The sequence below is a fragment of the Rana temporaria genome, unplaced genomic scaffold (assembly GCF_905171775.1).
Source record: "Rana temporaria unplaced genomic scaffold, aRanTem1.1, whole genome shotgun sequence".
NCBI classification, from domain to species: Eukaryota; Metazoa; Chordata; class Amphibia; order Anura; family Ranidae; genus Rana; species Rana temporaria.
The window spans coordinates 7,188-79,276 of record NW_024404553.1 but is presented as its reverse complement, the minus strand read 5'-3'; the positions used below and the strand labels follow the sequence as shown (position 1 = coordinate 79,276).

The 72,089-nt window shown below is 54.6% G+C and overlaps 3 protein-coding genes across 4 annotated transcripts in view; all 3 read right to left on the bottom strand.

Moving 5' to 3' along the window:
* LOC120922492 (myb-related transcription factor, partner of profilin-like) overlaps window positions 1-24,977 on the bottom strand; it is a 37,044-nt gene extending 12,067 nt beyond the window's left edge. The window contains exons 1-2 of the mRNA XM_040334684.1: window positions 24,715-24,977; window positions 19,423-19,851 (exon numbers count right to left, since the gene is read on the bottom strand). Of these exons, the coding sequence (XP_040190618.1) occupies window positions 19,423-19,851; window positions 24,715-24,790 (505 nt within the window). The 5' untranslated portion in view covers window positions 24,791-24,977. The remainder of the gene's footprint in view (window positions 1-19,422; window positions 19,852-24,714) is intronic.
* Window positions 24,978-38,593: 13,616 nt separating this feature from the next.
* Window positions 38,594-41,712, bottom strand: LOC120922490. Its single transcript, XM_040334680.1, has 2 exons — window positions 40,693-41,712; window positions 38,594-40,521 (listed from the first exon to the last, which is right to left on the bottom strand). The coding sequence occupies exons 1-2, from the start codon at window positions 40,855-40,857 to the stop codon at window positions 38,659-38,661; spliced, it is 2,028 nt and encodes a 675-aa protein (XP_040190614.1). The 5' UTR covers window positions 40,858-41,712; the 3' UTR covers window positions 38,594-38,658.
* Window positions 41,713-41,801: 89 nt separating this feature from the next.
* Window positions 41,802-71,463, bottom strand: LOC120922491 (RNA-binding protein Nova-2-like; the record flags this gene model as incomplete). Of its 2 annotated transcripts, none has more annotated exon segments than XM_040334681.1 (3): window positions 41,802-42,885; window positions 59,547-59,710; window positions 71,320-71,463. In XM_040334681.1, coding segments are annotated over 3 exon segments (1,151 nt in total), but the record flags the coding sequence as incomplete, so codon positions are not given.
* Between the last annotated feature and the right edge of the window lie 626 nt (window positions 71,464-72,089).

Sequence of the window (72,089 nt, the reverse complement as noted above, 5' to 3'; positions counted from 1 at the left end):
AATGTGGGGGGCACCAAACCCATTCATATCGCTACAAGTATGGAGGACAACCAATAAAATAATGGAATCTCCACAACAAGAGGGTTATCAGAATGTGGGGAGCACCAAACCCATTCATATCGCTACAAGCATGGAGGACAACCAATAAAATAATGGAATCTCCACCACAAGAGGGTCATCGGAATGTGGGGAGCACCAAACCCATTCATATCGCTACAAGCATGGAGGACAACCAATAAAATAATGGAATCTCCACCACAAGAGGGTCATCGGAATGTGGGGAGCACCAAACCCATTCATATCACTACAAGTATGGAGGACAACCAATAATATAAAGGAATCTCCACTACAAGAGGGTCATCGGAATGTGAGGAGCACCAAACCCATTCATATAAATACAAGTATGGAGGACAACCAATAATATAAAGGAATCTCCACTACAAGAGGGTCATCAGAATGTGGGGAGCACCAAACCCATTCCCATTGCTACAAGCATGGAGGACAACCAATAAAATAAAGGAATCTCCACTACAAGAGGGTCATCGGAATGTGGGGAGCACCAAACCCATTCATATCGCTACAAGTATGGAGGACAACCAATAAAATAAAGGAATCTCCACTACAAGAGGGTCATCAGAATGTGGGGAGCACCAAACCCATTCATATCGCTACAAGCATGGAGGACAACCAATAAAACAAAGGAATCTCCACCACAAGAGGGTCATCGGAATGTGGGGGGCACCAAACCCATTCATATCGCTACAAGTATGGAGGACAACCAATAAAATAATGGAATCTCCACAACAAGAGGGTTATCAGAATGTGGGGAGCACCAAACCCATTCATATCGCTACAAGCATGGAGGACAACCAATAAAATAATGGAATCTCCACCACAAGAGGGTCATCGGAATGTGGGGAGCACCAAACCCATTCATATCGCTACAAGCATGGAGGACAACCAATAAAATAATGGAATCTCCACCACAAGAGGGTCATCGGAATGTGGGGAGCACCAAACCCATTCATATCACTACAAGTATGGAGGACAACCAATAAAATAAAGGAATCTCCACTACAAGAGGGTCATCAGAATGTGGGGAGCACCAAACCCATTCATATCGCTACGAGCATGGAGGACAACCAATAAAATAAAGGAATCTCCACTACAAGAGGGTCATCAGAATGTGGGGAGCACCAAACCCATTCATATCGCTACAAGTATGGAGGACAACCAATAAAATAAAGGAATCTCCACTACAAGAGGGTCATCGGAATGTGGGGGGCACCAAACCCATTCATATCGCTACAAGTATGGAGGACAACCAATAAAATAAAGGAATCTCCACCACAAGAGGGTCATCGGAATGTGGGGAGCACCAAACCCATTCATATCGCTACGAGCATGGAGGACAACCAATAAAATAATGGAATCTCCACAACAAGAGGGTCATCAGAATGTGGGGAGCACCAAACCCATTCATATCGCTACAAGTATGGGGGACAACCAATAAAATAATGGAATCTCCACTACAAGAGGGTCATCGGAATGTGGGGAGCACCAAACCCATTCATATCAATACAAGTATGGAGGACAACCAATAAAATAATGGAATCTCCACCACAAGAGTGTCATCGGAATGTGGGGAGCACCAAACCCATTCATATCGCTACAAGTATGGGGGACAACCAATAAAATAATGGAATCTCCACCACAAGAGGGTCATCGGAATGTGGGGAGCACCAAACCCATTCATATCGCTACAAGTATGGAGGACAACCAATAAAATAATGGAATCTCCACTACAAGAGGGTCATCGGAATGTGGGGAGCACCAAACCCATTCATATCGCTACAAGTATGGAGGACAACCAATAATATAAAGGAATCTCCACAACAAGAGGGTTATCAGAATGTGGGGAGCACCAAACCCATTCATATCGCTACAAGCATGGAGGACAACCAATAAAATAATGGAATCTCCACCACAAGAGGGTCATCGGAATGTGGGGAGCACCAAACCCATTCATATCGCTACAAGCATGGAGGACAACCAATAAAATAATGGAATCTCCACCACAAGAGGGTCATCGGAATGTGGGGAGCACCAAACCCATTCATATCGCTACAAGCATGGGGGACAACCAATAAAATAATGGAATCTCCACCACAAGAGGGTCATCGGAATGTGGGGAGCACCAAACCCATTCATATCGCTACAAGTATGGGGGACAACCAATAAAATAATGGAATCTCCACAACAAGAGGGTCATCGGAATGTGGGGAGCACCAAACCCATTCATATCGCTACAAGCATGGAGGACAACCAATAAAATAATGGAATCTCCACTACAAGAGGGTCATCGGAATGTGGGGAGCACCAAACCCATTCATATCGCTACAAGTATGGAGAACAACCAATACAATAATGGAATCTCCACTACAAGAGGGTCATCGGAATGTGGGGGGCACCAAACCCATTCATATCGCTACAAGTATGGAGGACAACCAATAAAATAAAGGAATCTTCACTACAAGAGGGTCATCGGAATGTGGGGAGCACCAAACCCATTCATATCGCTACAAGTATGGAGGACAACCAATAAAATAAAGGAATCTCCACTACAAGAGGGTCATCGGAATGTGGGGAGCACCAAACCCATTCATATCGCTACAAGTATGGAGGACAACCAATACAATAATGGAATCTCCACCACAAGAGGGTCATCGGAATGTGGGGAGCACCAAACCCATTAATATCGCTACAAGTATGGAGGACAACCAATAAAATAATGGAATCTCCACCACAAGAGGGTCATCGGAATGTGGGGAGCACCAAACCCATTCATATCGCTACGAGCATGGAGGACAACCAATACAATAATGGAATCTCCACAACAAGAGGGTCATCAGAATGTGGGGAGCACCAAACCCATTCATATCGCTACAAGTATGGGGGACAACCAATAAAATAATGGAATCTCCACTACAAGAGGGTCATCGGAATGTGGGGAGCACCAAACCCATTCATATCAATACAAGTATGGAGGACAACCAATAAAATAATGGAATCTCCACCACACGAGTGTCATCGGAATGTGGGGAGCACCAAACCCATTCATATCGCTACAAGTATGGGGGACAACCAATAAAATAAAGGAATCTCCACTACAAGAGGGTCATCAGAATGTGGGGAGCACCAAACCCATTCATATCGCTACAAGTATGGAGGACAACCAATAAAATAATGGAATCTCCACTACAAGAGGGTTATCAGAATGTGGGGAGCACCAAACCCATTCATATCGCTACAAGTATGGAGGACAACCAATAAAATAATGGAATCTCCACCACAAGAGGGTCATCGGAATGTGAGGAGCACCAAACCCATTCATATCGCTACAAGTATGGAGGACAACCAATAATATAAAGGAATCTCCACTACAAGAGGGTTATCAGAATGTGGGGAGCACCAAACCCATTCATATAAATACAAGTATGGAGGACAAACAATAATATAAAGGAATCTCCACTACAAGAGGGTCATCAGAATGTGGGGAGCACCAAACCCATTCCCATTGCTACAAGCATGGAGGACAACCAATAAAATAAAGGAATCTCCACTACAAGAGGGTCATCGGAATGTGGGGAGCACCAAACCCATTCATATCGCTACAAGTATGGAGGACAACCAATAAAATAAAGGAATCTCCACTACAAGAGGGTCATCAGAATGTGGGGAGCACCAAACCCATTCATATCGCTACAAGTATGGAGGACAACCAATAATATAAAGGAATCTCCACTACAAGAGGGTCATCGGAATGTGGGGAGCACCAAACCCATTCATATCGCTACAAGTATGGAGGACAACCAATAAAACAAAGGAATCTCCACTACAAGAGGGTCATCGGAATGTGGGGAGCACCAAACCCATTCATATCGCTACAAGTATGGAGAACAACCAATAAAATAATGGAATCTCCACCACAAGAGGGTCATCGGAATGTGGGGAGCACCAAACCCATTCATATCGCTACAAGCATGGAGGACAACCAATAAAATAATGGAATCTCCACCACAAGAGGGTCATCGGAATGTGGGGAGCACCAAACCCATTCATATCACTACAAGTATGGAGGACAACCAATAAAATAAAGGAATCTCCACTACAAGAGGGTCATCAGAATGTGGGGAGCACCAAACCCATTCATATCGCTACGAGCATGGAGGACAACCAATAAAATAAAGGAATCTCCACTACAAGAGGGTCATCAGAATGTGGGGAGCACCAAACCCATTCATATCGCTACAAGTATGGAGGACAACCAATAAAATAAAGGAATCTCCACCACAAGAGGGTCATCGGAATGTGGGGGGCACCAAACCCATTCATATCGCTACAAGTATGGAGGACAACCAATAAAATAAAGGAATCTCCACCACAAGAGGGTCATCGGAATGTGGGGAGCACCAAACCCATTCATATCGCTACAAGTATGGAGGACAACCAATAATATAATGGAATCTCCACTACAATAGGGTAAGGTCTGTCCTCTATAGGGTTATGGATGTTTTCTATAGGATAGGGGGCTGTATTCTGTAGGGGGTTAGGGCCGTCTTCTATAGGAGTAAGGTCTGTCCTCCATAGGGTAGGGGTTAGGATCAGTGTTGTCATCTATAGGGTAGGGGGTAAGATTGGCTTCCATAGGGTAGGGGTTAGGGTTGTCATCTATAGGGTAGGGGGTAAGATTGTCTTCCATAGGGTAGGGGTTAGGATCAGTGTTGTCATCTATAGGGTAGGGGTTAGGGTTGTCATCTATAGGGTAGGGGGTAAGATTGTCTTCCATAGGGTAGGGGTTAGGGTTGTCATCTATAGGGTAGGGGTTAGGGTTGTCTTCCATAGGGTAGGGGGTAAGATTGTCTTCCATAGGGTAGGGGTTAGGGTTGTCTTCCATAGGGTAGGGGTTAGGGTTGTCTTCCATAGGGTAGGGGTTAGGATCAGTGTTGTCATCTATAGGGTAGGGGTTAGGGTTGTCATCTATAGGGTAGGGGGTAAGATTGTCTTCCATAGGGTAGGGGTTAGGGTTGTCATCTATAGGGTAGGGGTTAGGGTTGTCTTCCATAGGGTAGGGGGTAAGATTGTCTTCCATAGGGTAGGGGTTAGGGTTGTCTTCCATAGGGTAGGGGTTAGGGTTGTCTTCCATAGGGTAGGGGTTAGGATCAGTGTTGTCATCTATAGGGTAGGGGTTAGGGTTGTCATCTATAGGGTAGGGGGTAAGATTGTCTTCCATAGGGTAGGGGTTAGGGTTGTCATCTATAGGGTAGGGGATGTTCTCTATAGTGTAAGGCTTAGGGTTATCTTCTAGAGCAGTGATGGTGAATCTCGGCCCCCCGGATGTTTTGGAACTACATTTCCCATGATGCTCTTGCACTCATGGGGAGTTTAATCTCCCCTCCCCCCCTTCATATCTGAGTCCTCGTTATAATGCCCCGATATCCTACTTCTGGGTGTATTTATTATTACTCTCACTGTATAAATGAACACCTTATAGAAGAGATTATCTGCACTTTTTGTACTATAATTCGGTGGTCATCACCCGCGTCCTCAGGGCCCACTAACAGGCCAGGTTTGCAGGATAACTGAAATACATCTCAGGTGATATCCTAGTTGGCATCTCCCAGAGGAAATTAGAAAACCTGGCCTGTTAGTGGGTCCTGAGGACGCGGGCTGATGACCACTCATTTAAAGGGCTCATTTTAGCCTTTTTTACCCCATAATGACCGGTGATACAAATAAAATCACGCTAAAGGTCCGAGGTCGGGGTCACCGATGCGTTGTTGGTGTTCTTGTAACGATGGGACACGATCACATCTGTGCGGCGTATTTGGAAAGGGCCAAGGACTTTTTTTTTTGTTTTGGTTGAATTGACTTGAATGGAGAAGCTGCAGAAAAGCGCAAAGATTTGTCGCCACAATTTGTGTTTTTTAACCGGCCCAACAAATTGGCCAAAAAAGGCATAAAGAAAGCAAAATGCCGCAAAATGGCCTGAAAAGAAGAGTGCAGAGGTGTGACCCGAGCCTCATGGTGGCCACACCGATCGATTGACAAGAATATTCATACGGGAGATCTCTGTACATTCGCTGAATGATCGAAAGTCTGAAGATTTCACTCGCTTTTAAAATGAACGTCATTTCTGAAAATTCGTTCGATCAAAAAGTCTTTATTCTACTCCTTCGAATTTTCCCGTCACTGCGGTCCAAAAAAAGAACGTCGATCCGACCGCACTAACGATTAGACGATCCAACAAACGATCTTAAAATTACATTTTTTTTGAAGGAAGAAATTGTTTTTGTTTGACGAGCAGAAGTGACAGCCGGAGCTTTTATCATCCGCCAGCCTGACAAGGGAGTCCGTCATACGTGATCCACCCGCCTATGACAAGGGAGTCCGTCATACGTCATCCACCCGCCTGACAAGGGAGTCCGTCATACGTCATCCACCCGCCTATGACAAGGGAGTCCGTCATACGTCATCCACCCGCCTGACAAGGGAGTCCGTCATACGTCACCCACCCGCCTGACAAGGGAGTCCGTCATCCACCCGCCTGACAAGGGAGTCCGTCATACGTCATCCACCCGCCTGACAAGGGAGTCCGTCATACGCCATCCACCCGCCTGACAAGGGAGTCCGTCATACGTCATCCACCCACCTGACAAGGGAGTCCGTCATACGTCATCCACCCGCCTGACAAGGGAGTCCGTCATACGTCATCCACCCGCCTGACAAGGGAGTCCGTCATACGTCATCCACCCGCCTATGACAAGGGAGTCCGTCATACGTCATCCACCCACCTGACAAGGGAGTCCGTCATACGTCATCCACCCGCCTATGACAAGGGAGTCCGTCATACGTCATCCACCCGCCTGCCAAGGGAGTCCGTCATACGTCATCCACCCGCCTGACAAGGGAGTCCGTCATCCACCCGCCTGACAAGGAAGTCCGTCATACGTCACCCACCCGCCTGACAAGGGAGTCCGTCATACGTCACCCACCCGCCTGACAAGGGAGTCCGTCATACGTCATCCACCCACCTGACAAGGGAGTCCGTCATACGTCATCCACCCACCTGACAAGGGAGTCCGTCATACATCATCCACCCGCTTGACAAGGGAGTCCGTCATACGTCATCCACCCGCCTGACAAGGGAGTCCGTCATACGTCATCCACCCGCCTGACAAGGGAGTCCGTCATACGTCATCCACCCACCTGACAAGGGAGTCCGTCATACATCATCCACCCGCCTGACAAGGGAGTCCGTCATACGTCATCCACCCGCCTGACAAGGGAGTCCGTCATACGTCATCCACCCGCCTGACAAGGGAGTCCGTCATACGTCACCCACCCGCCTGACAAGGGAGTCCGTCATACGTCACCCACCCACCTGACAAGGGAGTCCGTCATACATCATCCACCCGCCTGACAAGGGAGTCCGTCATACGTCATCCACCCGCCTGACAAGGGAGTCCGTCATACGTCATCCACCCACCTGACAAGGGAGTCCGTCATACGTCATCCACCCACCTGACAAGGGAGTCCGTCATACATCATCCACCCGCCTGACAAGGGAGTCCGTCATACGTCATCCGCCCACCTGACAAGGGAGTCCGTCATACGTCATCCACCCGCCTGACAAGGGAGTCCGTCATACGTCATCCACCCACCTGACAAGGGAGTCCGTCATACGTCATCCACCCACCTGACAAGGGAGTCCGTCATACATCATCCACCCGCCTGACAAGGGAGTCCGTCATACGTCATCCACCCACCTATGACAAGGGAGTCCGTCATACGTCATCCACCCGCCTGACAAGGGAGTCCGTCATACGTCATCCACCCACCTGACAAGGGAGTCCGTCATACGTCACCCACCCGCCTGACAAGGGAGTCCGTCATACGTCATCCACCCGCCCGACAAGGGAGTCCGTCATACGTCATCCACCCGCCTGACAAGGGAGTCCGTCATACGTCATCCACCCACCTGACAAGGGAGTCCGTCATACGTCATCCACCCGCCTGACAAGGGAGTCCGTCATACGCCATCCACCCGCCTGACAAGGGAGTCCGTCATACGTCATCCACCCGCCTGACAAGGGAGTCCGTCATACGTCATCCACCCGCCTGACAAGGGAGTCCGTCATACGTCATCCACCCGCCTGACAAGGGAGTCCGTCATACGTCATCCACCCGCCTGACAAGGGAGTCCGTCATACATCATCCACCCGCCTGACAAGGGAGTCCGTCATACATCATCCACCCGCCTGACAAGGGAGTCCGTCATACGTCATCCACCCGCCTGACAAGGGAGTCCGTCATACGCCATCCACCCGCCTGACAAGGGAGTCCGTCATACGCCATCCACCCACCTGACAAGGGAGTCCGTCATACATCATCCACCCGCCTGACAAGGGAGTCCGTCATACGTCACCCACCCGCCTGACAAGGGAGTCCGTCATACGTCATCCACCCGCCTGACAAGGGAGTCCGTCATACGTCATCCACCCACCTGACAAGGGAGTCCATCATACGTCACCCACCCGCCTGACAAGGGAGTCCGTCATACGTCATCCACCCGCCTATGACAAGGGAGTCCGTCATACGTCATCCACCCGCCTGACAAGGGAGTCCGTCATACGCCATCCACCCGCCTGACAAGGGAGTCCGTCATACGTCATCCACCCGCCTGACAAGGGAGTCCGTCATACATCATCCACCCGTCTGACAAGGGAGTCCGTCATACGTCATCCACCCGCCTGACAAGGGAGTCCGTCATACGTCATCCACCCGCCTGACAAGGGAGTCCGTCATACGTCATCCACCCGCCTGACAAGGGAGTCCGTCATACGTCATCCACCCGCCTGACAAGGGAGTCCGTCATACGTCACCCACCCGCCTATGACAAGGGAGTCTGTCATACGTCATCCACCCGCCTGACAAGGGAGTCCGTCATACATCATCCACCCACCTGACAAGGGAGTCCGTCATACGTCATCCACCCACCTGACAAGGGAGTCCGTCATACATCATCCACCCGCCTGACAAGGGAGTCCGTCATACGTCATCCACCCGCCTGACAAGGGAGTCCGTCATACGTCATCCACCCGCCTGACAAGGGAGCCCGTCATACGCCATCCACCCACCTGACAAGGGAGTCCGTCATACGTCACCCACCCGCCTGACAAGGGAGTCCGTCATACGTCATCCACCCGCCTGACAAGGGAGTCCGTCATACGTCATCCACCCGCCTGACAAGGGAGTCCGTCATACGTCACCCACCCGCCTATGACAAGGGAGTCCGTCATACGTCACCCACCCGCCTGACAAGGGAGTCCGTCATACGTCATCCACCCACCTGACAAGGGAGTCCGTCATACGTCATCCACCCGCCTGACAAGGGAGTCCGTCATACGTCATCCACCCGCCTGACAAGGGAGTCCGTCATACGTCATCCACCCGCCTGACAAGGGAGTCCGTCATACGCCATCCACCCACCTGACAAGGGAGTCCGTCATACGTCATCCACCCACCTGACAAGGGAGTCCGTCATACGTCATCCACCCGCCTGACAAGGGAGTCCGTCATACGTCATCCACCCACCTGACAAGGGAGTCCGTCATACGTCATCCACCCACCTGACAAGGGAGTCCGTCATACGTCATCCACCCACCTGACAAGGGAGTCCGTCATACGCCATCCACCCGCCTGACAAGGGAGTCCGTCATACGTCATCCACCCACCTATGACAAGGGAGTCCGTCATACGTCATCCACCCGCCTGGCAAGGGAGTCCGTCATACGTCATCCACCCGCCTGGCAAGGGAGTCCGTCATACGTCATCCACCCGCCTGACAAGGGAGTCCGTCATACGTCATCCACCCGCCTGACAAGGGAGTCCGTCATACGTCATCCACCCGCCTGACAAGGGAGTCCGTCATACGTCATCCACCCGCCTGACAAGGGAGTCCGTCATACGTCATCCACCCGCCTGACAAGGGAGTCCGTCATACATCATCCACCCGCCTGACAAGGGAGTCCGTCATACGTCACCCACCCGCCTGACAAGGGAGTCCGTCATACATCATCCACCCACCTGACAAGGGAGTCCGTCATACATCATCCACCCGCCTGACAAGGGAGTCCGTCATACGTCACCCACCCGCCTGACAAGGGAGTCCGTCATACGTCATCCACCCGCCTGACAAGGGAGTCCGTCATACGTCATCCACCCGCCTATGACAAGGGAGTCCGTCATACGCCATCCACCCGCCTGACAAGGGAGTCCGTCATACGTCATCCACCCACCTGACAAGGGAGTCCGTCATACGTCATCCACCCGCCTGACAAGGGAGTCCGTCATACATCATCCACCCGCCTGACAAGGGAGTCCGTCATACGTCATCCACCCGCCTGACAAGGGAGTCCGTCATACATCATCCACCCGCCTGACAAGGGAGTCCCTCATACGTCATCCACCCGCCTGACAAGGGAGTCCGTCATACGTCACCCACCCGCCTGACAAGGGAGTCCGTCATACGTCATCCACCCGCCTATGACAAGGGAGTCCGTCATACGCCATCCACCCGCCTGACAAGGGAGTCCGTCATACGTCATCCACCCACCTGACAAGGGAGTCCGTCATACGTCATCCACCCGCCTGACAAGGGAGTCCGTCATACATCATCCACCCGCCTGACAAGGGAGTCCGTCATACGTCATCCACCCGCCTGACAAGGGAGTCCGTCATACATCATCCACCCGCCTGACAAGGGAGTCCCTCATACGTCATCCACCCGCCTGACAAGGGAGTCCGTCATATGTCATCCACCCACCTGACAAGGGAGTCCGTCATACGTTATCCACCCGCCTATGACAAGGGAGTCCGTCATACGTCATCCACCCGCCTATGACAAGGGAGTCCGTCATACGCCATCCACCCACCTGACAAGGGAGTCCGTCATACATCATCCACCCGCCTGACAAGGGAGTCCATCATACGTCACCCACCCACCTGACAAGGGAGTCCATCATACGTCATCCACCCGCCTGACAAGGGAGTCCGTCATACGTCATCCACCCGCCTGACAAGGGAGTCCGTCATACGTCATCCACCCGCCTGACAAGGGAGTCCGTCATACGTCACCCACCCGCCTGACAAGGGAGTCCATCATACGTCATCCACCCGCCTGACAAGGGAGTCCGTCATACGTCACCCCACCCACCTATGACAAGGGAGTCCGTCATACGCCATCCACCCGCCTGCCAAGGGAGTCCGTCATACGTCACCCACCCGCCTGACAAGGGAGTCCGTCATACGTCACCCACCCGCCTGACAAGGGAGTCCGTCATACGTCATCCACCCGCCTGACAAGGGAGTCCGTCATACGTCATCCACCCACCTGACAAGGGAGTCCGTCATACGTCATCCACCCGCCTGACAAGGGAGTCCGTCATACGTCATCCACCCGCCTGACAAGGGAGTCCGTCATACGTCATCCACCCGCCTGACAAGGGAGTCCGTCATACGCCATCCACCCACCTGACAAGGGAGTCCGTCATACGTCATCCACCCACCTGACAAGGGAGTCCGTCATACGTCATCCACCCGCCTGACAAGGGAGTCCGTCATACGTCATCCACCCACCTGACAAGGGAGTCCGTCATACGTCATCCACCCACCTGACAAGGGAGTCCGTCATACGTCATCCACCCGCCTGACAAGGGAGTCCGTCATACGCCATCCACCCGCCTGACAAGGGAGTCCGTCATACGTCATCCACCCACCTATGACAAGGGAGTCCGTCATACGTCATCCACCCGCCTGGCAAGGGAGTCCGTCATACGTCATCCACCCGCCTGGCAAGGGAGTCCGTCATACGTCATCCACCCGCCTGACAAGGGAGTCCGTCATACGTCATCCACCCGCCTGACAAGGGAGTCCGTCATACGTCATCCACCCGCCTGACAAGGAAGTCCGTCATATGTCACCCACCCGCCTGACAAGGGAGTCCGTCATACGCCACCCACCCACCTGACAAGGGAGTCCGTCATACGTCATCCACCCACCTGACAAGGGAGTCCGTCATACGTCATCCACCCACCTGACAAGGGAGTCCGTCATACGTCATCCACCCACCTGACAAGGGAGTCCGTCATACGTCATCCACCCACCTGACAAGGGAGTCCGTCATACGTCACCCACCCGCCTGACAAGGGAGTCCGTCATACGTCATCCACCCGCCTATGACAAGGGAGTCCGTCATACATCATCCACCCGCCTATGACAAGGGAGTCCGTCATACGTCATCCACCCGCCTGACAAGGGAGTCCGTCATACGTCATCCACCCGCCTGACAAGGGAGTCCGTCATACGTCATCCACCCACCTATGACAAGGGAGTCCGTCATACGTCACCCACCCGCCTGACAAGGGAGTCCGTCATACATCATCCACCCGCCTGACAAGGGAGTCCGTCATACGTCATCCACCCGCCTGACAAGGGAGTCCGTCATACGTCATCCACCCGCCTGACAAGGGAGTCCGTCATACGTCATCCACCCGCCTGACAAGGGAGTCCGTCATACGTCATCCACCCGCCTGACAAGGGAGTCCGTCATACGTCATCCACCCGCCTGACAAGGGAGTCCGTCATACGTCATCCACCCGCCTATGACAAGGGAGTCCGTCATACATCATCCACCCACCTGACAAGGGAGTCCGTCATACGTCACCCACCCGCCTGACAAGGGAGTCCGTCATACATCATCCACCCACCTGACAAGGGAGTCCGTCATACATCATCCACCCGCCTGACAAGGGAGTCCGTCATACGTCACCCACCCGCCTGACAAGGGAGTCCGTCATACGTCATCCACCCGCCTGACAAGGGAGTCCGTCATACGTCATCCACCCGCCTGACAAGGGAGTCCGTCATACGTCATCCACCCACCTGACAAGGGAGTCCGTCATACGTCATCCACCCACCTGACAAGGGAGTCCGTCATACGTCATCCACCCACCTGACAAGGGAGTCCGTCATACGTCATCCACCCACCTGACAAGGGAGTCCGTCATACGTCACCCACCCACCTATGACAAGGGAGTCCGTCATACGTCACCCACCCGCCTGACAAGGGAGTCCGTCATACATCATCCACGCGCCTGACAAGGGAGTCCGTCATACATCATCCACCCGCCTGACAAGGGAGTCCGTCATACGTCATCCACCCGCCTGACAAGGGAGTCCATCATACGTCACCCACCCACCTGACAAGGGAGTCCATCATACGTCATCCACCCGCCTGACAAGGGAGTCCGTCATACGTCATCCACCCGCCTGACAAGGGAGTCCGTCATACGTCATCCACCCGCCTGACAAGGGAGTCCGTCATACGTCACCCACCCGCCTGACAAGGGAGTCCGTCATACGTCATCCACCCGCCTGACAAGGGAGTCCGTCATACGTCACCCACCCGCCTGACAAGGGAGTCCATCATACGTCATCCACCCGCCTGACAAGGGAGTCCGTCATACGTCACCCACCCACCTATGACAAGGGAGTCCGTCATACGCCATCCACCCGCCTGCCAAGGGAGTCCGTCATACGTCACCCACCCGCCTGACAAGGGAGTCCGTCATACATCATCCACCCGCCTGACAAGGGAGTCCGTCATACGTCACCCACCCGCCTGACAAGGGAGTCCGTCATACGTCATCCACCCGCCTGACAAGGGAGTCCGTCATACATCATCCACCCGCCTGACAAGGGAGTCCGTCATACGTCACCCACCCGCCTGACAAGGGAGTCCGTCATACGTCATCCACCCGCCTATGACAAGGGAGTCCGTCATACGTCATCCACCCGCCTATGACAAGGGAGTCCGTCATACGTCATCCACCCGCCTGACAAGGGAGTCCGTCATACGTCATCCACCCGCCTGACAAGGGAGTCCGTCATACGTCATCCACCCGCCTGACAAGGGAGTCCGTCATACGTCATCCACCCGCCTGACAAGGGAGTCCGTCATACGTCATCCACCCGCCTATGACAAGGGAGTCCGTCATACATCATCCACCCACCTGACAAGGGAGTCCGTCATACGTCACCCACCCGCCTGACAAGGGAGTCCGTCATACATCATCCACCCACCTGACAAGGGAGTCCGTCATACATCATCCACCCGCCTGACAAGGGAGTCCGTCATACGTCACCCACCCGCCTGACAAGGGAGTCCGTCATACGTCATCCACCCGCCTGACAAGGGAGTCCGTCATACGTCATCCACCCGCCTGACAAGGGAGTCCGTCATACGTCATCCACCCACCTGACAAGGGAGTCCGTCATACGTCATCCACCCGCCTGACAAGGGAGTCCGTCATACGCCACCCACCCGCCTGACAAGGGAGTCCGTCATACGTCACCCACCCGCCTGACAAGGGAGTCTGTCATACGTCATCCACCCACCTATGACAAGGGAGTCCGTCATACGTCATCCACCCACCTGACAAGGGAGTCCGTCATACGTCACCCACCCGCCTGACAAGGGAGTCCGTCATACGTCATCCACCCGCCTGACAAGGGAGTCCATCATACATCATCCACCCGCCTGACAAGGGAGTCCGTCATACGTCATCCACCCGCCTGACAAGGGAGTCCATCATACGTCATCCACCCGCCTGACAAGGGAGTCCGTCATACATCATCCACCCGCCTGACAAGGGAGTCCGTCATACATCATCCACCCGCCTGACAAGGGAGTCCGTCATACATCATCCACCCGCCTGACAAGGGAGTCCGTCATACATCATCCACCCGCCTGACAAGGGAGTCCGTCATACGTCATCCACCCGCCTGACAAGGGAGTCCGTCATACGTCACCCACCCGCCTGACAAGGGAGTCCGTCATACGTCATCCACCCACCTGACAAGGGAGTCCGTCATACGTCATCCACCCACCTATGACAAGGGAGTCCGTCATACGTCATCCACCCGCCTGACAAGGGAGTCCGTCATACGTCACCCACCCGCCTGACAAGGGAGTCCGTCATACGTCATCCACCCGCCTGACAAGGAAGTCCGTCATACGCGATCCACCCGCCTGACAAGGGAGTCCGTCATACGTCATCCACCCGCCTGACAAGGGAGTCCGTCATACGTCATCCACCCGCCTATGACAAGGGAGTCCGTCATCCACCCGCCTGACAAGGGAGTCCGTCATACGTCATCCACCCACCTGACAAGGGAGTCCGTCATACGTCATCCACCCGCCTGACAAGGGAGTCCGTCATATGTCATCCACCCGCCTGACAAGGGAGTCCGTCATACGTCATCCGCCCACCTGACAAGGGAGTCCGTCATACATCATCCACCCACCTGACAAGGGAGTCCGTCATACGTCATCCACCCACCTGACAAGGGAGTCCGTCATACGTCACCCACCCCTCTGACAAGCGAGTCCGTCATATGTCATCCACCCGCCTGACAAGGGAGTCCGTCATACATCATCCACCCACCTGACAAGGGAGTCCGTCATACGTCATCCACCCGCCTGACAAGGGAGTCCGTCATATGTCATCCACCCGCCTGACAAGGGAGTCCGTCATACGTCATCCACCCACCTGACAAGGGAGTCCGTCATACATCATCCACCCGCCTGACAAGGGAGTCCGTCATACGTCATCCACCCGCCTGACAAGGGAGTCCGTCATACGTCATCCACCCGCCTGACAAGGGAGTCCGTCATACATCATCCACCCGCCTGACAAGGGAGTCCGTCATACGTCATCCACCCGCCTGACAAGGGAGTCCGTCATACATCATCCACCCACCTATGACAAGGGAGTCCGTCATACGTCACCCACCCGCCTGACAAGGGAGTCCGTCATACATCATCCACCCGCCTGACAAGGGAGTCCGTCATACATCATCCACCCACCTATGACAAGGGAGTCCGTCATACGTCACCCACCCGCCTGACAAGGGAGTCCGTCATACGTCATCCACCCGCCTGACAAGGGAGTCCGTCATACGTCATCCACCCACCTATGACAAGGGAGTCCGTCATACGTCACCCACCCGCCTGACAAGGGAGTCCGTCATACATCATCCACCCGCCTGACAAGGGAGTCCGTCATACGTCATCCACCCGCCTGACAAGGGAGTCCGTCATACGTCATCCACCCGCCTGACAAGGGAGTCCGTCATACGTCATCCGCCCACCTGACAAGGGAGTCCGTCATACATCATCCACCCGCCTGACAAGGGAGTCCGTCATACGTCATCCACCCGCCTGACAAGGGAGTCCGTCATACGTCACCCACCCGCCTGACAAGGGAGTCCGTCATACATCATCCACCCGCCTGACAAGGGAGTCCGTCATACGTCATCCACCCACCTATGACAAGGGAGTCCGTCATACGTCATCCACCCACCTATGACAAGGGAGTCCGTCATACGTCATCCACCCACCTGACAAGGGAGTCCGTCATACGTCATCCACCCGCCTGACAAGGGAGTCCGTCATACGTCATCCACCCACCTGACAAGGGAGTCCGTCATACGCCATCCACCCGCCTGACAAGGGAGTCCGTCATACGCCATCCACCCACCTGACAAGGGAGTCCGTCATACGTCATCCACCCACCTGACAAGGGAGTCCGTCATACGTCATCCACCCACCTGACAAGGGAGTCCGTCATATGTCATCCACCCACCTGACAAGGGAGTCCGTCATACGTCATCCACCCGCCTGACAAGGGAGTCCGTCATACGTCATCCACCCGCCTGACAAGGGAGTCCGTCATACATCATCCACCCGCCTGACAAGGGAGTCCGTCATACGTCATCCACCCGCCTGACAAGGGAGTCCGTCATACGCCATCCACCCACCTGACAAGGGAGTCCGTCATACGTCATCCACCCGCCTGACAAGGGAGTCCGTCATACGTCATCCACCCACCTGACAAGGGAGTCCGTCATACATCATCCACCCGCCTGACAAGGAAGTCCGTCATACGTCATCCACCCGCCTGACAAGGGAGTCCGTCATACGTCATCCACCCACCTGTGACAAGGGAGTCCGTCATACGTCATCCACCCACCTGACAAGGGAGTCCGTCATACATCATCCACCCACCTGACAAGGGAGTCCGTCATACGTCATCCACCCGCCTGACAAGGGAGTCCGTCATACGTCATCCACCCGCCTGACAAGGGAGTCCGTCATATGTCATCCACCCACCTGACAAGGGAGTCCGTCATACGTCATCCACCCGCCTGACAAGGGAGTCCGTCATACGTCATCCACCCACCTGACAAGGGAGTCCATCATACGTCACCCACCCGCCTGACAAGGGAGTCCATCATACGTCATCCACCCGCCTGACAAGGGAGTCCGTCATACATCATCCACCCGCCTGACAAGGGAGTCCGTCATACGTCACCCACCCGCCTGACAAGGGAGTCCGTCATACGTCATCCACCCGCCTGACAAGGGAGTCCGTCATACGTCACCCACCCGCCTGACAAGGGAGTCCGTCATACGCCATCCACCCACCTATGACAAGGGAGTCCGTCATACGTCATCCACCCGCCTGACAAGGGAGTCCGTCATACGTCATCCACCCACCTGACAAGGGAGTCCGTCATACGTCATCCACCCACCTGACAAGGGAGTCCGTCATACGTCACCCACCCGCCTGACAAGGGAGTCCGTCATACGCCATCCACCCGCCTGACAAGGGAGTCCGTCATACGTCACCCACCCGCCTGACAAGGGAGTCCGTCATACGTCACCCACCCGCCTGACAAGGGAGTCCGTCATACGTCATCCACCCGCCTGACAAGGGAGTCCGTCATACGTCATCCACCCGCCTGACAAGGGAGTCCGTCATACGTCATCCACCCGCCTTGACAAGGGAGTCCGTCATACATCATCCACCCGCCTGACAAGGGAGTCCGTCATACGTCATCCACCCGCCTGACAAGGGAGTCCGTCATACATCATCCACCCGCCTGACAAGGGAGTCCGTCATACGTCATCCACCCGCCTGACAAGGGAGTCCGTCATACGTCATCCACCCGCCTGACAAGGGAGTCCGTCATACGTCATCCACCCGCCTGACAAGGGAGTCCGTCATACGTCATCCACCCGCCTTGACAAGGGAGTCCGTCATACATCATCCACCCGCCTGACAAGGGAGTCCGTCATACATCATCCACCCGCCTATGACAAGGGAGTCCGTCATACATCATCCACCCGCCTGACAAGGGAGTCCGTCATACGTCATCCACCCGCCTGACAAGGGAGTCCGTCATATGTCATCCACCCGCCTGACAAGGGAGTCCGTCATACGTCACCCACCCGCCTGACAAGGGAGTCCGTCATACGTCATCCACCCGCCTATGACAAGGGAGTCCGTCATACGTCATCCACCCAGTACCCCCGCCACCCCGTATCCCCACCACCCGTATCCCCGCCACCCTGTACCCCCGCCACCCGTATCCCCGCCAGCCGTATCCCCGCCACCCGTATCCCCGCCACCCTGTACCCCCGCCACCCGTATCCCCGCCAGCCGTATCCCCGCCACCCTGTACCCCCGCCACCCGTATCCCCGCCAGCCGTATCCCCGCCAGCCGTATCCCCGCCAGCCGTATCCCCGCCACCCCGTATCCCCGCCACCCCGTATCACCGCCACCCCGTACCCCCGCCACCCTGTACCCCCGCCACCCTGTACCCCCGCCACCCGTATCCCCGCCAGCCGTATCCCCGCCAGCCGTATCCCCGCCAGCCGTATCCCCGCCACCCCGTATCCCCGCCACCCCCGTATCACCGCCACCCCGTACCCCCGCCACCCTGTACCCCCGCCACCCTGTACCCCCGCCACCCGTATCCCCGCCAGCCGTATCCCCGCCACCCCGTATCCCCACCACCCGTATCCCCGCCACCCTGTACCCCCGCCACCCGTATCCCCGCCAGCCGTATCCCCGCCAGCCGTATCCCCGCCACCCCGTATCCCCGCCACCCCGTATCACCGCCACCCCGTACCCCCGCCACCCCGTACCCCCGCCACCCTGTACCCCCGCCACCCCGTATCCCCGCCACCCCGTATCACCGCCACCCTGTACCCCCGCCAGCCCGTATCACCGCCACCCTGTATCACCGCCACCCCGTATCCCCGCCACCCTGTACCCGCGCCACCCCATATCCCCGCTGACCCTCTACCTGTTTCACCGCCAAGTCCCCTATAGAAGCCATGCTATTGGTTGGTAGGGAATGGTTCATCAGCCCTCCCCCTTCATCGATGTCACTGATAGGGGAGGAAGGACCCCAATCCAGAGCCAATCACTAATCCAACAAGGACTTACCCACAGAGTGTGGAATATAGACCTCGTGCCCGGCGGGTACCACGCCCGGACCCAGGATGGCGAATATCGTCTCTTCTTCTGCTGTAAGGACCTCCTCCGCGGTGCCGTTCTGGGTGGAGTGAGGAACCCGCGCCAACTTCTCTTTGGTCCGCCTCTTGAAATCATTCCACCGTTTCTGAACTTCCTGAGCGGTGCGTTTCCAGTTGGTGATGGCGTTTATTTTGTCTGCGATGCCCTCCCACACTCGGCGTCTCTCGGCCACGCTCAGCCGGCGAGCCTGGGCTCCGTACAACATGGAGTAATGAGAGCGCACTTCCCGGATCAGGATCTGATTCTCCTCATAGGAAAAGCGGGGCTTCCGGAGCCGGGTCACCTCTTCCGATTCGCCAGACATGGCGAGGGCATTCACGATGGCCTCCAGGGTTCTGGCTGGAGAACCACAAAGCATTGGAGAAGGAAGGATACACCCCACACCCCACTTCCACCACGGGACACTCAACACCGTCCACCAACATCCGACACCATACTTCCACCACGGGACACTAAACACCACCCAACAACATCCACCACGGGACACTCAACACCGTCCCCCTACTTCCACCACGGGACACTCAACACCGTCCCCCTACTTCCACCACGGGACACTCAACACCACCCTACAACATCCACCACGGGACACTCAACACCCCACACCCCACTTCCACCACGGGACACTCAACACCCTACTTCCACCACGGGACACTCAACACCACCCAACAACATCCACCACGGGACACTCAACACCGTCCCCCTACTTCCACCACGGGACACTCAACACCGTCCCCCTACTTCCACCACGGGACACTCAACACCACCCTACAACATCCACCACGGGACACTCAACACCCCACACCCCACTTCCACCACGGGACACTCAACACCCTACTTCCACCACGGGACACTCAACACCACCCAACAACATCCACCACCAACATCCGACACCATACTTCCACCACGGGACACTAAACACCACCCAACAACATCCACCACGGGACACTCAACACCCCACACCCCACTTCCACCACGGGACACTCAACACCGTCCCCCTACTTCCACCACGGGACACTCAACACCGTCCCCCTACTTCCACCACGGGACACTCAACACCACCCAACAACATCCACCACGGGACACTCAACACCCCACTTCCACCACGGGACACTCAACACCCTACTTCCACCACGGGACACTCAACACCCTACTTCCACCACGGGACACTCAACACCACCCAACACCACCCACCACGGGACACTCAACACCACCCACCAACATCCGACACCATACTTCCACCACGGGACACTCAACACCACCCAACAACATCCACCACGGGACACTCAACACCCCACACCCCACTTCCACCACGGGACACTCAACATCCACCACCAACATCCGACACCATGCTTCCACCACGGGACACTCAACACCCCACTTCCACCACGGGACACTCAACACCGCCCCCCTACTTCCACCACGGGACACTCAACACCGTCCCCCTACTTCCACCACGGGACACTCAACACCACCCTACAACATCCACCACGGGACACTCAACACCCCACACCCCACTTCCACCACGGGACACTCAACACCCTACTTCCACCACGGGACACTCAACACCACCCAACAACATCCACCACCAACATCCGACACCATGCTTCCACCACGGGACACTCAACACCACCCAACACCACCCACCACGGGACACTCAACACCGTCCCCCCCCCCCTACTTCCACCACGGGACACTCAACACCACCCCCCCACCCGACACCCCACTTCCACCACCGGACACTCAACATCCCACCCATCAACATCCCACACCAGACATGGCGAGGGCATTCACGATGGCCTCCAGGGTTCTGGCTGGGGAACCACAAAGCATTGGAGAAGGAAGGATACACCCCACACCCCACTTCCACCACGGGACACTCAACACCGTCCCCCTACTTCCACCACGGGACACTCAACACCCCCCCCCCCTACTTCCACCACGGGACAGTCAACACCCTACTTCCACCACGGGACACTCAACACCGTCCCCCTACTTCCACCACGGGACACTCAACACCCACCACCAACATCCGACACCATACTTCCACCACGGGACACTCAACACCATCCACCAACATCCACCACGGGACACTCAACACCATCCACCAACATCCGACACCCTACTTCCACCACTGGACACTCAACACCCACCACCAACATCCGACACCATACTTCCACCACTGGACACTCAACACCCACCACCAACATCCGACACCCTACTTCCACCACGGGACACTCAACACCCACCACCAACATCCGACACCCTACTTCCACCACGGGACACTCAACACCCACCACCAACATCCGACACCCCACTTCCACCACGGGACACTCAACACCACCCACCAACATTCCACCACCCTACTTCCACCACGGGACACTCAACACCATCCACCAACATCCACCACGGGACACTCAACACCCACCACCAACATCCGACACCCCACTTCTACCACGGGACACTCAACACCACCCACCAACATTCCACCACCCTACTTCCACCACGGGACACTCAACACCATACTTCCACCACGGGTTTGGGATATAGGAGAGGGATTGGGGGAGGAGTTTGGAGCGCAGTGGGAGGGGTTTGGGATATAGGAGAGGGATTGGGGAGGAGTTTGGAGCACAGTGGGAGGGGTTTGGGGTATAGGAGAGGGATTGGGGAGGAGTTTGGAGCGCAGTGGGAGGGGTTTGGGATATAGGAGAGGGATTGGGGAGGAGTTTGGAGCGCAGTGGGAGGGGTTTGGGGTATAGGAGAGGGATTGGGGAGGAGTTTGAAGCGCAGTGGGAGGGGTTTGGGATATAGGAGAGGGATTGGGGAGGAGTTTGGAGCACAGTGGGAGGGGTTTGGGGTATAGGAGAGGGATTGGGGAGGAGTTTGGAGTGCAGTGGGAGGGGTTTGGGATATAGTGGAGGGATTGGGGAGGAGTTTGGAGCACAGTGGGAGGGGTTTGGGGTATAGTATAGGGCAGTGATGGTGAACCTCGGCACCCCAGATGTTTTGGAACTACATTTCCCATGATGCTCAGCTACATTGCAAAGTGCATAAGCATCATGGGAAATGTAGTTCCAAAACATCTGGGGTGCCAAGGTTCACCATCACTGATATAGGGAGTGGGTTGGGGGAGGAGTTTGGAGCGCAGTGGGAGGAGTTTAGGATATAGGAGAGGGATGGGGTTGTGGGAGGAGTTGGGAGCACAGTGGGAGGAGTTAGGAGCACAGTGGGAGGGGTTTAGGATATAGGAGAGTGAGTGGATTGGGGGAGGAGTTTGAAGCGCAGTGGGAGGGGTTTGAGGTATAGTATAGGCAGTGGGTTGGGGGAGGAGTTTGGAGCGCAGGGGGAGGAGTTGGGAGCACAGTGGGAGGGGTTTAGGATATAGGAGAGGGATGGGGTTGGGGGGAGGAGTTTGGAGCGCAGTGGGAGGAGTTGGGAGCACAGTGGGAGGAGTTGGGAGCACAGTGGGAGGGGTTTAGGATATAGGAGAGGGAGTGGGTTGGGGAGGAGTTTTGAGCCCGGTGGGAGGAGTTAGGAGCACAGTGGGAGGAGTTAGGAGCACAGTGGGAGGAGTTGGGAGCACAGTGGGAGGAGTTTAGGATATAGGAGAAGGAGTGGGTTGGGGGAGGAGTTTTGAGCTCAGTGGGAGGAGTTAGGAGCACAGTGGGAGGGGTTTAGGATATAGGAGAGTGAGTGGGTTGGGGGAGGAGTTTGGAGCACAGTGGGAGGAGTTAGGAGCACAGTGGGAGGAGTTGGGAGCACAGTGGGAGGGGTTTAGGATATAGGAGAAGGAGTGGGTTGGGGGAGGAGTTTTGAGCTCAGTGGGAGGAGTTAGGAGCACAGTGGGAGGGGTTTAGGATATAGGAGAGTGATGTGGTTGGGGGAGGAGTTTGGAGCGCAGTGGGAGGAGTTAGGAGCAGTGGGAGGGGTTTAGGATATAGGAGAGTGAGTGGGTTGGGGGAGGAGTTTGGAGCACAGTGGGAGGAGTTGGGAGCACAGTGGGAGGGGTTGGGAGCGCAGTGGGAGGGGTTTGGAATATAGGAGAGTGAGTGGGTTGGGGAGGAGTTGGGAGCGCAGTGGGAGGGGTTTGGAATATAGGAGAGGGATGTGGTTGGGGGAGGAGTTTGAAGCGCAGTGGGAGGGGTTTGAGGTATAGTATAGGAAGTGGGTTGGGGAGGAGTTTGGAGCGCAGGGGGAGGAGTTGGGAGCACAGTGGGAGGGGTTTAGGATATAGGAGAGGGATGTGGTTGGGGGAGGAGTTTGGAGCACAGTGGGAGGAGTTGGGAGCGCAGTGGGAGGGGTTTGGAATATAGGAGAGTGAGTGGGTTGGGGGAGGAGTTTGGAGCGCAGTGGGAGGAGTTAGGAGCAGTGGGAGGGGTTTAGGATATAGGAGAGTGAGTGGGTTGGGGGAGGAGTTTGGAGCACAGTGGGAGGAGTTGGGAGCACAGTGGGAGGGGTTGGGAGCGCAGTGGGAGGGGTTTGGAATATAGGAGAGTGAGTGGGTTGGGGAGGAGTTGGGAGCGCAGTGGGAGGGGTTTGGAATATAGGAGAGGGATGTGGTTGGGGGAGGAGTTTGAAGCGCAGTGGGAGGGGTTTGAGGTATAGTATAGGAAGTGGGTTGGGGAGGAGTTTGGAGCGCAGGGGGAGGAGTTGGGAGCACAGTGGGAGGGGTTTAGGATATAGGAGAGGGATGTGGTTGGGGGAGGAGTTTGGAGCACAGTGGGAGGAGTTGGGAGCGCAGTGGGAGGGGTTTGGAATATAGGAGAGTGAGTGGGTTGGGGGAGGAGTTTGGAGCCCAGTGGGAGGAGTTAGGAGCACAGTGGGAGGGGTTTAGGATATAGGAGAGTGAGTGGGTTGGGGGAGGAGTTTGGAGCACAGTGGGAGGAGTTGGGAGCACAGTGGGAGGGGTTGGGAGCGCAGTGGGAGGGGTTTGGAATATAGGAGAGTGAGTGGGTTGGGGGAGGAGTTGGGAGCGCAGTGGGAGGAGTTGGGAGCGCAGTGGGAGGGGTTTAGGATATAGGAGAGGGAGTGTGTTGGGGGAGGAGTTTGGAGCGCAGTGGGAGGGCCCAGGCCGGGTTGGGGGAGGGGCCCAGGCCTCCAGTCCCGGAAGCGGTCGGTCGGTGGTCGGTTCTGAGGGGATATCGGTGGACGGAAATGGCGGACACACACACACTCTTCATACGATCATATCGGCAGATTTGTCACCTTTTTGCAGCTTCTTCAGCCGGAGCTCCTCCTCTTCCCCTTCCCAGCCGAGCATGTCCCGCACCGCGCGCTGCATGCCGGGAGACGGGCGGAGGAGCCGCCAGAGGGCGCTGTACAGCCAGCCGAGCACATCCCGGGAGAGCCAATCAGAGTGGGGAAGGCCCGAAGATTGCCGATCAGCGGAGGCGGAAGTTTACGATTGGACACGAGAAGAAGCGAACAGAGCCGATTATAGCCGAGAGCCGCCAGCCAATCAGAACACAGAGAGGAGGAGCGATGATAGGCGAGGGGGTTAGAGCGGCCTCCGGGGGCGGGGTTAGAGGAAGTGTTGTCGTCAATGGCAACCAAAATGATTTAGTTATGTGAGAAAGTCACCCGATCCAAGCTGGGGGAGGATCACCATGTCCGGACTGTGAGGTCCCAGATCCCGGGGGACCACATTCCCAAAAATCAGCTTGTGGTGGAACGAATCACAGCACAGAGATTGGACACAAGAGGCGGGATTTATGATTTCTCCAATCACAAGCAGGGGGCGGGGATTGCGCTCCTCCAGGCATTCCCGGTGACTTGTCCTCAATGTTCCCCTAACGGGGAAGTTCCTGTAATGACTGCGCATGCGCAATGTGATGTGCTGAGACGGCAAACTTCCCGACGGAAATCTCCGAACCTCGCCCGCCATCCAGGCTCATTCTTTAACATTCCCGTGGATCGGAGGATGTTAAAAAAAGAGCCAGGAGGCCAAGCGAGCGCAGCGTGAGGCCGACTGGCCACTTACCTCAAAATCCACGTCGCCCTGAATGCCGGCCACGGTTCGGAGATTTCCGGCAGCAAGTTTGCGCCTGCGCAGACTTCCAAGCTGGAACCGTCTCAGCACATCACATTGCGCATGCGCTGGAACTTCCAAGATAGCTGGAACCAGCATGGCAGATCACCGGCCAGGACAAGTACTGTCAGTGAGTAAAGCGGTGATGTGGCGGCCTTTTTGGGGGCATCAGATTGGGGGGGGGTGTCAGTTTCATTCCGGGACACTGTATTGTTCTGGAATGAAGGTGCCCGGGACAGACCTGCAAAATGCGGGACACGTGGTCACCCTACCGAGATCAGGGACAATCTGGGTTGGTGTCGGTCGGGGTTGTTGAGGACAATCGGGGTCGGTGTCGGTCGGGGTTGTTGAGGACAATCTGGGTCGGTGTCGATCGGGGTTGTTGAGGACAATCTGGGTTGGTGTCGATCGGGGTTGTTGAGGACAATCTGGGTTGGTGTCGGTCGGGGTTGTTGAGGACAATCTGGGTTGGTGTCGGTCGGGGTTGTTGAGGACAATCTGGGTCGGTGTCGATCGGGGTTGTTGAGGACAATCTGTGTCGGTCGGGGTTGTTGAGGACAATCTGTGTCGGTCGGGGTTGTTGAGGACAATCTGTGTCGGTCGGGGTTGTTGAGGACAATCTGGGTTGGTGTCGGTCGGAGTTGTTGAGGACAATCTGGGTCGGTGTCGATCGGGGTTGTTGAGGACAATCTGGGTCGGTGTCGATCGGGGTTGTTGAGGACAATCTGGGTTGGTGTCGGTCGGGGTTGTTGAGGACAATCTGGGTTGGTGTCGGTCGGGGTTGTTGAGGACAATCTGGGTCGGTGTCGATCGGGGTTGTTGAGGACAATCTGTGTCGGTCGGGGTTGTTGAGGACAATCTGTGTCGGTCGGGGTTGTTGAGGACAATCTGTGTCGGTCGGGGTTGTTGAGGACAATCTGGGTTGGTGTCGGTCGGAGTTGTTGAGGACAATCTGGGTCGGTGTCGATCGGGGTTGTTGAGGACAATCTGGGTCGGTGTCGGTCGGAGTTGTTGAGTACAATCTGGGTTGGTGTCGGTCGGGGTTGTTGAGTACAATCTGGGTTGGTGTCGGTCCGGGGTTGAGTACAATCTGGGTCGTGTCGGTCGGGGTTGTTGAGGACAATCTGGGTCGGTGTCGGTCGGGGTTGTTGAGGACAATCTGGGTCGGTGTCGGTCGGGGTTGTTGAGGACAACTAACCAAAACCTTCTCCAAATTCCTAAATCCCGCTACAAATCGAAGGGAGAACGAAGATTTTCGGTCCAAGGACTACAGCTCTGGAATGCTCCGCCCACTACCATCCGCTTAGAGGAAAACCATCGGGCATTTAGGAAAAAACTAAAGACCCCCCTCTTCTGAAAGACCGGTACGACGCTGGATTCCAAGCGCCTTGAGGCGATTAAGTTCGCATTTGCTGCGCTATACAAGTCACTCACTCACTCTAGTGTCGGTCGGGGTTGTTGAGGACAATCGGTGTCGGTTGGGGTTGAGTACAATCGGAGTCGGTTGGGGTTGAGTACAATCGGGGTTGTTGAGGACAATCTGGGTTGGTGTCGGTCGGGGTTGTTGAGGACAATCTGGGTTGGTGTCAGTCCGGGGTTGAGTACAATCTGGGTCGGTGTCGGTCGGGGTTGTTGAGGACAATCTGGGTTGGTGTCGGTCGGGGTTGTTGAGGACAATCTGGGTTGGTGTCGGTCAGGGTTGTTGAGGACAATCTGGGTTGGTGTCGGTCGGTGTTGAGGACAATCTGGGTTGGTGTCGGTCGGGGTCGTTGAGGACAATCTGGGTTGGTGTTGGTCGGTGTTGAGGACAATCTGGGTTGTTGAGGACAATCTGGGTTGGTGTCGGTCGGGGTTAAGGACAATCAGGGTCGGTTGAGGACAATCGGGGTCGGGGTTGAGGACAATCGGGGTTGGTGTCAGTCGGTGTTGAGAACAATGAGGGTTGGGAACAGTCTGTGTTGGTGTTTGTTGGGGTTGGTTACAGTCAAGGTTGGAGGCATCCTGGGTTGGGGTCGGAGGCATCCTGGGTTGGGGGTCGGTTGGGGTTGGAGACATCCTGGGTTGGGGGTCGGTTGGGGTTGGAGACATCCTGGGTTGGGGGTCGGTTGGGGTTGGAAGCATCCTGGGTTGGGGGTCGGTTGGGGTTGGAAGCATCCTGGGTTGGGGGTCGGTTGGGGTTGGAAGCATCCTGGGTTGGGGGTCGGTTGGGGTTGGAAGCATCCTGGGTTGGGGGTCGGTTGGGGGTTGGAAGCATCCTGGGTTGGGGGTCGGTTGGGGTTGGAAGCATTCTGGGTTGGGGGTCGATTGGGGTTGGAAGCATCCTGGGTTGGGGGTCGGTTGGGGTTGGAAGCATCCTGGGTTGGGGGTCGGTTGGGGTTGGAAGCATCCTGGGTTGGGGGTCGGTTGGGGTTGGAAGCATTCTGGGTTGGGGGTCGGTTGGGGTTGGAAGCATCCTGTGTTGGGGGTCGGTTGGGGGTTGGAAGCATCCTGGGTTGGGGGTCGGTTGGGGTTGGAAGCATTCTGGGTTGGGGGTCGGTTGGGGTTGGAAGCATCCTGGGTTGGGGGTCGGAAGCATCCTGGGTTGGGGATGGTCCAGGTAGGGACGTTCTGGATTCCAGTCATCCAGGGTTGGACTTGGTTGGGGTTAGAGTTCCAATAAGTCGGGGTTCATGTTGGTCATGGTTGGGGCCAATCAGGATTGAGGTTATGTAAAAGGAGGGGGGGGGAAGCCACCAAAAAAAAAACCCTGGGGACTTTTTTTTTTGGGCTGGGCCTGAGTTGAAGTCAGATGCGGTTGGTGTTGGTTGGCGTTAGGGCTGGTCTGTATTTTAGTCGTTCTGGGCTTCGATCAGTTGGATTGGTCTGAATTGGGGTCTGGATCAGTTGGGGTAAGGCTGAGTGTATAGGTGGTTGGTCTGGGTTGGGATTGGAGTCATCATGGGTTGGGGTCTGTTTTGGTTGGTCTTGCTTTTGATTGAGGTTGAGGGTTAGGGTTAGGTCAGTAAGGCTTGAGATTGGTCGGGGTTAGGGTTGGTCTGGGTTCCAGGTGGTTAGGGCTAGGGTTGGTTTGGGTTCCAGGTGGTTGGGGTTAGTGTTGGTCTGGGTTCCAGGTGGTTGGGGCTAGGGTTGGTCTGGGTTCCAGGTGGTTAGGGTTGGTTTGGGTTTCAGGTGGTTGGGGTTGGGGTTGGTCTGGGTTCCAGGTGGTTGGGGTTAGGGTTGGTCTGGGTTCCAGGTGGTTGGGGTTAGGGTTGGTCTGGGTTCCAGTTGGTTGGGGATAGGGTTGGTCTGGGTTCCAGGTGGTTTGGGCTAGGGTTGGTCTTGGTTCCAGGTGGTTGGGGTTAGGGTTGGTCTGGGTTCCAGGTGGTTGGGGTTAGGGTAGGTTGGGGTTGGTCTGGGTTCCAGGTGGTTGGGGTTAGGGTTGGTCTGGGTTCCAGGTGGTTGGGGTTAGGGTTGGTCTGGGTTCCAGGTGGTTGGGGCTAGGGTTGGTCTGGGTTCCAGGTGGTTAGGGTTGGTTTGGGTTCCAGGTGGTTGGGGTTAGGGTTGATCTGGGTTCCAGGTGGTTGGGGTTAGGGTAGGTTGGGGTTGGTCTGGGTTCCAGGTGGTTGGGGCTAGGGTTGGTCTGGGTTCCAGGTGGTTAGGGCTAGGGTTGGTTTGGGTTCCAGGTGGTTGGGGTTAGTGTTGGTCTGGGTTCCAGGTGGTTGGGGCTAGGGTTGGTCTGGGTTCCAGGTGGTTAGGGTTGGTTTGGGTTTCAGGTGGTTGGGGTTGGGGTTGGTCTGGGTTCCAGGTGGTTGGGGTTAGGGTTGGTCTGGGTTCCAGTTGGTTGGGGATAGGGTTGGTCTGGGTTCCAGGTGGTTTGGGCTAGGGTTGGTCTTGGTTCCAGGTGGTTGGGGTTAGGGTTGGTCTGGGTTCCAGGTGGTTGGGGTTAGGGTAGGTTGGGGTTGGTCTGGGTTCCAGGTGGTTGGGGTTAGGGTTGGTCTGGGTTCCAGGTGGTTGGGGCTAGGGTTGGTCTGGGTTCCAGGTGGTTAGGGGTGGTTTGGGTTCCAGGTGGTTGGGGTTAGGGTTGATCTGGGTTCCAGGTGGTTGGGGTTAGGGTAGGTTGGGGTTGGTCTGGGTTCCAGGTGGTTGGGGCTAGGGTTGGTCTGGGTTCCAGGTGGTTGGGGCTAGGGTTGGTCTGGGTTCCAGGTGGTTGGGGTTAGGGTTGGTCTGGGTTCCAGGTGGTTGGGGCTAGGGTTGGTCTTGGTTCCAGGTGGTTGGGACTAGGGTTGGTCTTGGTTCCAGGTGGTTGGGGCTAGGGTTGGTCTGGGTTCCAGGTGGTTGGGGCTAGGGTTGGTCTGGGTTCCAGGTGGTTAGGGTTGGTCTTGGTTCCAGGTGGTTGGGGCTAGGGTTGGTCTTGGTTCCAGGTGGTTGGGGAAAGGGTTGGTCTGGGTTCCAGGTGGTTGGGGCTAGGGTTGGTCTTGGTTCCAGGTGGTTGGGGGTAGGGTTGGTCTTGGTTCCAGGTGGTTGGGGAAAGGGTTGGTCTGGGTTCCAGGTGGTTGGGGCTAGGGTTGGTCTGGGTTCCAGGTGGTTGGGGCTAGGGTTGGTCTGGGTTCCAGGTGGTTGGGGCTAGGGTTGGTCTTGGTTCCAGGTGGTTGGGGCTAGGGTTGGTCTGGGTTCCAGGTGGTTGGGGCTAGGGTTGGTCTGGGTTCCAGGTGGTTGGGGCTAGGGTTGGTCTGGGTTCCAGGTGGTTGGGGCTAGGGTTGGTCTGGGTTCCAGGTGGTTGGGGCTAGGGTTGGTCTGGGTTCCAGGTGGTTGGGGGTAGGGTTGGTCTGGGTTCCAGGTGGTTGGGGCTAGGGTTGGTCTGGGTTCCAGGTGGTTGGGGGTAGGGTGGGTCTGGGTTCCAGGTGGTTGGGGTTAGGGTTGGTCTTGGTTCCAGGTGGTTGGGGAAAGGGTTGGTCTTGGTTCCAGGTGGTTGGGGCTAGGGTTGGTCTTGGTTCCAGGTGGTTGGGGAAAGGGTTGGTCTGGGTTCCAGGTGGTTGGGGCTAGGGTTGGTCTGGGTTCCAGGTGGTTGGGGCTAGGGTTGGTCTTGGTTCCAGGTGGTTGGGGCTAGGGTTGGTCTGGGTTCCAGGTGGTTGGGGCTAGGGTTGGTCTGGGTTCCAGGTGGTTGGGGCTAGGGTTGGTCTGAGTTCCAGGTGGTTAGGGCTAGGGTTGGTCTGGGTTCCAGGTGGTTGGGGTTAGGGTAGGTTGGGGTGGGTCTGGGTTCCAGGTGGTTGGGGGTAGGGTTGGTCTGGGTTCCAGGTGGTTGGGGTTAGGGTTGGTCTTGGTTCCAGGTGGTTGGGGCTAGGGTTGGTCTTGGTTCCAGGTGGTTGGGGAAAGGGTTGGTCTTGGTTCCAGGTGGTTGGGGGTAGGGTGGGTCTGGGTTCCAGGTGGTTGGGGGTAGGGTTGGTCTTGGTTCCAGGTGGTTGGGGCTAGGTTTGGTCTGGGTTCCAGGTGGTTGGGGGTAGGGTGGGTCTGGGTTCCAGGTGGTTGGGGCTAGGGTTGGTCTGGGTTCCAGGTGGTTGGGGCTAGGGTTGGTCTGGGTTCCAGGTGGTTGGGGAAAGGGTTGGTCTGGGTTCCAGGTGGTTGGGGAAAGGGTTGGTCTGGGTTCCAGGTGGTTGGGGTTAGGGTTGGTCTGGGTTCCAGGTGGTTGGGGCTAGGGTTGGTCTTGGTTCCAGGTGGTTGGGGCTAGGGTTGGTCTTGGTTCCAGGTGGTTGGGGGTAGGGTTGGTCTTGGTTCCAGGTGGTTGGGGCTAGGGTTGGTCTGGGTTCCAGGTGGTTGGGGCTAGGGTTGGTCTGGGTTCCAGGTGGTTGGGGAAAGGGTTGGTCTGGGTTCCAGGTGGTTGGGGCTAGGGTTGGTCTTGGTTCCAGGTGGTTGGGGCTAGGGTTGGTCTGGGTTCCAGGTGGTTGGGGGTAGGGTTGGTCTGGGTTCCAGGTGGTTGGGGAAAGGGTTGGTCTTGGTTCCAGGTGGTTGGGGCTAGGGTTGGTCTGGGTTCCAGGTGGTTGGGGCTAGGGTTGGTCTTGGTTCCAGGTGGTTGGGGGTAGGGTGGGTCTGGGTTCCAGGTGGTTGGGGGTAGGGTTGGTCTGGGTTCCAGGTGGTTGGGGGTAGGGTGGGTCTGGGTTCCAGGTGGTTGGGGAAAGGGTTGGTCTGGGTTCCAGGTGGTTGGGGGTAGGGTGGGTCTGGGTTCCAGGTGGTTGGGGGTAGGGTTGGTCTGGGTTCCAGGTGGTTGGGGTTAGGGTTGGTCTTGGTTCCAGGTGGTTGGGGGTAGGGTTGGTCTGGGTTCCAGGTGGTTGGGGAAAGGGTTGGTCTGGGTTCCAGGTGGTTGGGGGTAGGTTGGGGTTGGTCTGGGTTCCAGGTGGTTGGGGAAAGGGTTGGTCTGGGTTCCAGGTGGTTGGGGAAAGGGTTGGTCTGTGAGTACCAGGTGGTTGGGGCTAGGGTTGGTCTGGGTTCCAGGTGGTTGGGGCTAGGGTTGGTCTTGGTTCCAGGTGGTTGGGGGTAGGGTTGGTCTTGGTTCCAGGTGGTTGGGGGTAGGGTTGGTCTGGGTTCCAGGTGGTTGGGGCTAGGGTTGGTCTTGGTTCCAGGTGGTTGGGGCTAGGGTTGGTCTGGGTTCCAGGTGGTTGGGGGTAGGGTTGGTCTGGGTTCCAGGTGGTTGGGGAAAGGGTTGGTCTTGGTTCCAGGTGGTTGGGGCTAGGGTTGGTCTGGGTTCCAGGTGGTTGGGGCTAGGGTTGGTCTTGGTTCCAGGTGGTTGGGGGTAGGGTGGGTCTGGGTTCCAGGTGGTTGGGGGTAGGGTTGGTCTGGGTTCCAGGTGGTTGGGGGTAGGGTGGGTCTGGGTTCCAGGTGGTTGGGGAAAGGGTTGGTCTGGGTTCCAGGTTGTTGGGGGTAGGGTGGGTCAGGGTTCCAGGTGGTTGGGGGTAGGGTTGGTCTGGGTTCCAGGTGGTTGGGGTTAGGGTTGGTCTTGGTTCCAGGTGGTTGGGGAAAGGGTTGGTCTGGGTTCCAGGTGGTTGGGGAAAGGGTTGGTCTGGGTTCCAGGTGGTTGGGGGTAGGTTGGGGTTGGTCTGGGTTCCAGGTGGTTGGGGCTAGGGTTGGTCTGGGTTCCAGGTGGTTGGGGAAAGGGTTGGTCTGGGTTCCAGGTGGTTGGGGAAAGGGTTGGTCTGGGTTCCAGGTGGTTGGGGGTAGGGTTGGTCTTGGTTCCAGGTGGTTGGGGAAAGGGTTGGTCTGGGTTCCAGGTGGTTGGGGCTAGGGTTGGTCTGGGTTCCAGGTGGTTGGGGAAAGGGTTGGTCTGGGTTCCAGGTGGTTGGGGGTAGGTTGGGGTTGGTCTGGGTTCCAGGTGGTTGGGGCTAGGGTTGGTCTGGGTTCCAGGTGGTTGGGGAAAGGGTTGGTCTGTGAGTACCAGGTGGTTGGGGCTAGGGTTGGTCTGGGTTCCAGGTGGTTGGGGGTAGGGTGGGTCTGGGTTCCAGGTGGTTGGGGAAAGGGTTGGTCTGTGAGTACCAGGTGGTTGGGGCTAGGGTTGGTCTGGGTTCCAGGTGGTTGGGGGTAGGGTGGGTCTGGGTTCCAGGTGGTTGGGGGTAGGGTTGGTCTGGGTTCCAGGCCTTCATTCTAGGGGGGCGCAGACATACCCTGTGAGTAGTAGATCTTGTCACTTGTGCAAGTTTTTTTTTTCCAATTTAAACCGTGTGTAGGCATTCCCTGTGAGTCCCAACCCTTTTATCCCTGATGGGAGTAGTCATTCCCTGTGAGTCCCAACTCTTGTATTCCTGATGGGAGTAGTCATACCCTGTGAGTCACAACTCTTTTATCCCTGATGGGAGTAGTCATACCCTCTGAGTCCCAACTCTTTTATCCCTGATGGGAGTAGTCATACCCTCTGAGTCCCAACTCTTTTATCCCTGATGGGAGTAGTCATACCCTCTGAGTCCCAACTCTTTTATCCCTGATGGGAGTAGTCATACCCTGTGAGTCACAACTCTTTTATCCCTGATGGGAGTAGTCATACCCTCTGAGTCCCAACTCTTTTATTTCTGATGGGAGTAGTCATATCCTGTAAGAACCAACCCTTTTGTTCCTGATGGGAGTAGTCATACCCTGTGAGTCCCAACCCTTTTGTTCCTGATGGGAGTAGTCATACCCTCTGAGTCCCAACTCTTTTATCCCTGATGGGAGTAGTCATTCCCTGTGAGTCCCAACCCTTTTATTCCTGATGGGAGTAGTCATACCCTGTGAGTCTCAACTCTTTTATCCCTGATGGGAGTAGTCATATCCTGTGAGTCCCAACTCTTTTATTCCTGATGGGAGTAGTCATACCCTGTGAGTCTCAACTCTTTTATCCCTGATGGGAGTAGTCATATCCTGTGAGTCCCAACTCTTTTATTCCTGATGGGAGTAGTCATATCCTGTAAGAACCAACCCTTTTGTTCCTGATGGGAGTAGTCATACCATGTGAGTCCCAACTCTTGTATTCCTGATGGGAGTAGTCATACCCTGTGAGTCCCAACTCTTTTATTCCTGATGGGAGTAGTCATACCCTGTGAGTCCCAACCCTTTTATTCCTGATGGGAGTAGTCATTCCCTGTGAGTCCCAACTCTTTTATCCCTGATGGGAGTAGTCATTCCCTGTGAGTCCCAACCCTTTTATTCCTGATGGGAGTAGTCATTCCCTGTGAGTCCCAACCCTTTTGTTCCTGATGGGAGTAGTCATACCCTCTGAGTCCCAACTCTTTTATCCCTGATGGGAGTAGTCATACCCTGTGAGTCACAACTCTTTTATCCCTGATGGGAGTAGTCATACCCTCTGAGTCCCAACTCTTTTATTTCTGATGGGAGTAGTCATATCCTGTAAGAACCAACCCTTGTGTTCCTGATGGGAGTAGTCATACCCTGTGAGTCCCAACTCTTTTATCCCTGATGGGAGTAGTCATTCCCTGTGAGTCCCAACCCTTTTGTTCCTGATGGGAGTAGTCATACCCTGTGAGTCCCAACCCTTTTGTTCCTGATGGGAGTAGTCATACCCTCTGAGTCCCAACTCTTTTATCCCTGATGGGAGTAGTCATTCCCTGTGAGTCCCAACCCTTTTGTTCCTGATGGGAGTAGTCATACCCTGTGAGTCCCAACCCTTTTATTCCTGATGGGAGTAGTCATACCCTGTGAGTCTCAACTCTTTTATCCCTGATGGGAGTAGTCATATCCTGTAAGAACCAACCCTTTTGTTCCTGATGGGAGTAGTCATACCCTGTGAGTCCCAACTCTTGTATTCCTGATGGGAGTAGTCATTCCCTGTGAGTCCCAACCCTTTTATTCCTGATGGGAGTAGTCATACCCTGTGAGTCCCAACTCTTTTATTCCTGATGGGAGTAGTCATACCCTGTGAGTCCCAACCCTTTTATTCCTGATGGGAGTAGTCATTCCCTGTGAGTCCCAACTCTTTTATTTCTGATGGGAGTAGTCATTCCCTGTGAGTCCCAACCCTTTTATTCCTGATGGGAGTAGTCATACCCTCTGAGTCCCAACTCTTTTATTTCTGATGGGAGTAGTCATTCCCTGTGAGTCCCAACCCTTTTATTCCTGATGGGAGTAGTCATTCCCTGTGAGTCACAACCCTTTTATTCCTGATGGGAGTAGTCATACCCTGTGAGTCCCAACCCTTTTATTCCTGATGGGAGTAGTCATTCCCTGTGAGTCACAACTCTTTTATCCCTGATGGGAGTAGTCATACCCTCTGAGTCCCAACTCTTTTATTTCTGATGGGAGTAGTCATTCCCTGTGAGTCCCAACCCTTTTATTCCTGATGGGAGTAGTCATTCCCTGTGAGTCCCAACTCTTTTATCCCTGATGGGAGTAGTCATACCCTGTAAGAACCAACCCTTTTGTTCCTGATGGGAGTAGTCATACCCTGTGAGTCTCAACCCTTTTTTTACATGATGGGAGTAGTCATACACTGTGAGTCCCAACCCTTTTATTCCTGATGGGAGTAGTCATACCCTCTGAGTCCCAACCCTTTTATTCCTGATGGGAGTAGTCATACCCTGTGAGTCCCAACTCTTGTATTCCTGATGGGAGTAGTCATACCCTGTGAGTCCCAACTCTTGTATTCCTGATGGGAGTAGTCATACCCTCTGAGTCCCAACCCTTTTATTCCTGATGGGAGTAGTCATACCCTCTGAGTCCCAACCCTTTTATTCCTGATGGGAGTAGTCATACCCTGTGAGTCCCAACTCTTGTATTCCTGATGGGAGTAGTCATACCCTGTGAGTCCCAACTCTTGTATTCCTGATGGGAGTAGTCATACCCTGAGAGTCAATACCCTTTTGTTTCTGATAGGAGTAGTCATACCCTGAGAGTAGTAACCCTTTTATTCCTGATGGGAGTAGTCATACCCTGTGAGTCCCAACTCTTGTATTCCTGATGGGAGTAGTCATTCCCTGTGAGTCACAACCATTTTATTCCTGATGGGAGTAGTCATTCCCTGTGAGTCCCAACCCTTTTATTCCTGATGGGAGTAGTCATACCCTGTGAGTCAATACCCTTTTGTTTCTGATAGGAGTAGTCATACCCTGAGAGTAGTAACCCTTTTATTCCTGATGGGAGTAGTCATACCCTGTGAGTCCCAACTCTTGTATTCCTGATGGGAGTAGTCATACCCTGTGAGTCAATACCCTTTTGTTTCTGATAGGAGTAGTCATACCCTGAGAGTAGTAACCCTTTTATTCCTGATGGGAGTAGTCATACCCTGTGAGTCCCAACTCTTGTATTCCTGATGGGAGTAGTCATACCCTGCGAGTAGTAACCCTTTTATTCCTGATGGTATCTTCTGCAAGGTGTATCCGCAGAGTGATGCGGATGATGAGGATGGTAGTTGTATGATGATGATGATGTGGAAATGACATCACACACACACGGTTACCAGATAACTGATTTATTAGATGAATTGCACCCCGTATCATGGGGCAACAGTGCACAATAATACGGATCTCAAGGTACGTGTCACCTTATCTGTCTTGGCCCTGTGCTCAGTCTGGTGGCCTTCCAGATTTCCAGTGTTTGGACTTCCCTGAATTCCAGAACTTTCTATGGAGGCTAGAGAAGTGTCGATATGCAAAAGAAGAGGAGGATGGCATTTTGTCATAAAGGGGATGCCATCTTCTCAGTCACCCCAAGTCTTCCTACAAACCTCCCGTCTACCAATGGCGGTCAGGCTAGATCTGTCACCCCAGGTCTTCCTACAAACATCCCGTCTACCAATGGCGGTCAGGCTAGATCTGTCACCCCAGGTCTTCCTACAAACATCCCGTCTACCAATGGCGGTCAGGCTAGATCTGTCACCCCAGGTCTTCCTACAAACCTCCCGTCTACCAATGGTGGTCAGGCTAGATCTGTCACCCCAGGCCTTCCTACAAACATCCTGTCTACCAATGGCGGTCAGGCTAGATCTGTCACCCCAGGTCTTCCTCCAAACATCCCGTCTACCAATGGCGGTCAGGCTAGATCTGTCACCCCAGGTCTTCCTACAAACATCCCGTCTACCAATGGCGGTCAGGCTAGATCTGTCACCCCAGGTCTTCCTACAAACCTCCCGTCTACCAATGGTGGTCAGGCTAGATCTGTCACCCCAGGCCTTCCTACAAACATCCTGTCTACCAATGGCGGTCAGGCTAGATCTGTCACCCCAGGTCTTCCTACAAACCTCCCGTCTACCAATGGCGGTCAGGCTAGATCTGTCACCCCAGGCCTTCCTACAAACATCCTGTCTACCAATGGCGGTCAGGCTAGATCTGTCACCCCAGGTCTTCCTACAAACCTCCCGTCTACCAATGGCGGTCAGGCTAGATCTGTCACCCCAGGTCTTCCTACAAACCTCCCGTCTACCAATGGTGGTCAGGCTAGATCTGTCACCCCAGGCCTTCCTACAAACATCCTGTCTACCAATGGCGGTCAGGCTAGATCTGTCACCCCAGGTCTTCCTACAAACCTCCCGTCTACCAATGGCGGTCAGGCTAGATCTGTCACCCCAGGTCTTCCTACAAACCTCCCGGCTACCAATGGTGGTCAGGCTAGATCTGTCACCCCAGGCCTTCCTACAAACATCCTGTCTACCAATGGGGGTCAGGCTAGATCTGTCACCCCAGGCCTTCCTACAAACATCCCGTCTACCAATGGCGGTCAGGCTAGATCTGTCACCCCAGGTCTTCCTACAAACCTCCCGGCTACCAATGGTGGTCAGGCTAGATCTGTCACCCCAGGTCTTCCTACAAACCTCCCGGCTACCAATGGTGGTCAGGCTAGATCTGTCACCCCAGGCCTTCCTACAAACATCCTGTCTACCAATGGGGGTCAGGCTAGATATGTCACCCCAGGCCTTCCTACAAACATCCCGTCTACCAATGGCGGTCAGGCTAGATCTGTCACCCCAGGCCTTCCTACAAACATCCCGTCTACCAATGGCGGTCAGGCTAGATCTGTCACCCCAGGCCTTCCTACAAACATCCCGTCTACCAATGGTGGTCAGGCTAGATCTGTCACCCCAGGTCTTCCTACAAACCTCCCGTCTACCAATGGCGGTCAGGCTAGATCTGTCACCCCAAGTCTTCCTACAAACCTCCCGTCTACCAATGGTGGTCAGGCTAGATATGTCACCCCAGGTTTTCCTACAAACCTCCCGTCTACCAATGGCGGTCAGGCTAGATCTGTCACCCCAGGCCTTCCTACAAACATCCCGTCTACCAATGGCGGTCAGGCTAGATCTGTCACCCCAGGTCTTCCTACAAACATCCCGTCTACCAATGGCGGTCAGGCTAGATCTGTCACCCCAGGTCTTCCTACAAACCTCCCGTCTACCAATGGCGGTCAGGCTAGATCTGTCACCCCAGGTCTTCCTCCAAACATCCCATCTACCAATGGCGGTCAGGCTAGATCTGTCACCCCAGGCCTTCCTACAAACCTCCCGTCTACCAATGGCGGTCAGGCTAGATCTGTCACCCCAGGCCTTCCTACAAACCTCCCGTCTACCAATGGCGGTCAGGCTAGATCTGTCACCCCAGGCCTTCCTACAAACCTCCTGTCTACCAATGGCGGTCAGGCTAGATCTGTCACCCCAGGCCTTCCTACAAACATCCTGTCTACCAATGGGCGGTCAGGCTAGATCTGTCACCCCAGGTCTTCCTACAAACCTCCCGTCTACCAATGGCGGTCAGGCTAGATCTGTCACCCCAGGTCTTCCTACAAACCTCCCGTCTACCAATGGCGGTCAGGATAGATCTGTCACCCCAGGTCTTCCTACAAACCTCCCGTCTACCAATGGCGGTCAGGCTAGATCTGTCACCCCAGGTCTTCCTACAAACATCCCGTCTACCAATGGCGGTCAGGCTAGATCTGTCACCCCAAGTCTTCCTACAAACCTCCCGTCTACCAATGGCGGTCAGACTAGATCTGTCACCCCAAGTCTTCCTACAAACCTCCCGTCTACCAATGGCGGTCAGGCTAGATCTGTCACCCCAGGTCTTCCTACAAACCTCCCGTCTACCAATGGCGGTCAGGCTAGATCTGTCACCCCAGGTCTTCCTACAAACATCCCGTCTACCAATGGTGGTCAGGCTAGATCTGTCACCCCAGGCCTTCCTACAAACCTCCCGTCTACCAATGGCGGTCAGGCTAGATCTGTCGCCCCAAGTCTTCCTACAAACATCCCGTCTACCAATGGCGGTCAGGCTAGATCTGTCACCCCAGGCCTTCCTACAAACATCCCGTCTACCAATGGTGGTCAGGCTAGATCTGTCACCCCAGGTCTTCCTACAAACATCCCGTCTACCAATGGTGGTCAGGCTAGATCTGTCACCCCAGGTCTTCCTACAAACCTCCCGTCTACGAATGGCGGTCAGGCTAGATCTGTCACCCCAAGTCTTCCTACAAACATCCCGTCTACCAATGGCGGTCAGGCTAGATCTGTCACCCCAGGCCTTCCTACAAACATCCCGTCTACCAATGGCGGTCAGGCTAGATCTGTCACCCCAGGCCTTCCTACAAACCTCCCGTCTACCAATGGCGGTCAGGCTAGATCTGTCACCCCAGGCCTTCCTACAAACCTCCCGTCTACCAATGGCGGTCAGGCTAGATCTGTCACCCCAGGTCTTCCTACAAACATCCCGTCTACCAATGGTGGTCAGGCTAGATCTGTCACCCCAGGCCTTCCTACAAACCTCCCGTCTACCAATGGCGGTCAGGCTAGATCTGTCGCCCCAAGTCTTCCTACAAACATCCCGTCTACCAATGGCGGTCAGGCTAGATCTGTCACCCCAGGCCTTCCTACAAACATCCCGTCTACCAATGGTGGTCAGGCTAGATCTGTCACCCCAGGTCTTCCTACAAACATCCCGTCTACCAATGGTGGTCAGGCTAGATCTGTCACCCCAGGTCTTCCTACAAACCTCCCGTCTACGAATGGCGGTCAGGCTAGATCTGTCACCCCAAGTCTTCCTACAAACATCCCGTCTACCAATGGCGGTCAGGCTAGATCTGTCACCCCAGGCCTTCCTACAAACATCCCGTCTACCAATGGCGGTCAGGCTAGATCTGTCACCCCAGGCCTTCCTACAAACCTCCCGTCTACCAATGGCGGTCAGGCTAGATCTGTCACCCCAGGCCTTCCTACAAACCTCCCGTCTACCAATGGCGGTCAGGCTAGATCTGTCACCCCAGGCCTTCCTACAAACCTCCCGTCTACCAATGGTGGTCAGGCTAGATCTGTCACCCCAGGCCTTCCTACAAACCTCCCGTCTACCAATGGCGGTCAGGCTAGATTTGTCACCCCAGGTCTTCCTACAAACATCCCGTCTACCAATGACGTTCAGGCTAGATCTGTCACCCCAGGCCTTCCTACAAACATCCCGTCTACCAATGGCGGTCAGGCTAGATCTGTCACCCCAGGCCGTCCTACAAACATCCTGTCTACCAATGGCGGTCAGGCTAGATCTGTCACCCCAGGTCTTCCTACAAACATCCCGTCTACCAATGGGGGTCAGGCTAGATCTGTCACCCCAAGTCTTCCTACAAACATCCCGTCTACCAATGGGGGTCAGGCTAGATCTGTCACCCCAAGTCTTCCTACAAACATCCCGTCTACCAATGGCGGTCAGGCTAGATCTGTCACCCCAGGCCTTCCTACAAACATCCCTTCTACCAATGGCGGTCAGGCCGGCTTTGTCACTCCACTTTAGTAAGAATGATGATCTGTATGTTCTCTCTGTGCACTGGAAGCACCTTTCCTGCTTCTGTCTCTGCAATATCTTCATTAAAAGAAAGTCCCCAAATAATGTCTTCATCTGAGGTGGAGGAGCCCCAGATAGGAGCACATAAAATAAAAGCAACCTTATATACACACAAGATCTGTATGTGGAGACCTCAGGACCGGACAGTGATAATAAGAAATGGTCTCCAGGGATAGAGATCAGAGGGCTTAGTACATACAGTATCTTCTCAGGTATGCTCGCCTCTATAGCCCAGGCGCAGTTTTGCACAAGATATATACATAGTGCACCCTGGAGCTGGAAAGAGCGGCACGTATCCCTCTCTATGGTCCTTCACTGCCATACACATATACAGCTTGTCAGTCTATCATCTTAAATAATCACTATAAAGTCAATTTTACAGATTTTAGCTAAATTTCAACCAATGGTAAAACATCTTTATAGCCTTAGCAAACACCTACATCTGCTTAAAAATATACAAGTTTGGCTTTTTTTCAAATGTAATCATCAAAGCAGCCCTAGAGATGGTCCTGTCTATGAGGGGTTGGTGACGTGTTGTATCCCTTCACCCCAGAAGTCACTAACAAGAAATTTGGCACAAGTTTGGGACAGAAAAGGGAGGGTTTGGCACGCTTCTAGTCTGAAGGCTATTGGTTCATGAGATAACAGATTTAGGACATTCTGGGGTTGATTTCCTAAAATCTGGTGCCGCTCTGCATAGTAGCCAATCGGCTTCCAGGTTTTATCATCAAAGCTGAAGTTGGAAGTTGATTGGCTACTATGCAGAGCTGCCCCAGATTTTAGGAAATCGACCCCAGAATATCCATACATGTCACCACCGGACAGTGAGGAGGGGGCCCCTGTGCTACCCATCGAGTCACGGGAACTGCTGGTGTAACCCTGCTGTGGAGGAGTCTTGGAATATCCATTGTAGACTGTTTTCCCAAAAAACAAAGTGGTGTATTTCATTTTAGTGTCACCCTACTGTTATGGAGAAGGGCGTCTTACTGGGCGAATGCTTTACAGTGCAAAATTTGCCTTTATTGCTATTTTATTAATAATTAACATTTCACATTTGTAGGGTTAACACATTTCCTTGTGATTGGGACTAGGTAGCCTTCAAACAGCCAAAGCCAGGCTGACCCTTGAAGGTTTCAGCTGTGTTCCAACAGACATGTCATGTCCACGACCCTTTGCGTTTCCCAGTTCTACCATCCATCCCCCCCACACGCACCAACCTCTCCCACCAAACGTCTTCAGTTAGCCAACCTTTTGTGGGTTAGTTGACCGCACACTTTGCTCGTAAGCCACCCTCTGCCCAATCAAGTATTGTGCTGCTTGTGTGGCCCCCGGTGGTCCTGTGATGATCACTTTCCTGCTTCTTGTTCCAGGGACAAATTCCCCCTTCTTGGAAATCTGTATGCGAGCTCCTGTCAGCTCTTGGTATTCAATCAATGTCTTTCCACCTTTCCCCAGTATTGCACCTACCAGGGTTTCTGGTACAGCCATCTCCAGAGTCTCCTTACCGGCAACGCTTTCCGCAGCTAGCTTCTCCATTAGGATTCCTCCACCCCCCAAGCCCAATGCAGGACCAGCTTCACCTGTGTAAGATGCTAAAAGATTGACAGCTGCTGGATGGACACCGCCAACTAATGGATTAAATCCTAAACCTGTGCTGTAACCATAGCTGGCTAAAGTATTCAGAGCCGTAGAGATGGCCAGAAGATCTCCACCAGATATTGCAGCTGAAGCAGCTGGTGCAGCTGGGTATGGGGCAATGGTTGCCTCCGCCATCCCTCCAGCATATGGGGATCCTGTAGGGTTGGAGTTGGCCACAGGACCTTGGGTGTTGGTGTAGCTGATGTTGAGATAGGAGGTGCCCTGTGGCGGGTCCTCTTTTGCTTTGTGTATGATGCTTCTTACAGCATGCTGAACCTGGGAAGCTTCCCCACTCACTGTCACCACCCGTTCCTGGAGATTTGGACCTGCTGGCTTCTGAGAGAGCTGGACCCACGCTCCAGATTCCTCCATGATACTACGGACCGTTGCTCCACCTTTCCCAATGATGAGGCCGGCTGTTGTGTTGGGAACAATAAGTTTAGCCTGAAAATTGAGTTGGGAGGAGAGAAAATGAATGAAGATGTGGTGAATGTAAAATGATAAAACAGTGTGTGAAGGAATTGGTATTAGATATATTCTGGTGTGCAAATTAGTATCGGGTACAGCGTGGTGAGAGATTAGTATCGGGTACAGCGTGGTGAGGGATTAGTATCGGGTACAGTGTGGTGAGGGATTAGTATCGGGTGCAGTGCAGTGAGGGATTAGTATCGGGTACAGTGTGGTGAGGGATTAGTATCGGGTACAGTGTGGTGAGGGATTAGTATCGGGTACAGCGTGGTGAGGGATTAGTATCGGGTACAGCGTGGTGAGAGATTAGTATCGGGTACAGCGTGGTGAGAGATTAGTATCGGGTACAGCGTGGTGAGGGATTAGTATCGGGTACAGTGCAGTGAGGGATTAGTATCGGGTACAGTGCAGTGAGGGATTAGTATCGGGTACAGCGTGGTGAGAGATTAGTATCGGGTACAGTGTGGTGAGAGATTAGTATCGGGTACAGTGTGGTGAGGGATTAGTATCGGGTACAGCGTGGTGAGGGATTAGTATCGGGTACAGTGCAGTGAGGGATTAGTATCGGGTACAGCGTGGTGAGAGATTAGTATTGGGTACAGTGTGGTGAGAGATTAGTATCGGGTACAGTGTGGTGAGGGATTAGTATCGGGTACAGTGTGGTGAGGGATTAGTATCGGGTACGGTGTGGAGAGGGATTAGTATCGGGTACAGTGCAGTGAGAGATTAGTATTGGGTACAGCGTGGTGAGAGATTAGTATCGGGTACAGCGTGGTGAGGGATTAGTATCGGGTACAGCGTGGTGAGAGATTAGTATCGGGTACAGTGCAGTGAGGGATTAGTATCGGGTACAGCGTGGTGAGAGATTAGTATCGGGTACAGCGTGGTGAGAGATTAGTATCGGGTACAGCGTGGTGAGGGATTAGTATCGGGTACAGCGTGGTGAGAGATTAGTATCGGGTACAGCGTGGTGAGGGATTAGTATCGGGTACAGTGCAGTGAGGGATTAGTATCGGGTACAGTGCAGTGAGGGATTAGTATCGGGTACAGCATGGTGAGAGATTAGTATCGGGTACAGTGCAGTGAGAGATTAGTATTGGGTACAGCGTGGTGAGAGATTAGTATCGGGTACAGCGTGGTGAGGGATTAGTATCGGGTACAGCGTGGTGAGGGATTAGTATCGGGTACAGTGCAGTGAGGGATTAGTATCGGGTACAGCGTGGTGAGGGATTAGTATCGGGTACAGCGTGGTGAGGGATTAGTATCGGGTACAGCGTGGTGAGGGATTAGTATCGGGTACAGCGTGGTGAGGGATTAGTATCGGGTACAGTGCAGTGAGGGATTAGTATCGGGTACAGCGTGGTGAGAGATTAGTATCGGGTACAGTGCAGTGAGGGATTAGTATCGGGTACAGTGTGGTGAGAGATTAGTATCGGGTACAGCGTGGTGAGGGATTAGTATTGGGTACAGTGCGGTGAGAGATTAGTATCGGGTACAGTGCAGTGAGGGATAAGTATCGGGTACAGCGTGGTGAGAGATTAGTATTGGGTACAGTGCAGTGAGGGATTAGTATCGGGTACAGCGTGGTGAGGGATTAGTATCGGGTACAGTGCAGTGAGGGATTAGTATCGGGTACAGCGTGGTGAGAGATTAGTATCGGGTACAGTGTGGTGAGAGATTAGTATTGGGTACAGTGCAGTGAGGGATTAGTATCGGGTACAGCGTGGTGAGGGATTAGTATCGGGTACAGCGTGGTGAGGGATTAGTATCGGGTACAGTGCGGTGAGAGATTAGTATCGGGTACAGTGCAGTGAGGGATTAGTATCGGGTACAGTGCAGTGAGGGATTAGTATCGGGTACAGTGCAGTGAGGGATTACTATCGGGTACAGCGTGGTGAGGGATTAGTATCGGGTACAGCGTGGTGAGAGATTAGTATCGGGTACAGCGTGGTGAGGGATTAGTATCGGGTACAGCGTGGTGAGGGATTAGTATCGGGTACAGCGCGGTGAGGGATTAGTATTGGTACAGTGTGGTGAGGGATTAGTATCGGGTACAGCGTGGTGAGAGATTAGTATCGGGTACAGTGCAGTGAGGGATTAGTATCGGGTACAGCGCGGTGAGGGATTAGTATCGGGTACAGTGCAGTGAGGGATTAGTATCGGGTACAGTGTGGTGAGGGATTAGTATCGGGTACAGCGTGGTGAGGGATTAGTATCGGGTACAGTGCAGTGAGGGATTAGTATCGGGTACAGTGCAGTGAGGGATTAGTATCGGGTACAGCGTGGTGAGAGATTAGTATCGGGTACAGTGTGGTGAGAGATTAGTATCGGGTACAGTGCAGTGAGAGATTAGTATCGGGTACAGCGTGGTGAGAGATTAGTATCGGGTACAGCGTGGTGAGGGATTAGTATCGGGTACAGTGTGGTGAGGGATTAGTATCGGGTACAGTGTGGTGAGAGATTAGTATTGGGTACAGTGCAGTGAGGGATTAGTATCGGGTACAGTCGGTGAGGGATTAGTATCGGGTACAGCGTGGTAAGGGATTAGTATTGGTACAGTGCAGTGAGGGATTAGTATCGGGTACAGTGCAGTGAGGGATTAGTATCGGGTACGGTGTGGAGAGGGATTAGTATCGGGTACAGTGCAGTGAGGGATTTGTATCGGGTACAGTGCAGTGAGAGATTAGTATCGGGTACAGTGTGGTGAGAGATTAGTATCGGGTACAGTGCAGTGAGGGATTAGTATCGGGTACAGTGCAGTGAGGGATTAGTATCGGGTACAGTGTGGTGAGGGATTAGTATCGGGTACAGTGCAGTGAGGGATTAGTATCGGGTACAGTGCAGTGAGGGATTAGTATCGGGTACAGCGTGGTGAGGGATTAGTATCGGGTACAGCGTGGTGAGAGATTAGTATTGGGTACAGTGTGGTGAGGGATTAGTATCGGGTACAGCGTGGTGAGGGATTAGTATCGGGTACAGTGTGGTGAGGGATTAGTATCGGGTACAGTGCAGTGAGGGATTAGTATCGGGTACAGTGCGGTGAGGGATTAGTATCGGGTACAGTGCAGTGAGAGATTAGTATCGGGTACAGCGTGGTGAGAGATTAGTATCGGGTACAGTGTGGTGAGGGATTAGTATCGGGTACAGTGCAGTGAGGGATTAGTATCGGGTACAGTGCAGTGAGGGATTAGTATCGGGTACAGCGCGGTGAGAGATTAGTATCGGGTACAGCGTGGTGAGAGATTAGTATCGGGTACAGTGCAGTGAGGGATTAGTATCGGGTACAGTGCAGTGAGGGATTAGTATCGGGTACAGTGCAGTGAGGGATTAGTATCGGGTACGGTGTGGAAAGGGATTAGTATCGGGTACAGTGCAGTGAGGGATTAGTATCGGGTACAGTGCGGTGAGGGATTAGTATCGGGTACAGTGCAGTGAGGGATTAGTATCGGGTACAGTGCGGTGAGGGATTAGTATCGGGTACAGCGTGGTGAGGGATTAGTATCGGGTACAGTGCAGTGAGAGATTAGTATCGGGTACAGCGTGGTGAGAGATTAGTATCGGGTACAGTGCAGTGAGAGATTAGTATCGGGTACAGCGTGGTGAGAGATTAGTATCGGGTACAGTGCGGTGAGAGATTAGTATCGGGTACAGCGTGGTGAGGGATTAGTATGGGGTACAGTGCGGTGAGAGATTAGTATCGGGTACAGTGCAGTGAGGGATTAGTATCGGGTACAGTCGGTGAGGGATTAGTATCGGGTACAGCGTGGTGAGGGATTAGTATTGGTACAGTGCAGTGAGGGATTAGTATCGGGTACAGTGCAGTGAGGGATTAGTATCGGGTACGGTGTGGAGAGGGATTAGTATCGGGTACGGTGTGGAGAGGGATTAGTATCGGGTACAGTGCAGTGAGGGATTTGTATCGGGTACAGTGCAGTGAGAGATTAGTATCGGGTACAGTGTGGTGAGAGATTAGTATCGGGTACAGTGCAGTGAGGGATTAGTATCGGGTACAGTGCAGTGAGGGATTAGTATCGGGTACAGTGCAGTGAGGGATTAGTATCGGGTACAGTGCAGTGAGGGATTAGTATCGGGTACGGTGTGGTGAGGGATTAGTATCGGGTACGGCGTGGTGAGGGATTAGTATCGGGTACAGCGTGGTGAGGGATTAGTATCGGGTACAGCGTGGTGAGGGATTAGTATCGGGTACAGCGTGGTGAGAGATTAGTATCGGGTACAGTGCAGTGAGGGATTAGTATCGGGTACAGTGCGGTGAGAGATTAGTATCGGGTACAGTGTGGTGAGAGATTAGTATCGGGTACAGTGCAGTGAGGGATTAGTATTGGTACAGTGCAGTGAGGGATTAGTATCGGGTGCAGTGAGGGATTAGTATCGGGTACAGTGCAGTGAGGGATTAGTATCGGGTACAGTGCAGTGAGGGATTAGTATCGGGTACAGTGCAGTGAGGGATTAGTATCGGGTACAGTGCAGTGAGGGATTAGTATCGGGTACAGTGCGGTGAGAGATTAGTATCGGGTACAGTGCAGTGAGGGATTACTATCGGGTACAGTGCAGTGAGGGATTAGTATCGGGTACAGTGCAGTGAGGGATTAGTATTGGTACAGTGTGGTGAGGGATTAGTATCGGGTACGGTGTGGTGAGGGATTAGTATCGGGTACAGTGTGGTGAGGGATTAGTATCGGGTACAGTGCAGTGAGGGATTAGTATTGGTACAGTGTGGTGAGGGATTAGTATCGGGTACGGTGTGGTGAGGGATTAGTATCGGGTACAGTGTGGTGAGGGATTAGTATCGGGTACAGCGTGGTGAGAGATTAGTATCGGGTACAGTGCAGTGAGGGATTAGTATCGGGTACAGTGTGGTGAGGGATTAGTATTGGTACAGTGTGGTGAGGGATTAGTATCGGGTACGGTGTGGTGAGGGATTAGTATCGGGTACAGTGCAGTGAGGGATTAGTATTGGTACAGTGTGGTGAGGGATTAGTATCGGGTACGGTGTGGTGAGGGATTAGTATCGGGTACAGTGCAGTGAGGGATTAGTATTGGTACAGTGCAGTGAGGGATTAGTATTGGTACAGTGTGGTGAGGGATTAGTATCGGGTACGGTGTGGTGAGGGATTAGTATCGGGTACAGTGCAGTGAGGGATTAGTATCGGGTACAGTGTGGTGAGGGATTAGTATCGGGTACGGTGTGGTGAGGGATTAGTATCGGGTACAGTGTGGTGAGGGATTAGTATCGGGTACAGTGTGGTGAGAGATTAGTATCGGGTACAGTGCAGTGAGGGATTAGTATCGGGTACAGTGCAGTGAGGGATTAGTATCGGGTACAGTGCAGTGAGGGATTAGTATCGGGTACAGTGCAGTGAGAGATTAGTATCGGGTACAGTGCGGTGAGGGATTAGTATCGGGTACGGTGTGGTGAGGGATTAGTATCGGGTACAGTGTGGTGAGGGATTAGTATCGGGTACGGTGTGGTGAGGGATTAGTATTGGGTACAGTGTGGTGAGGGATTAGTATCGGGTACGGTGTGGTGAGGGATTAGTATCGGGTACAGTGCGGTGAGGGATTAGTATCGGGTACGGTGTGGAGAGGATTAGTATCGGGTACAGTGTGGTGAGGGATTAGTATCGGGTACAGTGTGGTGAGGGATTAGTATCGGGTACAGTGTGGTGAGGGATTAGTATCGGGTACAGTGTGGTGAGGGATTAGTATCGGGTACAGTGCGGTGAGGGATTAGTATCGGGTACGGTGTGGAGAGGGATTAGAATCGGGTACGGTATGGTGTTTGCGTTGTATCGGGTACAGTGCGGTGAGGGATTAGTATCGGGTACGGTGTGGAGAGGGATTAGAATCGGGTACGGTATGGTGTTTGCGTTGTATCGGGTACGGTTGTGGTGTTGGATTTGTATGGGATACGGGTGTGGTGTTGGCGTTGTATCGGGTACAGTGTTGTGTTGAATTAGTATTGGGTACGGTGTGGTAAGGGATTAGTATGGGGTACGGTGTTGGCGTTGTATGGGGTACGGTGTGGTGTTGGCGTTGTATTGGGTACGGTGTGGTGAGGGATTAGTATGGGTACGGTGTGGTGTTGGCGTTGTATTGGGTACGGTGTGGTGAGGAATTAGTATGGATATTGTGTGGTGTTGGCGTTGTATTGGGTATGGTGTGGTGAGGGATTAGTATGGGGTATGGTGCAGTGTTGGCGTTGTATTGGGTACGGTGTGGTGAGGGATTAGTATGGGATACGGTGTGGTGTTGGCGTTGTATTGGGTACGGTGTGGTGAGGAATTAGTATGGGTATTGTGTGGTGTTGGCGTTGTATTGGGTATGGTGTGGTGAGGGATTAGTATGGGTATTGTGTGGTGTTGGCGTTGTATTGGGTACGGTGTGGTGAGGGATTAGTATGGGGTATGGTGCAGTGTTGGCATTGTATTGGGTACGGTGTGGTGAGGGATTAGTATGGGATACGGTGTGGTGTTGGCGTTGTATTGGGTACGGTGTGGTGAGGGATTAGTATGGGATACGGTGTGGTGTTGGCGTTGTATTGGGTACGGTGTGGTGTTGGCGTTGTATCGGGTTACGGGTGTGGTGAGGGATTAGTATGGGGTACGGTGCGGTGTTGGCGTTGTATGGGGCACAGTGTGGTGTTGGCGTTGTATCGAGTACAGTGTTGAATTAGTATTGGGTACGGTGTGGTAAGGAATTAGTATGGGTACGGTGTGGTGTTGGCGTTGTATTGGGTACGGTGTGGTGAGGAATTAGTATGGGTACGGTGCGGTGTTGGCGTTGTATTGGGTACGGTGTGGTGAGGGATTAGTATGGGTACGGTGCGGTGTCGGCGTTGTATTGGGTACGGTGTGGTGAGGGATTAGTATGGGTACGGTGTGGTGTTGGTGTTGTATTGGGTACGGTGTGGTGTTGGCGTTGTATCGGGTACGGGTGTGGTGTTGAATTAGTATTGGGTACGGGTGTGGTGAGGGATTAGTATGGGGTACGGTGTGGTGTTGGCGTTGTATTGGGTACGGTGTGGTGTTGGTGTTATATCGGGTACGGGTGTGGTGAGGGATTAGTATGGGGTACGGTGTGGTTTTGGAGTTGTATCGGGTACGGGTGTGGTGAGGGATTAGTATGGGGTACGGTGTGGTGTTGGCGTTGTATTGGGTACGGTGTGGTGAGGAATTAGTATGGGTATTGTGTGGTGTTGGCGTTGTATTGGGTATGGTGTGGTGAGGGATTAGTATGGGGTATGGTGCAGTGTTGGCGTTGTATTGGGTACGGTGTGGTGAGGGATTAGTATGGGGTGCGGTGTTGGCGTTGTATTGGGTACCGTGTGGTGAGGAATTAGTATAAGTACGGTGTGGTGTTGGTGTTGTATTGGGTATGGTGTGGTGTTGGCGTTGTATCGGGTACGGGTGTGGTGTTGAATTAGTATTGGGTACGGTGTGGTGAGGGATTAGTATGGGGTACGGTGTGGTGTTGGCGTGGTATTGGGTACGGTGTGGTGTTGGCGTTGTATCGGGTACGGTGTGGTGAGGGATTAGTATGGGGTACGGTGTGGTGTTGGCGTTGTATTGGGTACGGTGTGGTGAGGGATTAGTATGGGGTACGGTGTGGTTTTGGCGTTGTATTGGGTATGGTGTGGTAAGGGATGAAGATTAGGGTTATAGTTCTCCCTGGCTCCTGAGAACCCCCCCAGTTTCCTCCTCCCTCTGTGCCGTCCAGCCTCCTATGGTGCCCCCCAAGTTCCAACCGTGTCCCACAATGCACCTGCAAAGCTACCTAGAGATAGCTCCAGCCCCTTCTTAGAAATCCTGTTCCCTACAGTCACCCCCCCCCCCCCCCCAACGCCGGGCTGTCATTGGGTGGAGCCTGCCAATGATGTGCGAGAAAGGTGAACTGACCCCCGTCTGTGGCACACCACACTGGCTGTCATTGGGTGGAGCCTGCCAATGATGTGCGAGAGAGGTGAACTGACCCCCGTCTGTGGCACACCACGCTGGCTGTCATTGGGTGGAGCCTGCCAATGATGTGCGAGAGAGGTGAACTGACCCCCGTCTGTGGCACACCACGCTGGCTGTCATTGGGTGGAGCCTGCCAATGATGTGCGAGAGAGGTGAACTGACCCCCGTCTGTGGCACACCACGCTGGCTGTCATTGGGTGGAGCCTGCCAATGATGTGCGAGAGAGGTGAACTGACCCCCGTCTGTGGCACACCACGCTGGCTGTCATTGGGTGGAGCCTGCCAATGATGTGCGAGAGAGGTGAACTGACCCCCGTCTGTGGCACACCACGCTGGCTGTCATTGGGTGGAGCCTGCCAATGATGTGCGAGAGAGGTGAACTGACCCCCGTCTGTGGCACACCACACTGGCTGTCATTGGGTGGAGCCTGCCAATGATGTGCGAGAGAGGTGAACTGACCCCCCTCTGTGGCACACCACGCTGGCTGTCATTGGGTGGAGCCTGCCGATGATGTGCGAGAAAGGTGAACTGACCCCCGTCTGTGGCACACCACACTGGCTGTCATTGGGTGGAGCCTGCCAATGATGTGGGAGAGAGGTGAACTGACCCCCGTCTGTGGCACACCACGCTGGCTGTCATTGGGTGGAGCCTGCCAATGATGTGCGAGAAAGGTGAACTGACCCCCGTCTGTGGCACACCACGCTGGCTGTCATTGGGTGGAGCCTGCCAATGATGTGCGAGAGAGGTGAACTGACCCCCGTCTGTGGCACACCACGCTGGCTGTCATTGGGTGGAGCCTGCCAATGATGTGCGAGAGAGGTGAACTGACCCCCGTCTGTGGCACACCACGCTGGATGTCATTGGGTGGAGCCTGCCAATGATGTGCGAGAGAGGTGAACTGACCCCCGTCTGTGGCACACCACACTGGCTGTCATTGGGTGGAGCCTGCCAATGATGTGCGAGAGAGGTGAACTGACCCCCGTCTGTGGCACACCACACTGGCTGTCATTGGGTGGAGCCTGCCAATGATGTGCGAGAGAGGTGAACTGACCCCCGTCTGTGGCACACCACGCTGGCTGTCATTGGGTGGAGCCTGCCGATGATGTGCGAGAAAGGTGAACTGACCCCCGTCTGTGGCACACCACACTGGCTGTCATTGGGTGGAGCCTGCCAATGATGTGGGAGAGAGGTGAACTGACCCCCGTCTGTGGCACACCACGCTGGCTGTCATTGGGTGGAGCCTGCCAATGATGTGCGAGAAAGGTGAACTGACCCCCGTCTGTGGCACACCACGCTGGCTGTCAGTACAGACACATTGGCTACTATATTCTTATGCAGGATTGGCTTTACCGATCAATAGCCTGTCTGCCCCCCACCGATTTCTCTGGGGTTAGGGATGGTGCAGGTGCCCACAGGCCTCATAAGAAATGAACTGGACTCAGCGCAGAGCTCCCATCAGGGGAAAGGTGAACTCCACTCAAGAGACAGCACTCCATGCTGGAGGAGAGATTCCTTGTCATAGGGCTAAGAGAGTAGAGGCGGCTAAGGGAGTCTGGAAGACTGAGAGCCAGGATAACTAGGTGAGTCCAGAGGACTGAGGGAATCTGGAAGTCTCTAAGCACTGAAAGAGCCCGGGTGTCAGTAGAACCCCTACTAAGAGGCCAGGAAGTATGGTCTGCGATCTGCAACTGAAGCACTCGAGAGAGTCGGGAGAGCTGAGAGAGTCGGGAGAGCTGAGAGAGCCGGGAGAGCCGAGAGAGTCGGGAGAGCTGAGAGAGTCTGAAGAGCCAGGAGATCTGAGAGATTCGGGATAACCAGGAGAGGTGAGAGAGTTGGTATAGCCAGGAGAACAGAGAGTCAGGAGAGCCGAGAGATAGTCAGGAGAGCCGAGAGATAGTCAGGAGAGCCGAGAGATAGTCAGGAGAGCTGAGAGATAGTCAGGAGAGCCGAGAGATAGTCAGGAGAGCCGAGAGATAGTCAGGAGAGCCGAGAGATAGTCAGGAGAGCCGAGAGATAGTCAGGAGAGCCGAGAGATAGTCAGGAGAGCTGAGATTATATATACTCTATACTGTCCTATATCCTACACTATATATATCTGATACATCTTGTATTATATACTGTACTGTGCAAAAGTTAGAAATGCTGTAAAGCACGAATGTTTTCAGAAATCTACTGTCTGGTGGGTACACTTCGCTTTCTTCATTTACAGCATCGCACCTCCCTGCCCAGGACTGTATATATATATATATATATATATATATATATATATATCCTCTCTCTACACTCACCGGACACTTTATTAGGTACACCTGTTCAGTTGCTCGGTAACACAAATTGCTAATCAGCCAATCACAAAGCAGCAACTCAATGGCCTGGATTCACAGACAGCGGGCGCAAATTAAGCCGCCGCAGCGCAGGGAGGCAAGCACGGAATTCACAAAGCCAGTGCTCCCAAAACTGCGCTGGGTTCTAAGGCGCAGGCCGGCGTAGGTGGAAGTCGGCGTGAGCCATGAAAATGAGGCGTGGCCCCATGCAAATGAGGCGTGACCCATGCAAATGAGGCATGACCCCATGCAAATGAGGCGTGACCCCATGCAAATAAGGCGTGACCCCATGCAAATGATGGGCCGAACGCCAGACAAGTACTTAAAATGAACTGTGCATGCGCCGTGGATGCATCCCCCTGCGTCTGCTCACAACCACATCGGAACAACTGCCTAAGCTACGCCGGATCACTGCTGTGAAGGACTTTTATGCAATTGCCTATATGCTTCAGTCTAATTCTCTCCCTGCTATTTTAAGGTCTGTGTGTTGTGTGAAGAAGACCTGTGTTTACCCTTAAGAGATGTGTATTGTATCGTCAGGCTAAATGATTAGATAAGTGGCTCATGTTAATTATTCTGATTGCTTCATTGTGGTAATTACCTCTTCTATATGCGGGGCCAAGCTGTCTAGATAATGTATTCTGTTACAACTAGTAATTAACTTCACTGATGTCATTATCTAAAGAAATGTGTCTTCAGAGTCGGCGCCAAAGTGTCTACCTATAATCTGTATGGAAGCCCCCAGTGTGTGAAAAGGTGGTGGAGATTTCATTGTTCTTTGATTGATGATTAGCTTGTAAACTGTATATATAACTAGGAGAATGCTGCCATTAAAGTGTGTCTTGTTCCAGCATTAAGCTTTGGCTCATGTGTGGATTATTCTGTGATTTTCTTTTATGGGAAGAAGGGACGGCTTGACGGGGATGATTTCTCCTACCGTCACAACTGGTTGGCAGCAGCGGGATTTTCCCTTCTACTCTCCTTTACACCAGGATTCCAAGCAGACACTGGGAACAGTGAATGGAAGGCTGGTACACCCTGCTTAAAAGAAATACACTGAAAGAACTACTGGAAGTTCGTGGAAGGATTGCTAGCAACAAAACCAAGCGGGTCATCATAGCAGAATTAATGGAGCTAGACCAGGAGAACGGGATTGCAGCAACGCCAGCAGTACAAGAGATGGAGACACCAGTGATTCAGGAGGAGGAATCGCCAGCCAACAAAGTAATGAGAGAGAAGCTAGCATGGTTCGGTCCGAACCCAACGGCGGATGTGGTGCTGAAAGTGATGGACCTGTTAGCAGAGAAGGCTAAACAAATAAGAGACGCAGAACTACAGGAGGATAAACAAATAAGAGACGCAGAGCTACAGAAGGATAAACAAATAAGAGACGCAGAACTACAGTTAAAACTGGCAGCAGTCCGACAAGCAGCCGCACATTCTCCAAACAGTGAGTACAGCACAGCAGACACAAGGAAGATTCCGTTTAGCGCTTTTAAAGCTTTTGATGAAAAGGACTGTGAGATTGATAACTACCTGGCAGATTTTGAGAGACAATGTAACCTGCACCGAATAGCTAGAGGAGAGTGGGTTGCAATATTGTCAGGCAAACTGTCAGGCAAAGCTTCTGATGCTTTCCGGACCGTGCCAGAGCAGGATATCCATAGCTACGCCAGGGTTAAAGAAGTGCTCCTGGCTCGTTATGCAGTAACCCCAGAGTCCCACCGACAGAAGTTCAGGGACTCACGCAAAACCACGGAAGACTCTTACGCGGAATGGGCATGCCAGTTGTCCCTGTCGGCCTCTAACTGGGTTAACAGCAGCCAGGCCACCACCGCAGAGGACATTTTGCAACTAATGCTCCTGGAGCAATTTTACAATCACATCCAGACGAACGTCAAAGATTGGGTGAGAGATCGCAGGCCCATGACTCTACCAGAGGCCGCGAAGTTGGCAGATGAATATGCGGATACTCGCAAGATGAACCAGGTCACACCACGGGTACAACCTCCACGACCAACGGCGCCCTCACACCCACCAGCCGCTAGATACCAACCTCCTAACAGACCGATGACATCGAGCCCTCGCTATCCACGCCAGGAGGACAACGAACAACGTTGCTTCCGGTGCAAACAGTTGGGTCACTTCAAGCAGAATTGCCCCATGAATGACAACACCAGGTCAAATTGGTCTCAACCTGGGTACCGCCCACCAGCAGCAGCCCATTGTGTAGACTCGGCTTGGGATCCCCAGGAGCTGGGTCAGGAAGAACCATTGGGCACCCCTTACGAAGCCCTCATGGTACAATCTGTTATTACGGACAACAGGGAACACCATTGTCAGCTGGTCATGGGTAACGGAAAAACCGCCCGGGGATTAAGAGACAGCCGGGTGGGCGACAGCCATGAGCCGGAGGGGCCCTGGAGGGAGCTGGGCAGAAAGAGGCACCGCCAGCTACCCCCCAAGAAGAAGAGGTCCTGGAAGCCGTATAACAAGCTGACCTGGGAGGAGAAGAAGCGACTGGAGGAGAGGGAGTCGCAGCGGGCGTCCCAGATGCGGGCCGAGAAGTTCGCCAAGGGCCCACCGGTGGCCCCTTACACCACCACCCAGTTCCTGATGATGAAGTACCACGTGGAGAGCCTGCAGGACATGAGCAAGCAGGAGCTGATCCGTGAGTACATAGAGCTGGAGGAGTGCATAAGCCGCCTGGAGGAGGAGAACAACCACCTGAGGTCACAGCGGGGTGACGCCCCCAAGCTCCATGAACTGGAGATGGAGCTGGAGAAGCTCAAAGAGGAGAACTGGCGGCTGGGGAGGGAGCAGGGGGTGGCTGACCCTATGGGGCTCTGAGTCCCCTCTCCCCCCCCCCGGACTCTGAGCACCAGTGCTACAGCATTTCAACAAATATAACTTTTTCTTTTTATGAATCTCCTGTGACTGTCACTTCAGAGCCATAACCTGCCCCTCCCATAGCGGGACACCTAGACGGCGGCGCACAGACCCATTCGCCGTCTTCACACTGACTTCTGGTGACTCTGCAGATCGCACAAAGACTTGGGGACTGACCGGCGTGTGATCTGACGACCCGGTGACATACCTGAGTCGGAAGCTGTTGCCAAGGGAGGTCAGTCACGCCACCATTGAAAAAGAGTGTCTGGCCTTGGTATGGGCACTCAAAAAGCTCACACCTTACCTTTATGGCCGGGCTTTCGCTCTCATCACCGATCACAACCCCTTGGTGTGGCTTAACCGGGTTTCAGGGGACAACGCCCGTTTGCTACGCTGGAGCTTGGCCTTACAGCCCTATGACTTTACGATTCATTACCGCCCAGGCAAGCAAAACGGGAATGCCGATGGATTGTCACGCCAAACGGAGTTAACCTCGGACTAAAAGCTCTGAACCCGTCAACCCTACTGGACCAGGGAAGGTCCAACCGAGTTGCCGGAGCAGGGAGAAAAAGGGGGGCCATTGTGAAGGACTTTTATGCAATTGTCTATATGCTTCAGTCTAATTCTCTCCCTGCTATTTTAAGGTCTGTGTGTTGTGTGAAGAAGACCTGTGTTTACCCTTAAGAGATGTGTATTGTATCGTCAGGCTAAATGATTAGATAAGTGGCTCATGTTAATTATTCTGATTGCTTCATTGTGGTAATTACCTCTTCTATATGCGGGGCCAAGCTGTCTAGATAATGTATTCTGTTACAACTAGTAATTAACTTCACTGATGTCATTATGTAAAGAAATGTGTCTTCAGGGTCGGCACCAGAGTGTCTACCTATAATCTGTATGGAAGCCCCCAGTGTGTGAAAAGGGGGTGGAGATTTCATTGTTCTTTGATTGAGGATTGGCTTGTAAACTGTATATAACTAGGAGAATGCTGCCATTAAAGTCTCTCTTGTTCCAGCAGTAAGCTTTGGCTCATGTGTGGATGATTCTGTGATTTTCTTTTATGGGAAGAAGGGACGGCTTGACGGGGAGGATTTCTCCTACCGTCACAACTGCGTACGGCGTGAACGTAACCTACGCCCAGCCTGACACACTTCCAACGCACAATACGCCGGCTTGTGTTCCCTGGTGCAGACCTGAGCATGTCTGTTGCCGGGTTGCGCCTCCTTTATGGGGAATAACTTTACGCCGGACGTACAATTTACGCGCACCTCGCGTAGTATGCGTCGGGCACACGCACGTTCGTGAATCGCCGTATTTCCCTCATTTGCATGTTTGAATGGCTGATCAATGGGAGCGGCATCATGCCTAAATGTGCGCCCGCCCTACGCCGGCGTAAGCAAGATACGTTGGCTTAGGATGGCCTCTTTTTAGGCGTATCTTGGGATGTGACTCGGGCGCACAGATACGCCGGGCGCACAGATGCGCCGGGAGAACAGATGCGCCGGGAGAACAGATACGCCGGGCGCACAGATACGTCGGGAGCACAGATACGTCGGGAGCACAGATGCGTCGGGAGCACAGATGCGCCGGGAGCACAGATGCGTCGGGAGCACAGATACGCCGGGAGCACAGATACGTCGGGCGCACAGATACGCCGGGCGCACAGATACGCCGGGCGCACAGATACGCCGGGCGCACAGATACGCCGGGAGCACAGATACGTCGGGAGCACAGATGCGCCGGGAGCACAGATGCGCCGGGCGCACAGATGCGTCGGGAGCACAGATGCGCCGGGAGCACAGATGCGCCGGGAGCACAGATACGCCGGGAGCACAGATACGTCGGGAGCACAGATGCGCCGGGAGCACAGATACACCGAGCGCACAGATACGCCGGGCGCACAGATACGCCGGGCGCACATTTGCACTATGACGGCGTAAGTGCTTTGTGAATCCGGGCCAATGCATTTAGATGTGGTGAAGACGACTTGCTGCATCAGAAGGGGGAAGAAAGGGGATCTCGGTGACTTTCAGCGGGGGATGGGTGGTTGGCTGTCGGATTATTTCTGGGATTTTCACACACAACCATCTCTCGGGATTACAGAGAATGGAGGGAAAAGAGAAACTGTCCAGTGAGCGGCAGTTGTGTGGAGAGGTCAGAGGAAATTCCGGGGCTGATGATAGAAATGCAACAGGAACTCCAATAACCCAAATTACACCTTGTTACACCCTCTCTGATCACACAACACGTCCAACCTTGGAGCAGATGGGCTACAGCAGTAGAAAATCACATTGGGGGCCATTCTGTAGATTAAATGGTCTGTAGATTATATGGTGTACACATATAATGGTCTGTAGATTATATGGTGTATATATAATGGTCTGTAGATTATATGGTGTGTACATATCATGGTCTGTAGATTATATGGTGTACATATAATGGTCTGTAGATTATATGGCGTGTACATATAATGGTCTGTAGATTATATGGCGTGTACATATAATGGTCTGTAGATTATATGGCGTGTACATATAATGGTCTGTAGATTATATGGTGTGTACATATAATGGTCTGTAGATTATATGGTGTATATATAATGGTCTGTAGATTATATGGTGTATATATAATGGTCTGTAGATTATATGGTGTATATATAATGGTCTGTAGATTATATGGTGTATATATAATGGTCTGTAGATTATATGGTGTATATATAATGGTCTGTAGATTATATGGCGTGTACATATAATGGTCTGTAGATTATATGGCGTGTACATATAATGGTCTGTAGATTATATGGCGTGTACATATAATGGTCTGTAGATTATATGGTGTGTACATATAATGGTCTGTAGATTATATGGTGTATATATAATGGTCTGTAGATTATATGGTGTATATATAATGGTCTGTAGATTATATGGTGTATATATAATGGTCTGTAGATTATATGGTGTATATATAATGGTCTGTAGATTATATGGTGTGTACATATCATGGTCTGTAGATTATATGGTGTACATATAATGGTCTGTAGATTATATGGTGTGTACATATAATGGTCTGTAGATTATATGGTGTACATATAATGGTCTGTAGATTATATGGTGTACATATAATGGTCTGTAGATTATATGGTGTACATATAATGGTCTGTAGATTATATGGTGTGTACATATCATGGTCTGTAGATTATATGGTGTGTACATATAATGGTCTGTAGATTATATGGTGTGTACATATAATGGTCTGTAGATTATATGGTGTGTACATATCATGGTCTGTAGATTATATGGTGTGTACATATAATGGTCTGTAGATTATATGGTGTATATATAATGGTCTGTAGATTATATGGTCTGTAGATTATATGGTGTGTACATATAATGGTCTGTAGATTATATGGTGTGTACATATAATGGGGAGAGCCGATCGTTGATTATACACACCTGCTTGGCTCGCTCGGAAGTGACGCTGCTCTGGGAGGGGAGGAGCCCCAGGTCGCTCTTCATTGCTCCTTGTGGAAGTTCTCGGACTTTTTCAGCGATGAAGTTGTGTGCGGCCAGCAAAGCTTCCATCGTCCCTTGTACCAGACACACCCGCTCCGTGGTTCCTGGGAACACAAATACCATCGTTATATTCCCTTCATCTCATACTATTCAGGATTAGGGCCCCGGGGGCATTACACGGAAGGCTTGGCGGGGCCCAGGGGTCATTACACGGAAGGCTTGGCGGGGCCCCGGGGTCATTAGATGGAAGGCTTGGCGGGCCCCGGGGTCATTACACGGAAGGCTTGGCGGGGCCCAGGGGTCATTACACGGAAGGCTTGGCGGGGCCCCGGGGGTTATTAGATGGAAGGCTTGGCGGGGCCCCGGGGTTATTAGATGGAAGGCTTGGCGGGGCCCCGGGGGCATTACACGGAAGGCTTGGCGGGGCCCAGGGGTCATTACACGGAAGGCTTGGCGGGGCCCCGGGGTTATTAGATGGAAGGCTTGACGGGCCCCGGGGGCATTACACGGAAGGCTTGGCGGGGCCCAGGGGTCATTACACGGAAGGCTTGGCGGGGCCCCGGGGTTATTAGATGGAAGGCTTGGCGGGGCCCCGGGGTCATTACACGGAAGGCTTGGCGGGGCCCAGGGGTCATTACACGGAAGGCTTGGCGGGGCCCCGGGGTTATTAGATGGAAGGCTTGGCGGGGCCCCGGGGTTATTAGATGGAAGGCTTGGCGGGGCCCCGGGGGCATTACACGGAAGGCTTGGCGGGGCCCAGGGGTCATTACACGGAAGGCTTGGCGGGGCCCCGGGGTTATTAGATGGAAGGCTTGACGGGCCCCGGGGGCATTACACGGAAGGCTTGGCGGGGCCCAGGGGTCATTACACGGAAGGCTTGGCGGGGCCCCGGGGTTATTAGATGGAAGGCTTGGCGGGGCCCCGGGGTCATTACACGGAAGGCTTGGCGGGGCCCCGGGGTTATTAGATGGAAGGCTTGGCGGGGCCCCGGGGTTATTAGATGGAAGGCTTGGCGGGGCCCCGGGGTTATTAGATGGAAGGCTTGGCGGGGCCTCGGGGTCATTACACGGAAGGCTTGGCGGGGCCCCGGGGTTATTAGATGGAAGGCTTGGCGGGGCCCCGGGGTTATTAGATGGAAGGCTTGGCGGGGCCCCGGGGTCATTAGATGGAAGGCTTGGCGGGGCCCAGGGGTCATTAGATGGAAGGCTTGGCGGGGCCCCGGGGTCATTAAATGGAAGGCTTGGCGGGGCCCCGGGGTCATTAGATGGAAGGCTTGGCGGGGCCCCGGGGTCATTAGATGGAAGGCTTGGCGGGGCCCCGGGGTCATTAGATGGAAGGCTTGGCGGGGCCCCGGGGTCATTAGATGGAAGGCTTGGCGGGGCCCCGGGGTCATTAGATGGAAGGCTTGGCGGGGCCCCGGGGTCATTAGATAGAAGGCTTGGCGGGGCCCCGGGTCATTAGATGGAAGGCTTGGCGGGGCCCCGGGGTCATTAGATGGAAGGCTTGGCGGGCCCCGGGATCATTAGATGGAAGGCTTGGCGGGGCCCAGGGGTCATTACACGGAAGGCTTGGCGGGGCCCCGGGGTTATTAGATGGAAGGCTTGACGGGCCCCGGGGGCATTACACGGAAGGCTTGGCGGGGCCCAGGGGTCATTACACGGAAGGCTTGGCGGGGCCCCGGGGTTATTAGATGGAAGGCTTGGCGGGGCCCCGGGGTCATTACACGGAAGGCTTGGCGGGGCCCCGGGGTTATTAGATGGAAGGCTTGGCGGGGCCCCGGGGTTATTAGATGGAAGGCTTGGCGGGGCCCCGGGGTTATTAGATGGAAGGCTTGGCGGGGCCTCGGGGTCATTACACGGAAGGCTTGGCGGGGCCCCGGGGTTATTAGATGGAAGGCTTGGCGGGGCCCCGGGGTTATTAGATGGAAGGCTTGGCGGGGCCCCGGGGTCATTAGATGGAAGGCTTGGCGGGGCCCAGGGGTCAGGCCTGGTGCTGGAGAGAGACGTGGAGGTCGGAATTAGATGGAAGGCTTGGCGGGGCCCCGGGGTCATTAGATGGAAGGCTTGGCGGAGCCCCGGGGTTATGAGATGGAAGGCTTGGCGGGGCCCCGGGGTCATTAGATGGAAGGCTTGGCGGGGCCCAGGGGTCATTAGATGGAAGGCTTGGCGGGGCCCCGGGGTCATTAAATGGAAGGCTTGGCGGGGCCCCGGGGTCATTAGATGGAAGGCTTGGCGGGGCCCCGGGGTCATTAGATGGAAGGCTTGGCGGGGCCCCGGGGTCATTAGATGGAAGGCTTGGCGGGGCCCCGGGATCATTAGATGGAAGGCTTGGCGGGGCCCCGGGGTCATTAGATGGAAGGCTTGGCGGGGCCCCGGGGTCATTAGATGGAAGGCTTGGCGGGGCCCCGGGGTCATTAGATGGAAGGCTTGGCGGGGCCCCGGGGTCAGGTCTGGTGCTGGAGAGAGACGTGGAGGTCGGAATATTTCAGATTCAGAGAGACGTACGACGGCGTAGCAGTAGATATCAGTAGATACGCGGTCGTAAGTCCGAATGAGCGCCGTCGTATCTTAAAATGAGATACGCCTCACTGTTGCCAAGATACGACCGACGTAAGTCTCCTACGCCATTGTATCTTGGCTGCCTATTTACGCTGGCCGCTAGGGGCGTGTACGTGGATTTACGCGATGAATATGTAAATGAGCGAGATACGCCGTTTACGTAAGACATACGCCGGCGTAAAGATAAAACACCTCTCTAGGTGGCGCAGCCCATGCAAGGTATGGACCTCGGAACTGCCGTCGTATTTTACCTCGTTTGCGTAAGTCGTACGTGAATGGGGCGGGGCATAGGTGACGTTCACGTCGAAAGCATTAAGTATTTGCGACATGATTCTGAGGAGACCCCCACCCCCGGGCCTGCAGAGGAAACCCCCCACCCCCAGGCCTGCAGAGGAGACCCCCACCCCCTGGTCTGCAGAGGATCCCCCCACCCCCTGGTCTGCAGAGGATCCCCCCACCCCCGGGCCTGCAGAGGATCCCCCCACCCCCGGGCCTGCAGAGGAAACCCCCCACCCCCAGGCCTGCAGAGGAGACCCCCACCCCCTGGTCTGCAGAGGATCCCCCCACCCCCGGGCCTGCAGAGGATCCCCCCACCCCCGGGCCTGCAGAGGAGACCCCCAACCCCAGGTCTGCAGAGGAGACCCCCAACCCCCGGGCCTGCAGAGGATCCCCCCACCCCCGGGCCTGCAGAGGAGACCCCCAACCCCAGGTCTGCAGAGGAGACCCCCCACCCCCGGGCCTGCAGAGGAAACCCCCCACCCCCGGGCCTGCAGAGGAGACCCCCAACCCCGGGTCTGCAGAGGAGACCCCCCACCCCCGAGCCTGCAGAGGAAACCCCCCACCCCCGGGCCTGCAGAGGAGACCCCCAACCCCGGGTCTGCAGAGGAGACCCCCCACCCCCGGGCCTGCAGAGGAAACCCCCACCACCCCCGGGCCTGCAGAGGAGACCCCCAACCCCCCCCCCCGAGCCTGCAGAGGAAACCCCCCACCACCCCCGGGCCTGCAGAGGAGACCCCCCACCCCCGGGCCTGCAGAGGAGACCCCCCCACCCCCTGGTCTGCAGAGGAGACCCCCAACCCCCGGGTCTGCAGAGGAGACCCCCAACCCCCGGGTCTGCAGAGGAGACCCCCGCAACCCCCGGGTCTGCAGAGGAGACCCCCACCACCCCCGAGTCTGCAGCGGAAACCCCCACCCCCGGGCCTGCAGAGGAGACCCCCAACCCCGGGTCTGCAGAGGAGACCCCCCACCCCCGGGCCTGCAGAGGAAACCCCCACCACCCCCGGGCCTGCAGAGGAGACCCCCAACCCCGGGTCTGCAGAGGAGACCCCCCACCCCCGGGCCTGCAGAGGAAACCCCCACCACCCCCGGGCCTGCAGAGGAGACCCCCAACCCCCACCCCCGAGCCTGCAGAGGAAACCCCCACCACCCCCGGGCCTGCAGAGGAGACCCCCCACCCCCGGGCCTGCAGAGGAGACCCCCCCCACCCCCTGGTCTGCAGAGGAGACCCCCAACCCCCGGGTCTGCAGAGGAGACCCCCAACCCCCGGGTCTGCAGAGGAGACCCCCCCCCCCCCCGGGTCTGCAGAGGAGACCCCCCCCCCGAGCCTGCAGAGGAAACCCCCACCACCCCCGAGTCTGCAGCGGAAACCCCCACCCCCGGGCCTGCAGAGGAGACCCCCAACCCCGGGCCTGCAGAGGAGACCCCCAACCCCCGGGTCTGCAGAGGAGACCCCCACCACCCCCGAGTCTGCAGAGGAGACCCCCAACCCCGGGCCTGCAGAGGAGACCCCCAACCCCGGGCCTGCAGAGGAGACCCCCCACCCCCGGGCCTGCAGAGGAGACCCCCCACCCCCGGGCCTGCAGAGGAGACCCCCAACCCCCACCCCCGAGCCTGCAGAGGAAACCCCCCACCACCCCCGGGCCTGCAGAGGAGACCCCCCACCCCCGGGCCTGCAGAGGAGACCCCCCCCCACCCCCTGGTCTGCAGAGGAGACCCCCAACCCCCGGGTCTGCAGAGGAGACCCCCAACCCCCGGGTCTGCAGAGGAGACCCCCCCACCCCCGGGTCTGCAGAGGAGACCCCCCCCCCCGAGCCTGCAGAGGAAACCCCCACCACCCCCGAGTCTGCAGCGGAAACCCCCGCCCCCGGGCCTGCAGAGGAGACCCCCAACCCCGGGCCTGCAGAGGAGACCCCCAACCCCCGGGTCTGCAGAGGAGACCCCCACCACCCCCGAGTCTGCAGAGGAGACCCCCAACCCCGGGCCTGCAGAGGAGACCCCCAACCCCGGGCCTGCAGAGGAGACCCCCCACCCCCGGGCCTGCAGAGGAGACCCCCCACCCCCGGGCCTGCAGAGGAGACCCCCAACCCCCGGGCCTGCAGAGGAGACCCCCCACCCCCGGGCCTGCAGAGGAGACCCCCAACCCCGGGCCTGCAGAGGAGACCCCCCAACCCCCGGGCCTGCAGAGGAGACCCCCAACCCCGGGTCTGCAGAGGAGACCCCCAACCCCGGGTCTGCAGAGGAGACCCCACCCCCGGGCCTGCAGAGGAGACCCCCACCCCCGGGCCTGCAGAGGAGACCCCCCCCCCAACCCCCGGGCCTGCAGAGGAGACCCCCAACCCCGGGTCTGCAGAGGAGACCCCCCCACCCCCTGGTCTGCAGAGGAGACCCCCAACCCCGGGTCTGCAGAGGAGACCCCCCCACCCCCTGGTCTGCAGAGGAGACCCCCAACCCTCGGGTCTGCAGAGGAAACCCCCGGGCCTGCAGAGGAGACCCCCAACCCCCGGGCCTGCAGAGGAGAGAAGCCGCTAATAGTAAATTTCTATTGTTACTGAATCCAAGCCTAGCAGAATAACACCGCATCGTCGTGGCAACCTGACATACAAAGACAGACAGTAAGCTGTTTCCATGGCGATAGATTATGTCCTGTGTAACATCTGGTAGTCGGCTGTCTCCATAGTAACCTGGACCCTTCTCTGGATTGCCACGCCTGATTGGCTGGGAACGGTTTCCATGGATACCAATCATTTCCTAAGCTTTGGCCTGGAGGGACTCGGCCTTTGCTGTCAGTGTGCCAAGTCCATGGCGTGAGATTGTGGCCCGTTTATATCCCCGCGTCGGCCCATACAAGGTGGCCCCCGCGTCGGCCCATACAAGGTGGCCCCCGCGTCGGCCCATACAAGGTGGCCCCGCGTCGGCCCATACAAGGTGGCCCCCGCGTCGGCCCATACAAGGCGGCCCCCGCGTCGGCCCATACAAGGCGGCCCCCGCGTCGGCCCATACAAGGCGGCCCCCGCGTCGGCCCATACAAGGCGGCCTCCGCGTCGGCCCATACAAGGTGGCCCCGCGTCGGCCCATACAAGGTGGCCCCCGCGTCGGCCCATACAAGGTGGCCCCCGCGTCGGCCCATACAAGGCGGCCCCCGCGTCGGCCCATACAAGGCGGCCTCCGCGTCGGCCCATACAAGGTGGCCCCCGCGTCGGCCCATACAAGGTGGCCTCCGCGTCGGCCCATACAAGGTGGCCCCCGCGTCGGCCCATACAAGGTGGCCCCCGCGTGGGCCCATACAAGGTGGCCCCCGCGTCGGCCCATACAAGGTGGCCCCCGCGTCGGCCCATACAAGGTGGCCCCGCGTCGGCCCATACAAGGTGGCCCCCGCGTCGGCCCATACAAGGTGGCCCCCGCGTCGGCCCATACAAGGTGCCCCCGCGTCGGCCCATACAAGGCGGCCCCCGCGTCGGCCCATACAAGGTGGCCCCGCGTCGGCCCATACAAGGTGCCCCCGCGTCGGCCCATACAAGGTGGCCCCGCGTCGGCCCATACAAGGTGGCCCCGCGTCGGCCCATACAAGGTGGCCCCCGCGTCGGCCCATGTGAAGGTGTCCCCGCGTCGGCCCATGTGAAGGTGTCCCCACGGTGGTAAAAATATGAATGCAATCTATACACTGGGGGGAGAACCTCTGGGGGGGATCTAGGATGGAAAAGGACCTGGGGGTCCTAGTAGATGTTAGGCTCAGCAATGGGGAGGGAGGAGCTCATGTATGGGGGGAGGGAGGAGCTCATGTATGGGGGGAGGGAGGAGCTCATGTATACATTTTTCTACATTGAACCTCATTTGCCATGTAGTTGCCCCCCCCCCCCCATTAATTTGTTCAGATCTTCTTGCAAGGTTTCAACATCCTGTGGAGAAGTTATTGTCCTGCTAATCTTAGTATGGTCCGCAAATACAGAGATTGCTCTGCTTACCCCTCCCCCAGGTCATTTATGAGCAAATTAAACAGGATTGGTCCCAGCACAGAACCCTGGGGGACCCCACCCCCGACCATTCCGAGTACTCCCCATTTATCACCACCCTCTGAACTTGCCCTTGTAGCCAGTTTTCAATCCATGTCCTCACCCTATGGTCCATGTCCTCCCCCTTGGGTCCATGTACTCCCCCTATGGTCCATGTACTCCCCCCTATGGTCCATGTCCTCCCCCTATGGTCCATGTACTCACCCCTATGGTCGGTGTACTCCCCCCTATGGTCCATGTACTCCCCCCTATGGTCCGTGTACTCCCCCTATGGTCCATGTACTCCCCCCTATGGTCCATGTACTCCCCCCTATGGTCCGTGTACCCCCCCTATGGTCCATGTACTCCCCCCTATGGTCTCTATACTCCCCCCTATGGTCCATGTACTCGCCCTATGGTCCATGTCCTCCCCCTATGGTCCATGTCCTCCCCCTATGGTCCATGTCCTCCCCCTATGGTCCATGTACTCCCCCTATGGTCCATGTACTCCCCCTATGGTCCATGTCCTCCCCCTATGGTCCATGTACTCCCCCTATGGTCCATGTACTCCCCCTATGGTCCATGTCCTCCCCCTATGGTCCATGTACTCCCCCCTATGGTCCATGTACTCGCCCTATGGTCCATGTACTCGCCCTATGGTCCATGTACTCCCCCTATGGTCCATGTACTCCCCCCTATGGTCTCTATACTCCCCCCTATGGTCTCTATACTCCCCCCTATGGTCCATGTCCTCCCCCTATGGTCCATGTCCTCCCCCTATGGTCCATGTACTCCCCCTATGGTCCATGTACTCCCCCTATGGTCCATGTACTCCCCCCTATGGTCCATGCCAACGACCTTACTTTGTACAGTAAACACTTATGGGGAACTGTGTGCAAAATCCAGATACACCACGTCTACGGGCCTTCCTTTATCCAGATACACCACATCTACGGGCCTTCCTTTATCTAGATACACCACATCTACGGGCCTTCCTTTATCTAGATACACCACATCTACAGGCCTTCCTTTATCCAGATACACCACGTCTATGGGCCTTCCTTTATCTAGATACACCACATCTACAGACCTTCCTTTATCTAGATACACCACGTCTACGGGCCTTCCTTTATCTAGATACACCACGTCTACCGGCCTTCCTTTATCCAGATAAACCACATCTACGGACCTTCCTTTATCTAGATACACCACATCTACGGGCCTCCCTTTATCTAGATACACCACATCTACAGACCTTCCTTTATCTAGATACACCACGTCTACGGGCCTTCCTTTATCTAGATACACCACGTCTACGGGCCTTCCTTTATCCAGATACACCACATCTACGGGCCTTCCTTTATCTAGATACACCACATCTACGGGCCTTCCTTTATCTAGATACACCACGTCTACGGGCCTTCCTTTATCTAGATACACCACGTCTACAGACCTTCCTTTATCTAGATACACCACATCTACGGGCCTTCCTTTATCTAGATACACCACGTCTACGGGCCTTCCTTTATCTAGATACACCACGTCTACAGACCTTCCTTTATCTAGATACACCACATCTACGGGCCTTCCTTTATCTAGATACACCACATCTACGGGCCTTCCTTTATCTAGATACACCACGTCTACGGACCTTCCTTTATCCAGATACACCATGTCTACGGACCTTCCTTTATCTAGATACACCACGTCTACAGACCTTCCTTTATCTAGATACACCACGTCTATGGGCCTTCCTTTATCTAGATACACCACATCTACAGACCTTCCTTTATCTAGATACACCACATCTACGGGCCTTCCTTTATCCAGATACACCACGTCTACGGGCCTTCCTTTATCTAGATACACCACGTCTACGGGCCTTCCTTTATCTAGATACACCACGTCTACGGGCCTTCCTTTATCTAGATACACCACGTCTACGGGCCTTCCTTTATCTAGATACACCACGTCTACGGGCCTTCCTTTATCTAGATACACCACGTCTACGGGTCTTCCTTTATCTAGATACACCACGTCTACGGGCCTTCCTTTATCCATATACACCACATCTACGGGTCTTCCTTTATCTAGATACACCACGTCTACGGGCCTTCCTTTATCCAGATACACCACATCTACGGACCTTCCTTTATCCATATACACCACGTCTACGGGCCTTCCTTTATCCATATACACCACGTCTACGGGCCTTCCTTTATCCATATACACCACATCTACGGACCTTCCTTTATCTAGATACACCACGTCTACGGGCCTTCCTTTATCTAGATACACCACATCTACAGACCTTCCTTTATCTAGATACACCACGTCTACGGGCCTTCCTTTATCCAGATACACCACGTCTACGGACCTTCCTTTATCTAGTGTGACAGGAAGCCAGGTAAATCTGGGGGTGTTGTCACAGACGGGAGATACATTTCTGCCTTGTTTAGAAAATTCACCAAATACTATCAGGTGTCGGCTGCAGAAGTAGCCAGAAAGGTTTAAGGACGTTGGATAGCTTCAGCTGTTCAGAATGAGGAAATTAAGGCCTCTATAAATCACCCAGAGGTTTTATTGGCCTGGGATCACCAAGGAAGTGGAATTGTACTGCTCTTCCTGTCCAGTGTGTTAGATTACTGCACCCATGCCACATTTCCGCAGTCCGTTGGTACCCCTGCCCATTATCGAGGTCCCTTTTGAGAGGATCGCCATGGACTTGGTTGGCCCCTTACTGAAGTCCACTAGAGGGCACCAGCATATCTTGGTAATAATGGACTATGCCACCCGGTACCCAGAAGCGATTCTTCTCCGAAACACCTCTGCTAAAACCATTGCTAAAGAGTTATTTCAGGTTTTCAGCTGTGAGGGTCTCCCTAAGGAAGTCCTAACTGACCAGGGCACCCCGCTTATGTCTAGGGTGACTAGAGAACACCTCTGCTAAAACCATTGCTAAAGAGTTATTTCAGGTTTTCAGCTGTGAGGGTCTCCCTAAGGAAGTCCTAACTGACCAGGGCACCCCGCTTATGTCTAGGGTGACTAGAGAACACCTCTGCTAAAACCATTGCTAAAGAGTTATTTCAGGTTTTCAGCTGTGAGGGTCTCCCTAAGGAAGTCCTAACTGACCAGGGCACCCCGCTTATGTCTAGGGTGACTAGAGAACACCTCTGCTAAAACCATTGCTAAAGAGTTATTTCAGGTTTTCAGCTGTGAGGGTCTCCCTAAGGAAGTCCTAACTGACCAGGGCACCCCGCTTATGTCTAGGGTGACTAGAGAACACCTCTGCTAAAACCATTGCTAAAGAGTTATTTCAGGTTTTCAGCTGTGAGGGTCTCCCTAAGGAAGTCCTAACTGACCAGGGCACCCTGCTTATGTCTAGGGTGACTAGAGAACTTTGACCCAATTACGTACATCAGTAGCTCCTCCATTTTGGGTTTACTTTAACTGCCTGCGGCACTCCACCATGTGTAAGGGGTTAGCTCGGTAGCGGGGGTGTGTGACCTCCTGAGTGGGTTCCCTACACACTGAATTACACAGAGAGGCAGCCATGGGTGGATGAAAAACAAGGGTTCTGGTTTATTCTTCCATCTTTCTGGAAACAAGTGCAAACATCCAAACAGCATAAACAAAATCAAACATAAAATAAACCCTGGCCACTTGGGCCGTCTACCTTCACCACACAGGAACCTACCTCTGGAGTCTGGCACAGCCTAGTGCTGGTCTTCACAAGCAAAGATATCAACAAGCACTTCACCTTCAGAAGCCTTCCTCAGCTCACTGCTCTCCTTCACTCAACAAGCCTCAGGATGCAGCATTGAGTTAGGGAGAGCTTCATTTTTACCTTTCTCTCCTCCGCTATGTGTCTTTCATGTTCTATCTTGGCCGCCCTGATTGCACCCTTACATTTCTTGTTGCATTCTTTGTAACGTTGGAATGCTGATGATGACCCCTCAGCCTTGTATTTTTTGAAGGCCTTCTCCTTGCCATTTATATGCATTTTTAGATCGAGTTAAGTCACCCAGGATACAGTGACATGATGGGATGTGGCGTGGTGTACCATGGATACAGTGACATGATGGGATGTGGTGGGGCGTGGTGTACCATGGATACAGTGACATGATGGGATGTGGTGGGGCGTGGTGTACCATGGATACAGTGACATGATGGGATGTGGCGTGGTGTACCATGGATACAGTGACATGATGGGATGTGGTGGGGCGTGGTGTACCATGGATACAGTGACATGATGGGATGTGGTGGGGCGTGGTGTACCATGGATACAGTGACATGATGGGATGTGGTGGGGCGTGGTGTACCATGGATACAGTGACATGATGGGATGTGGTGTACCATGGATACAGTGACATGATGGGATGTGGTGGGGCGTGGTGTACCATGGATACAGTGACATGATGGGATGTGGCGTGGTGTACCAGGGATACAGTGACATAATGGGATGTGGTGGGGCGTGGTGTACCATGGATACAGTGACATGATGGGATGTGGTGGGGCGTGGTGTATCATGGATACAGTGACATGATGGGATGTGGTGGGGCGTGGTGTACCATGGATACAGTGACATGATGGGATGTGGTGGGGCGTGGTGTACCAGGGATACAGTGACATGATGGGATGTGGTGGGGCATGGTGTACCATGGATACAGTGACATGATGGGATGTGGTTGGGCGTGGTGTACCATGGATACAGTGACATGATGGGATGTGGTGGGGCGTGGTGTACCAGGAATTCTGCCCGCTAGGTCACGTGACTGGACAGGTGCTCTTAGGGTTTCGGGTTGATTGTTGGATGAAGTGTTAGATTTGTTTTAGTTCACAGACTGGTGGCTTCACTTTTAGACCACGGCACAGCCGATCTCTCACCTGGATAGAAGTCCTTGGATTTGGAGAGTTTGACCGTGGCGCCCGTCTCACGCTGCAGCTGGACGATCGTCTGCCCTCCTTTACCGATAATGGAGCCGGCGGCATAGCTGGGGATCAGGACCTTCAGGAAGAGTTCAGCATCATCTGCAGGACATAGAAGATACCGAGATGTCATTCCATCCAACAATCTACAAAGTATATCCCAGTGTACCACGAGAGGAGCCACGTTATACAATGTATCAGAGGGACCCCAGAGCCCCTCCTCTTACCCCAGAGCCCCTCCTCTTACCCCAGAGCCCCTCTTCCTACCCCAGAACCCCTCTTCCTACCCCAGAACCCCTCCTCTTACCCCAGCACCCCTCTTCTTACCACAGCACCCCTCTTCCTACCCCATAGACCCTCTTCCTACCCCAGAACCCCTCCTCTTACCCCAGAACCCCTCTTCCTACCCCAGAGCCCCTCCTCTTACCCCAGAGCCCCTCCTCTTACCCCAGAGCCCCTCTTCCTACCCCAGAACCCCTCTTCCTACCCCAGAACCCCTCCTCTTACCCCAGCACCCCTCTTCTTACCACAGCACCCCTCTTCCTACCCCATAGACCCTCTTCCTACCCCAGAACCCCTCCTCTTACCCCAGCACCCCTCTTCCTACCCCAGCACCCCTCTTCTTACCACAGCACCCCTCTTCCTACCCCATAGACCCTCTTCCTACCCCAGAGCCCCTCCTCTTACCCCAGAGCCCCTCTTTCTACCCCAGCACCCCTCTTCCTACC

Coding starts and splice junctions, on each gene's coding strand:
- LOC120922490 (XM_040334680.1), bottom strand. CDS start 40,857: ATGAAGACATTATTTGGGGACTTTCTTTTAATGAAGATATTGCAGAGA. Junction 40,522..40,692: donor GAAGGGATGTTTGTAGGAAG/GCCTGGGGTGAC, acceptor GTTTGTAGGAAG/ACCTGGGGTGACAGATCTAG.